The 70,930-nt window shown below is 47.5% G+C and overlaps 5 protein-coding genes across 8 annotated transcripts in view; 4 read left to right on the plus strand and 1 right to left on the minus strand.

Moving 5' to 3' along the window:
* Positions 1-9,668: 9,668 nt before the first annotated feature.
* Positions 9,669-10,758, plus strand: LOC117872394 (olfactory receptor 51G2-like). Its single transcript, XM_034760799.1, has one exon. The coding sequence runs from the start codon at positions 9,699-9,701 to the stop codon at positions 10,632-10,634; it is 936 nt and encodes a 311-aa protein (XP_034616690.1). The 5' UTR covers positions 9,669-9,698; the 3' UTR covers positions 10,635-10,758.
* A 12,263-nt stretch (positions 10,759-23,021) lies between these two features.
* Positions 23,022-49,464, plus strand: LOC117871368 (olfactory receptor 51G2-like). Of its 4 annotated transcripts, XM_034759293.1 has the most exons (3): positions 41,805-41,932; positions 42,916-43,894; positions 48,922-49,464. In XM_034759293.1, the coding sequence occupies exon 2, from the start codon at positions 42,956-42,958 to the stop codon at positions 43,889-43,891; it is 936 nt and encodes a 311-aa protein (XP_034615184.1). In that variant the 5' UTR covers positions 41,805-41,932; positions 42,916-42,955; the 3' UTR covers positions 43,892-43,894; positions 48,922-49,464. The 4 variants fall into 4 exon arrangements, with proteins under 4 accessions (XP_034615185.1, XP_034615186.1, XP_034615184.1 ...); XM_034759294.1 differs by lacking the exons at positions 41,805-41,932; positions 48,922-49,464 and adding an exon at positions 23,022-23,488 and having other exon boundaries at positions 42,916-45,310; XM_034759295.1 differs by lacking the exons at positions 41,805-41,932; positions 48,922-49,464 and adding an exon at positions 23,022-23,482 and having other exon boundaries at positions 42,916-45,310.
* On the plus strand, positions 25,169-27,718 carry LOC117871370 (olfactory receptor 51G2-like). The gene has a single exon (XM_034759296.1). The coding sequence runs from the start codon at positions 25,305-25,307 to the stop codon at positions 26,238-26,240; it is 936 nt and encodes a 311-aa protein (XP_034615187.1). The 5' UTR covers positions 25,169-25,304; the 3' UTR covers positions 26,241-27,718.
* An 8,037-nt stretch (positions 49,465-57,501) lies between the features above and the next one.
* Positions 57,502-58,790, plus strand: LOC117872399 (olfactory receptor 51G2-like). Its single transcript, XM_034760812.1, has one exon. It carries the CDS (start codon positions 57,539-57,541, stop codon positions 58,472-58,474), a length of 936 nt encoding a protein of 311 aa, XP_034616703.1. The 5' UTR covers positions 57,502-57,538; the 3' UTR covers positions 58,475-58,790.
* A 9,509-nt stretch (positions 58,791-68,299) lies between these two features.
* LOC117872403 (olfactory receptor 51G2-like) overlaps positions 68,300-70,930 on the minus strand; it is a 3,494-nt gene continuing 863 nt past the window's right edge. Inside the window, exon 2 of the mRNA XM_034760827.1 lies at positions 68,300-69,314. Coding sequence (XP_034616718.1) covers positions 68,339-69,274 — 936 coding nt within the window. The 5' untranslated portion in view covers positions 69,275-69,314 and the 3' untranslated portion in view covers positions 68,300-68,338. The remainder of the gene's footprint in view (positions 69,315-70,930) is intronic.

A 70,930-nucleotide genomic window follows, 5' to 3' on the forward strand; every position in this document is an offset into this window, starting at 1 on the left:
ATGGATGTGGTGCTGCAGACAAACCTTTTCCTGGGGATTCCTCTGTTATAGAGCTGGCGTAGCCACCCTAGCAGATGCCCAGGGGGTGCTGAGTGTGGGAGGCTGATGAGAGGCAAGTGCTGCTATCTAGTGGTGTGGTCCTGTAGCAGGAGTCACAGTGGCTCATGGGTTGTGCTAGAGCTGGGCTGGAAGACAGAATCCTCACCCACCCCCGCAACACACACACACACACAATTTTTTTGGATCTAAACTAGATCTAAACTAAGAACTAAAATGTTTTCTTTTAACCCATTTCTGGGGTAAGTTTTCATAGAAAAATTGATGATTCCCTGTTCTGTTTATTCCCTCTGAGGCACCAGGCATTGGCCACTGTCGGTAGACAGGGTAGTGGGCTAGATGGACCCTTCATCTCACCCAGTACGGCCCCTCTTATGTTTTTATGTTCTAAGGTCACAATGGTAAAATCACACAGTGATCAAGTAGGCTGTGGAATTCACAGCCACAAGATATCAATGGGGCCAAGAGTTTAGCAGGATTCAAAGAGGGACTGAGTAATCAGAAAATCCAATTACAGTACAGGATTGTTTTAGAAAACTTTTGGAGAGGCTCTAAACCTTCCTGATTTACACCACAAAATATGTATAACTAGTGGGTGTCAGGCGGAAACTCCCTGGGAACAGGTTATTTTAAAGCTGCCTAACTCACGGCTTCTTTCACCTCCTTCTGAACCATCTGGACATGGCCACTGGTTACTGGGGTAGATGGACTACAAGTCTGATCCAGTCTGACTAATCAGATCCATGTAAATCCTAGAGGGGTGTGTGTGGTTTTTTTGTTGTTGTTGTTTTTTCTGCTGATCTACCTTGAGCTCTGGGAGTCTGTGGGCTTGCACTGAGAGCAGAATGAATTCTTGATAAATATCATTTTATCTCCTCTTTCTTTTCTCTTAGAAAGAACATTTCAGAGCTCCTTGGACCTGCCACGTACAATATGTCAGCTGTCAATGACACAAAGTTTATATCTGTAATATTCCTTCTCACAAGGCTACCGAGTCATGGAGACACACATCTCTGGATTTCTATCCTCTTCTGCTTCATGTAGTGTTATTTCGATAGTAGGAAATTCACTCATTCTGTTCATTGTAAAAACAGATCCAAGCCTCCATGAGCCCATGTACATTTTCCTTTCCATGTTGGCCGTCACAGACCTTGGCATATTGATAACAACCATACCGATGATATTGGGCACACACTTGTTTAACTATAGGAAGATCAGCCTCAATGCCTGTTTAGCTCAGCTCTTCTTCATCCACTTGTTTCAGTGCATTGAATACTTTGTGCTATTGTTGATGGCCTTAGACCGCTTCATCGCAATCCGTGATCTGCTGAGATAGGCTGCCATTTTAACCCTGCCGAGAATAGTCAAGATGGGACTGGTGGCTATGCTAAGAGCGATGGTCATAATACTTCCACTTCCCTTTCCCCTGAAACTGTTCAGATACTTTGGAGCCAATGTCCTTTCCCATTCCTACTGTGTTCACCTAGATGTCTCGAGAGATCCACAACCTTTGCTCCAGGAAGGCAAGTCACCATGCAGTTCTCCCAGTCATTGCAAACCCAGCTATCTATGTTCCCTAATTTTTGAATATCCAAAAACTATGACCTGTCTCTTCCTAATAACTGGAGTTCCCTTCCCTGGAGAGATATCCTCAATGTGAGAGGATACCACAACATGAGCAGGAAGGAGGGTCCCAACTAAGGGGTGATTTCCTTCTGCTCCAGTTGATTATTCTCCTTCTCTGAGACTTTCATTCTCCTCAACAGGACAGAGTCTGTCTGACCAGGGGTGTGCCTGTACTACTCTGTCCCAGAAAGTCTCATCTATGTACCTCTCTGGCTCCCTTAGCTTCTCCAGTTCAGCCACCATGGTCTCCAAAGTCCATACACAGTCTCTGAGGGCCAGGAGCTCCTTGCACCGAACGCAAATATATGCCACATGCTGCATTGGATGTAATAAATGGGATAGCTCCTTCTCCGTTTCTGGGCTTCTACCTACATGTAAGTTGGACCCTTTCTGTTTCTCTATCTCCAGAGCAAAGCCTGTCTAACTTAGTTTTCAGTGATATGTGAAATAGATGAGCGTAGTCATGTGACAGTTGCCTGTTATTTTAAAACCAATTTCTCTAATGCTTTGTGCTGCTTACTACTAAATCTACTTGTTTAAGGAGGCTGGGGGTGACTATATATCTCTGGTCACAAGTACCCAAAGGGAAGAGACTGAGTCGGATCTGTTCCATGATAAGCACTTAGCAGAAAATGGGTGTTGTTCCAAACTCTAAGAGTAGGATAATTAACAAAATAAGAATGGCCATAATGGGTCAGACTCATTTTATATCTAGCCAAGTATCTTGTCTTCTGACAATGGCCAATGCCAGGTGCCCCAGAGGGAATGGAGAAAATTGACAATTATCAAGTGATCCATCCCCTGGCAAACAGATGCTAGCGACACCATTCCTAACCATCCTGGCTAATAGCTTGTACACCTTTCTCACCTGACACATTCTAGGATATCATGTGCCTTGTTTACAGCCACATCACATCGATGTCTGACAGTCATCGTTGGACTGACTAATGCACCCAGGTCTTTCCCCTCCTTTGTTGTTTCCAAATTACCCTTCACTGTATAAATAGGAACATAGTGAATATTAATATCCTTATTCCAGACACTGGTGGGACCTTCTCTGACAAACGGTGTAAAATACTGGTCACTCCTATTCCAGAAAGAAGAATTCAGGCTGGAATTGCAAACCATGGTCAGGGCAATGGAGAGCCTGGTTTAGGAGAAGACTGTAAGAGCTTGGCAGGTTTAGCCTAAGACAAGGCAGGCTGAGTGGGGATCCAATTCCTCTATAAATATATCAGGGGAGTAAACACCAGGGAGGGAAATGAGCTCCTAAAATACAGTGCTGGCACAAGAACAAATGGGGACAAACTGACAAGGAGCAAACTGAGGCTAGAAAGGAGAAGGAGGTTTCTGACCATCGGAGGAGGGATGTTCTGGAACAGCCTCCCAACAGGAGCAGTGTTGAGCAAACAACCCAAGTGGTTTTACAATGGAGCTTGGCAGATGTCATTCTTCTGCCAGGTGGAGGCAGCAGCAACCCGGGCCGCCTTCAATCTCTAGAGGTTCCTTTTCAACAGTACAACAGAGAAGCAGCTCGAGCCCCCATCCAGTGAACTGGGGAAATTACACCCCACCCCTTGGTGCCCCTGAAAGGCAATACTTCTCCACCTGCAAGCACAAACTCTGAGTGTAGGAAACTAACTTTTAATTAAAGGAGGGAAATCATCTGATATTAATGAGGGAAAATGCCACAAGCAGGGTTCATAAACATAAAATTGTGAGCAAAACAGTACATGTGGGGCAGTGTTTTCTACCTCATATGCTTGAGTTCTACAAGGAAAAGTTCCTTTTCTGTGACTCCCTCTTCTCCCTCACCTCACCCCACTCACTGTGGTCATCCTTGGTCAGTGAGGACACAGGGTTGAAAGGTGCATATGTGTGAGTTCACCTCTCACCTGGGGAAGAAGGCACCTTGCTTGCTCTGCCATCTGATCACTTGCTTTGGCTGGCCATCCCACTAGACTCAGTTCCTCTCCACTGACAGACTGTTTGTTGCCTTCTGCTGCCACCAGTATCTCTGCTTTGAACTTGGAAGGTCAGTCTCTTAGTGACTGTCAGCTCTTAGTGATTTTCAACTTTTAGCAGGCCACGCAGGAATGCCATCCCCCCAGAAGTGATTTCAGTTCTCATTTGATCACTGAAAATCACAAAAGGCTCCTACTGGACCCTATTTAGCTGTATATTTGAACAGTGTGTAGGAACATGTTAAACTAAACCTGGACTCTTAGGAAGAGTCCACACATCCTGGCTAGGACACCTGTCCGCACCCCTATTTCCCTCACAGGAACCTGGCATTTGAGCCCCTGGTTTAACTAGACACTTTCTGCTGAGGGTGACCCCCTAATTTGGGACAGGTTAAGCACTGTTCTGCTCCCCTTTATTCATATAATAAAAACAGTAACATTGATAATATTTCACCCCAATGTATTAAGTACTACAGTGATTAGTAACCCAACACTAACCAAAGTTGGTCACTTTGAGCATCACCACTCTATCTGCTGGATACCTAGGCAGAGTACGTGTGTTCCTGAAAGTAAAGTTTGCCCCTCAAGTCTTTCCCCCTCCCGGATACCTGTCAGGGGAGAACTCACTCAGACCCTGCTTACACAGGTTTATTCACAGGATGATATGCCTGGGTCATCTGCAACAGAAGGGGACGGGCACACTGACTGTCATAAACATAGAGATAAGGGTTACAGAAAATCCCGCCCGGGTAGCTGAACTAAATCACTTTACCTGTAAGGGGTTAAGAAGCTCAAATAACCTGGTTGGCACCTCACCAAAAGGACCAATAAGGAAAGAAGATACTTTCAAATCTGGGCTGGGGGGAGGTTTTGCTTGCGCTCTCTTTGTTTGTTTCCTCTGCGGATGGAGAGAGAAACCAAGCAACGACAACATCTCCTAAAAATATACCTGAAATTATCCATTTAATAATTACAGAGAATGTAAGTGAGACAAGGAAATGAGTTAGATTATCTTTTGTTTTAGCTTCTGAATTTTCCCTGTGCTAAGAGGGAGTTTTATTCCTGTTTTGTAACTGTGCAGCTGAGTCCAGAGGGGAGTCCTCTGTGTTTTAAATCTTTTTCTTACCCTGTATTGTTACCTTCCATCCTGATTTTGCAAGTGTGATTCTTTTACTTTTTTTCTTTATAATAATGTTCTTCTTTTAAGAACCTGATTAATTTTAGGTTTCAGAGTAGCAGCCGTGTTAGTCTGTATCCGCAAAAAGAACAGGAGTACTTGTGGCACCTTAGAGACTAACAAATTTATTAGAGCATAAGCTTTCATGGACTACAGCCCACTTCTTCGGGTGAAACAAATGAAATTAGTAGGCAGCAGGTTTAATACAAATAAAAGGAATTCCTTGCCAGAGGATGTTGTGAAGGCCAAGACTATAACAGGGTTCAAAAATGAACTAGATTAATTCATGGAAGATAGGTCCATCAATGGCTATTAGCCAGAAAGGGAAGGTGTGGTATCCCTAGCCTCTGTTTGCCAGAAGTTGGGAATGAACGACAGGGAGCTGCCGTCCCATACCCCGCACCTAGAGCCACGATACTGCGAGTGTCAGGAAGCTGCTTTCATGGGGGGCTGTACCTGCAGGCAAGCGCAGGGCCGCACGGAGCCACCTGCACCCCTGCACCAAATGGGATCTACCCCAGGGAAGCGCCCCACACCCTAAACCTCTGCCCCAGCCCTGATCCCCCTTGCACACCCTTACTCCTGCCCAGGAACTGCACCACAACCACCAGCCATCTCCTGAATCCTAAGTCCTGCCCAGACTCCACATTCCCACCCCAACCCCCTGCCCTGAGCCCCCTCCTGCACTCCAAGCACCTCATCCTCAGATCCACCCCAGAGCCCACACGCACAGTTGGAGCCCTCACCCTCTCCTGCACCCACCCTCCTGCCTCAACCCGCAGCCCCCTCCCGCACGCTGAACCCTTCATCTTTCTCCCCACCCTGGAGCCTAGGGGGCCCTACAAATTCTAATAGCCCTGGGGCCCCCAGAAGAGTTAATCCGGCGCTGCTCACATATCACTACAAGCTAAGTTAGACCGGTTTTGCTCTAACAGAAAAAGAAATGATCCAACCTACATTCTTTTGGGAAGCCAAGGGGCTCTTGGGACCAGTGGTGTAGCTAGAACAGGAAAACTGGGTGGGCCCAGCTTTCAGGAGCCCCATCGCCCCCTAGAGGGGAAGATTAAGATTTTGTATGGCCCTGGCTCAACCAGGAAAACTGAGGTACTCTCTCCATCCCTTCTGCAGCCCCCCCCCCCCCCCCCCCCGTTCAAGCTGGGGAAATGGGGTCAACGGCGAAGGGATTTGCACCCAGCACTCCTGCTGGGGAGTGGGGTCGGCACATGCGGTCAGGGGGTGGGGGCTTATTCCGCTTCCCCCACCCAGGGATTCTGAGATGCTGGGCTTGCCCTACTACTACACTCAGCGCTATTCCAGTGCCACCACCCGTTCTCCAGCAGCTGGGTGGGGGAAGAGGGGCAAACCCTCGCACCCGACCTTGCTTCACTGCAGGAGTGTCAGGTGAGCGGAACGGAGTAGGGTGACACCGTTGGCTCAGGACCAGTAGCTAATCCGCTACTGGCCCAAACCCACCCCCATGAGGCACACCCACATCTGGGGCGAGAGACCAGGGAATCAATGCTCCGGACCGGCAGGAGAGGGCTACAGCTGGGCACCAAACTGGAGTCAGGAGTCCCAGCTGGTGGATTGGGCTTGGATGCTTAATGGGTGGGCTCGACCCAGCCTTGTTTCCCTGTGTCTCTGAGAGCAACTTCACATCTGTTTGCTCCTTTCTTGTGGAAGCTGAAACCTGTGTGAGCCTAGGCCCTGTCACCATAGAGCTCTGTGCTCAGTGTGTTACAGAGTCAAGGTGTGAAGATGACCTTTGCCCACAGACTACTCTCTGCCAGCCAGACCGTCTAAGATGAAGCTTCTGTGTCTGTTCCTCCATTGTTTGCAATGGTTAGCAAACACTGGTCTGGTGACTGTTCAGAAACACCCGGTATCCCCATGACACTCCCACACTCCCCTCCAAAATCCTCCTCCTTATTCCTTGTTCCTCAGGGAGAAGGGAAGGGTCCTCCCCTGCTGGAAAGATCCAAGGGAAATTTCTATGTAGGGAGCATTGTGGAATCTCCCTTCCCTTCCCAGTGCTGCACCCTGGGTTTGTAATGCAGGAAAGGGGCTGCCAAGGAGTAATCAGGCCCCATATTATTATTCTACTTTAGCAAGATCAGAGCTGTGACAGCATCATCGTTCCTACTCAGCTGCCCTCGAGGCAGCCCTGTCACTAATCAGAACCATTCGAACAGTGATGACAAGCCCGGATTCCAGTAATAGAGCCTGCAGCAGGGCTGGCACTGCCGACCAATCAGGTAGCATCACCATGTCACCTGTGATTTGGCCTCTTGCAGTTTGCCATTGGCCGTGACGGGATTAAAGCTGGTGGACACTAAGCCAAGCAGCTGAGGTTCCCTGATGGCCAAGTGGCCCCCAAGGGAATGTGCAGACATGCTTCATATAGACAGTTGCCTCCGTATCTGAACAGATACTGCCTGCTGCCTGTGCAACCTCTCCGATGACTCCTTGTCCTTTAGGGTGAAGACCTCTGGTGTCAGCGGCTCCCCTTCTAGCAGGAATTGGGTACGTTGGCAGGTTTCACTATCTTTAAAATGTGAAGTGAAGGGTAAAGGCTGCAAGTTGTTTAAATCTGAAGCTTTTCTGTGCCACTTCAGTGAACTTAGCTGTGCTGTCAGAATGACTTTGTAACAGGCACAGGAGGACATGCAGCAATGTGCTCAGTGGGTTATTCAAGTTACACAGAAACCGGAGCTTGGAGTGTTAAAAGCCTGATGCCCCAAGTCAGGATTTCTCCAGGAGTCCCATTTCTACAGGTGCCGTGTGCTCTGGGCCCGATTCCTCAAGGGGCTGAGTGACAGGAGATCCCACGGAATGTCAGTGACTAGCTCTCAAATCTACTCAGGTTTATTTGCTCCTGGAAATTTAATCAGGAAATACATTTTCAAAGCTTTTATTCTCTGGCTTGATTGTGAAGGCAGGATTTCAGAGCTGCATTGCTTTGTGGGAACAGGTCCAAGAGGGCATCTTTTTGCTCTATAGTTACTACAGTTACAGGGCTAGTGGCATCTCCTCCCCCTCTATGGTCTCTGAGTTCCAGATGTCAGGCCTTGAAGCCTTCCCGCTCATGGGATGGATCCCTACATTCTCCCACCCTCAGACTGGGCACTAGGCTACAGCCCACTGTGGGTCAACTGTGCTTGCTGAGCAGGTCCGAGTGGGTTCAGCACCTGTGGTTGACATGTGTGTACTAAGGTACAGAAGTGTAAATGTTAGGCCAGAACTATTCATTGTAATACAGACATTACAAACCAGACTTTCATGCCATTCCTCTATATCGAAAGCCAGCAGCAGAGTTGTTAGAATCTCTGCCGTAAGGAGCAGGGATACTGTCTCCTGGTAACTGACTAGAAGCTGATTCTAACACTTACATTCAGAGTCATGCACTCAATAAGTCTGCAAGAATTGTGCAAGAATTTCAAAAAAGTCATGAGAGATCAGAACCTCCGGACTGTGTTTCAGCAAACAGCTTAGCTGAGGTGCAGGAAAGGGGAGTGGTATAGTAGCTGTATGTAATTGACCCCAGTCACCAATTACATGAGCACGGTTGAAGTAACTTGTACACTCAAGTTGATATTAGCGCAATACCTCTGTAGTATTGATCCATGTGTGAAGCCAACTCCCCTGCCCAGCTGAAATAACTGTCAGTGTTAGCTTGTAATTTTCCAAATATCTACAGACTGTTGCATGGGCAGAGGACGCAGGTCCCAGGGGTATAAAGAGAGACCTGTAAGCTGATCGAAGTCTCTGGATTCCATCAAAATTGGCCAGGCAAAGCACTTCAGGCTCTCTTGGAGGGTTTCTTGTGGGTCAGAGTATATCAATGGAAGCATTTGGTAAGGGTGAGTTAATAGAGCCTAGTTCTGATTGAATTTACACATGAAACTCTGGCGGGTGGCTGTTGATATCACTGTTATATTGAATTAAGGACCTGACCCTAAAAAAATTATCTGATATGCTGGAAAGAGGCAATTGCATAATCTGAACTGTTAGGGGCGCACAAAAAATAATTCATATAATGAAGCTATAAAACACATTTAAAAATAACATCAGTGCAGGACAAATAAATACAATGACCGTTTTCACCATGCACTTACCATGTATTTACACACATGGCATGATACAAGGGGCCACACTCAGAAGTGGAGGGCCAGAAAGGGTGTCTGTGTGAAGGGTATAACAGAGTTCAAAAGAGAACTACATAAATTCATGGATGATGGATCACTTGATGATGACCTGTTCTCTTCATTCCCTCTAAGGCACCAGGCATAAGCCACAGTTGAAAAAAGGATACTGGGCTAGATGGACCTTTCATATCACCCAATATGGCCACCCTTATGTTTTTATGTTGTAAGGTCATAATGTTAAAATCACACCATGCTGAAGTAGGCTGTGAAATTCACAGCCACAAGATATCAATGGGGCGAGAGCTTAGCAGGATTCAAAGAGGGACTGAGTAATCAGAAAATCCAATTATGGTGGAGAGGATTGTTTTAAAAATCTTTTAGAGAGGCTCTAAACCTTCCTGATTTACACCACAAAATTTGTCTAACTAGTGGGTGTCAGGGGAAAACTCCCTGGCACCATTGCCAAATTCAGGGCTTCTTTCACCTTCTTCTGAATCATCTGGACATGGCCATTGGTTCCTGGGGTAGATTAGCTACAAATCTGATCCAGTCTGACTAATCAGAACCATGTGAATCCCAGAGTATGTTTTTGCTTATTTACCTTGAGCTCTGGGAGTCTTTAGGCCTGCACTCAGAGCAGAATGGTTTCTTGATAAATATCATCTAATCTCCTCTTCCTTTTGTTTTAGAAAGAACATTTCAGAATTCCTCAGACCTACCCAGTAGAATATGTCAGCTGTCAATGACACAACATTTAAATCTGTAATTTTCCTTCTCACTAAACTACCAAGTCATGGAGAGGCATATCTCTGGATTTCTATCCCCTTCTGTTTCATGTATGTTATTTCGATAGTAGGAAATGCAGTCATTCTGTTCATTGTAAAAATGAATCCAAGCCTCCATGAGCCCATGTACATTTTCCTTTCCATGTTGGCCGTCACAGACCTTGGCATATTGATAACAACCATACCGACGATACTGGGAACATACTTGTTTAACTCTAGGGAGATCAGCCTTGATGCCTGTTTAGCCCAGCTCTACTTCATCCACTTGCTTCAGTGCATTGAATCTTCTGTGCTGTTGTTGATGGCCATTGACCGCTTCATCGCGATCCATAACGCGCTGAGATATGCTTCCATATTAACCCTGCCGAGAATAGCCAAGATGGGACTGGTGGCTGTGATAAGAGCAATGGTCATAATACTTCCACTTCCCTTTCTCCTGAAACGGTTCCGATACTGTCGATCCAATGTCCTCTCCCATTCCTACTGCCTGCACCGGGAGGTCATGAACATGGCTTGTTCCAATATCACAGTCAACGTCATCTATGGATTGTTTACTAAACTCTTAACAATGGGGTTGGACTCGCTGCTCATCTTCCTCTCTTATGTGATGATCCTCAAAACAGTGCTGAGCATCGCGTCCCACGAAGAGTGCCTGAGGGCCCTGAACACCTGCGTCTCCCACCTCTGTGCCATCCTGCTTTTCTACACACCAGATATCAGCTTGACTGTGATACAGTACTTTGGGAAGGGCTCTTCTCCCATGCTGCAGATTCTCCTGGGCTACATCTCGCTGCTTCTCCCTCCGCTGCTGAACCCAATTGTGTACAGTGTGAAAATCAAACACCTTCGTGTGAGGATAATCAGGATGTTCGTCAAGTGAAAGGTCAGTTCACCACCTGGCTCCAGTGACATGGGAGACGAAAATCATGGGCCACCGCTTCCATCCTGGACCCTTACATCCAAGATGACAGGAGTTATTTATCTCCACTATATAGAGAGATTCAGACAGGGTCTAAGGTTGGTGAGGGAGGACAGGGATGGTGATGGAGGACTGGGCACTGGGGGAGTGAGACCAAGGCAGGCAGCAGCATTTACTGAGTACCATTTTGGGGGGTGGAATGTTGGCCCATAAAGAGTCATATCCATGGTTACTCCCACCTCACAATTCCTGTCGATAGTAAATAAAGGGAAGGGATGTGGATGCTAGTTCACATTACTGATGGCCTGTCACTGTCCCATGTCTGACTAAACATCCAAGGGCTATGAAAAAAGGGGCAGACCTGTTCTGCAGTCTCAGTCCTGGCCATTTCTGAGCGCTCTGCATTCAGCATGCCCCATGGGTGCTACATCAGCTGGGGACAGGGGCTATTCAAGGGGCACAGTCACTCAGTTTTCCCCTGCCCACTCAGTCACGGTGCTCGTGGCTGAGTGGTGTCAGAGAAATGATCAACACAGGATCAGAACGAGAAGCCATTCATTGAACCCCTCCATTATTGGCTTTGCACACAGCACATCTGCTCAGTCCACTCTCCTCTGAGACAGGGCAGAGCTGCATGTGTGAGAAATGGTCTGACACACAGGAGTCCTGGTAAGAGACTCAGGCCTAGGTTCCCTCCCCGTCCGCTCCATTTGCTCTGCCCCAGCAATGCAAAACAATGGAAACTGACCTCAGCTCAGGCCCAACTCGCTCCTATCCCAGCCCAGCCCATTCAGTGTAGGGTGACCACCTTTTCAAAAGGCAATAGCGGGACACAGGCCGGGAGCCGGGTCCCCTTGGTGACCCTACCCCTGCCCCTCTTCTTCCCCCTAGGGGCCCCACTCCCTGCTCCTTCTCTTCCACTGAGGCTCCACCCCCTGTCCAGGACAGAAGCCAGAGCCGGGTCCTGGAAAGAACTGATCAGGGAGCCAGAGCCTTTGTGAGGAGCCTCAGATCCTCCAGCTGCCCTGGGCAGGGGACTGGGATGACAAGAGAATGCCGCAGCCTATGTCCCTGCCCCTCAGGACACATTCCCAGAGAAGGTGGAGAGTCTCGGAATCCCCACAGCAGCCTGGGCTCCCGGGGTAGCTGTAACTGTGCTTCTGTGGGTCACAACTGTGAATACCAAATTCAGGACAAACTGCTTAGAAAAAGGGCAGAGAGACCCACAAAGTCGTGGTTATTCTCCTGTGAGATATACCAAACCAGCAACACATAGTAAACTTCTGTTTCACCACAATGGCTAACAAGAAGTCATAAAAGCAGTTTCCTTACACATTCCTGTCCTTATGTCCCCATCAAAAACACTAGATTTAAAGGTGTGTGGTTCGTTAGAACAAATTTAATGTAATGACAGCTTCATTTGATCTCAAAGGACCAGCCGCACACCCAGGTCAATATATAACTCTGATCTTACCCAAAAATCATGCTGATGCAATCTTTTGATTTCTATAATGTAAAGGTTTATTTATAAAAAGAAAGAAAGAAAGAAAGAAAGAAAGAAAGGTTAGAGTTAAAAATGGTTAAAGGAGTCAAATACGTGCAATAAATGAAAAGTTCTTATTTCAGGTTTGTAGCAGTGATAGACTAAGCTGCTGGCTTGACAAGTCTCTGGTTGCTTCCAAATCACTGGAAAGCCCTCAGTGCATTGGTTAGAATGTTCCCATTCATATAAATTCATAGTATAGAGGCTTGAGCAGGAAAGAAGCAAAATTGAGGTGTTTCTTTTAATAGAATTTTATAGTGTCGGCCATATGGAGGGAAACCTACTGTTTCTAACACAGCCCTCAGCACAGCTAGGGGAAAATTACAGGTGAAAAGATGGAGTTTGGAATCACATGACCAAGTCACATCTCCATGCATAATTTGGCTTAGTCACAGCAGGAAATCATTACCTATACCTGGACAGTACATTTGCAGGACAGTCCATTCCGTGTAGATGGGCGTCTCCCATGGTCCATTGTCAGTTAAGTGTTTCTTGATGAGCCCTTAATTTGAATAGTCCCTCCAAGATTTGCAGGCTAACTACTCTGTGGGCATTACCCCAGGGGCAAACATTTGAAATCCAGGTATAGAGCCCATAGTCATACCTTCAAATACAAAAATGATACATGCATACAGATAGCACAACCATAAGCAGCAAATCATAACCTTTTCATTGACATCTTACATGACACATTTTGTCCAAGTGCAAATACATGACACTGGTTGCGAAAGTGATGTATATGGTCATATTTTGATCAGAGAACATCACAGTAGCTCTTACCATGGCCTGGCTCTGGCATGGCCTGGAGGTGGAGCCTCAGGGGAAGTGGAGCAGCAAGGGGCAGGGCCTAGTGGTAAGAGATGCAGGGGAGGGGCTCAAGGGACATGGGTTTGCAGCAAGTCTGAAGCAATGCAGACACCAGCAACAAGGGTGATAGGGTGTTCCTGAGTAAATCAAACTAGTCAAGTTGGAGCATAGGAGACCTTGTGTTTTGGAGAAGACTGAATAAATGTGACCCCTCAAAGGGAGCTCTTGTTTTAAATATTCCAGGCTGACACTAAGTCATTGCAAGGACCTTAGAAGGAAGAGCAGGGTGCCTGCAGGGCTAACTCAAGCCCCCAGGGGGCACTCTGTGGTGGCCCCCGTCCGCAGGAAGATGGCCAGAGTGTGCTGTGCTCTTGGAAGCTGTTAAAGTCAGGCAGAGTTTAGCCAAGTGCCCAGGCTGCTCTAAACTCTGCTGAGGCAGGAGGAGAATAGGCCAGAGAATCAAACCTCTGTAACTAGCTCCTTGCCATCCCCACTCTCTACCGCATGGCCAGGAGGGGGAGCTCTGCAGGTGCAGCAGAGATTCTATCCAGGCCTGTCACCACTCAGATGGCTGGAAGCCTGGGGCTGTGGTCTAGGCACTGCTCTGTGACTCAGGACAAGTGGCTTTAATTCCCTTGTTGACTGTGGCCATGGGCAAGCCATTGGCTGTCTCCAAGCCTCTGCTCAGGTGGATAATATCTTGGCCCTCCCTCTTAGTGATGGCAGGAGGATACATACATTCAAGGTGCTCAGACACTCTGAGACTATGGGATCAGGGCTGAGTCAGGGATCCACAGAGTAACAACTCAGTCACTATCACCATCCTGGGCAGCTGATCGGTAATATATCCCTACTACTATATTCTTTTCATTAGCGCGTGGAATTACTATTCATAGAGATCCTTTGGTACAGTTTGGTTCATTTAAGATTTTTACTCCATTTGTTTCTACACTTTATATAAGATATAGTGCCACTCTTCCACCAGCACAACCTGTTCTGTCCTTCTGATATATTTTCTACCCTTTGATTATCCTCATTCCACCAAGCTTCTGTGATGACTATTGTATCAATATCCTCATTTAAGAGGGGGCACTCTAGTTCACCCATCTTATTATTTAGACTTCTAGCATTGGTAAAAAAAAACACTTTATAAACTGTCACTTTTTAGCCGTATGCCATTATATGATGTAATTGAATGGGAGTTTTTTCATTTGACTGTTTCTCATCAGATCCTATCTGTATTTTATCATCTTCAATTCTCTCTTTACTAGGACATAAAGAATCTCCATGAATAGATCACCCCCTAAGGGATGTCTCTGTCCCAAACCATGCTCCTCTGCACCTGTCGGCTTTCCCCCAGCCCTTAGTTTAAAAATTGCTCTATGAGACTTTTAATTTTAAGTGCCAGGATTCCGGTTCCATTTTGGTTTAGGTGGAGCCCAGCCTTCCTGCACAGGTTTCCTCCTTTTCCAAAAGTTTTCCAAGTTCCCAATAAATCTATATCCCTCCAGGCTTTGAGACCCTGCAATTCTGCCTGTCTCATTAGCTCTGCACATGGAACTGGAAATGTTTCAGAGAATGCTACCTCGGAGGTCCTGGATTTCAATCTCTTACCTAGCAGCCTAAATTTGGCCTCCAGGACCTCTCTACTATCCTTCATTATGTCATTGATACCTACATGTACCACAACTTCTCCATCACTTCGCATAAGTCCATCTACATGTCTCGAGAGATCCGCAGGAAGGCAAGTCACCATGCAGTTCTCCCAGTCATGGCAAACCCAGCTATCTATATTTCTAATGATTGAATGCCCGAAAGCTATGACCTGGCTGTGACGGGTTGGATCACAGAACTCCCCTTGTGAGGTGCCACCGGATGTGCCAAGACTACCTCTGCTCCTGCCATCTCGGGACCCCAGCACCCTGTCTTGCTGAGCCAGACACAGCCATCTACTCCAACAAAGACCCAGAGTCTGAATTACTTGCCCCAAAGCTCTAGGTTTACCTGAAAGCAGCTAACAGAAGTGTGCTTGTCTCTAACACTCAGATGCCCAACTCCCAATGGAGTCTAAACCCAAATAAATCCGTTTTACCCTGTATAAAGCTTATGCAGGGCAAACTCATAAATTATTTGCCCTCTATAACACTGATAGAGAGATATGCACAGCTGTTTGCTCCCCCAGGTATTAATACATACTCTGGGTCAATTAATAAGTTAAAAAGTGATTTTATTAAATACAGAAAGTAGGACTGAAGTGATTCTAAGTAATATCAGACAGAACAAAGTAAATCACCAACCAAAATAAAATAAAATGCGCAAATCTATGTCTAATCAAACTGAATACAGATAATCTCACTCTCAGAGATGCTTCAGTAAGTTTTTTTCCTCAGACTGGACACGTTCCGGGCCTGGGCACAATTCTTTCTCCTGGTACAGCTCTTGTTCCAGCTCAAGTGGTAGCTAGGGGATTCTTCGTGATGGCTCCTCTCTGTCCTTTGTTCTTTGTCCACCCCTTTATATATATTTTTCATAAGGCGGGAATTCTTTGTCCCTCTCTGGGTTCCCACCCCCTCCTTGTCAATGGAAAAACACCAGGTTAAAGATGGATTCCAGTTCAGGTGACATGATCACATGCCACTGCAATACTTCATTGCCCATTTGCCAGCACATGCATATACAAGAAGACTTACAGGTAAAACTGAGCCATTTGCAGACAATTGTCCTGGGAGTGATCAAGATTCCAAACCATCATTAACGGCCCACACTTTGCATAATTACAATAGGCTCTCAGAGTTATATTTCATATTTCTAGTTTTAGATACAAGAGTGCTACATTTATACAAATAGGATGATCACACTCAGTAGATTGTAATGATATTTGTAATGATACCTTGCAAGAGACCTTTTGCATGAACCATATTCCAGTTACATTATATTCACTCATTGGCATATTTTTATAAAACCATATAGATTGCAAGGTCACACTGTTTCTTCCTAATAACTGGAGTTCCCTTCTCTGGAGAGGTATCCTCAATGTGAAAGGATACCACAACATGATCTGGAAGGAGAGTCCCAACTAAGGGGTGATTTCCTTCTGCTCCAGCTGAATATTGTCCTTCTCTGAGACTTTCATCCTCCTCAAGGGTAGAAGGGAGTACAGCAAAATAGCGACAATGGATTTCAGTAAGGTGGATTTTGGTAAACTCACAGAGTTGATAGGTAAGGTCCCATGGGATTCAAGACTGAGGGGAAAAATAACTGAGGAGAGTTGGCAGTTTTTCAAAGGGACACTATTAAGTTCCCAAAATCAAGCTATTCTGCTGGGTAGGAAAGATAGAAAATGTGGCAAAAGACCACCTTGGCTTAACCATGAGATCTTGTATGATCTAAAAAATAAGAAGGAGTCATATAAAAAAATGGAAACTAGGACAGATTACAAAGGATGAATATAGGCAAACAACACAGGAATGCAGGGGCAAGATTAGAAAGGCAAAGGCACAAAATGAGCTCAAACTAGTTACAGGAATAACGGGAAACAAGAAGACTTTTAATCAATACATTAGAACCAAGAGGAAGACGAAGGACAGGGTAGGCCCACTGCTCAGTGAGGAGGGAGAAACAGTAACAGGAAACTTGGAAAAGTCAGAGATGCTTAATGACTTCTTTCTTTCGGTCTTCACCTAGAAGTCTGAAGGAATGCCTAACATAGTGAATACTAATGGGAAGGGGTAGGTTTAGAAGATAAAATAAAAAAAGAACAAGTTAAAGATCACTTAGAAAAGTTAGATGCCTGCAAGTCACCAGGGCATGATGAAATGCATCCTAGAATACTCAAGGAGCTAATAGAGGAGGTATCTGAGCCTCTAGCTGTTATCTTTGGAAAATCATGGAAGACGGGAGAGATTCCAGAAGACTGGAAAAGGGCAAATATAGTGCCCATCTATAAAAAAGGAAATAAAAACAACCCAGGAAACTACAGACCAGTTAGTTTAATTTCTGTGCCAGGGAAGATAATCGAGAAAGTAATGAAGGAAATCATCTGAAAACACTCAAAAGGTGGTAAGGTGATAGGGAATAGTCAGCATGGATTTGTTATGTCAAACCAATCTGATAGCTTTCTTTGATAGGATAACAAGTCTTGTGAATAAGGGAGAAGTGGTGGATGTGGTATACCTAGACCTTAGTGAGGCATTTGATATGGTCTCGCATGATATTCTTATCAATAAACTAGGCAAATACAACTTAGATGGGGCTACTATAAAGTGTGTGCATAACTGGCTGGATAACCATACTCACAGAGTAGTTATTAATGGTTCCAAATCCTGCTGGAAAGGTATAACAAGTGGGGTTCTTCAGGGGTCTGTTCTGGGACCGTCCCTGTTCAATATCTTCATCAACGACTTAGATATTGGCATAGAAAGTACGCTTATTAAGTTTGCATATGATACCAACCTGGGAAGGATTGCAACTGCTTTGGAGGACAGGGTCATAATTCAAAATGATCTGGACAAATTGGAGACATGGTCTGAGGTAAACAGGATGACGTTTAACAAAAACAAATGCAAAGTGCTCCACTTAGGAAGGAAAAATCAGTTTCACACATACAGAATGGGAAGAGACTGTCTAGGAAGGAGTATGGCAGAAAGGGATCTAGGGGTTATAGTGGACCACAAGCTAAATATGAATCAACAGTGTGATGCTGTTGCAAAAAAAAGCAAACATGATTCTGGGATGTATTAACAGGTGTGTTGTGAGCAAAACACAAGAAATCGTTCTTCCGCTCTACTCTGCGCTGGTTAGGCCTCAACTGGAATATTGTGTCCAGTTCTGCGCACCGCATTTCAAGAACGATGTGGAGAAATTGGCCACCAGCACTCCCAGCTATCTCCGTGACACCACAGATTTCCTGAGAAAACTACAATGCATTGGTGACCTCCCAGAAAACACCATCCTAGCCACCATGGATGTAGAGGCTCTCTACACAAACATCCCACACACAGATGGAATACAAGCTGTCAGGAAGAGTATCCCTGATGATGACGCAGCACAACTTATTGCTGAGCTCTGTGACTTTATCCTCACGCACAATTATTTCAAATTTGGTGACAATATATATCTCCAGACATGTGGCACCGCTATGGGCACCTGCATGGCCCCACAATATACCAACATTTTTATGGCTGACCTGGAACAACGCTTCCTCAGCTCTCGTCCACTCATGCCCCTTCTCTACCTACACTATATTGATGACATCTTCATCATCTGGACCCATGGGAAGGAGACCCTGGAAGAATTCCACCATGATTTCAACAGCTTCCACCCTACCATCAACCTCAGCCTGGACCAATCTACACGGGAGGTCCACTTCCTAGACACCACCGTACAAATAAGCGATGGCCACATTAACACCACCCTATACCGAAAACCCACTGACAGCTACGCCTACCTTCATGCCTCCAGCTTCCACCCCGGTCACACCACACGATCCATCATCTACTGCCAAGCACTGAGGTACAATCGCATCTGCTCCAACCCCTCAGACAGAGACCAACACCTACAAGATCTTCACCAAGCATTCTCAAAACTACGATACCCACACAAGGAAATAAAGAAACAAATCAACAGAGCCAGACGTGTACTCAGAAGCCTCCTGCTACAAGACAGGCCCAAAAAAGAAACCAACAGAACTCCACTGACCATCACCTACAGTCCTCAGCTTAAACCTCTCCAACGCATCATCAGTGATCTACAACCCATCCTGGACAATGATCCCTCACTTTCACAGACCTTGGGAGGCAGGCCAGTCCTCGCCCACAGACAACCCGCCAACCTTAAGCATATTCTCACCAGCAACCACGCACCACACCATAACAACTCTAACTCAGGAACCAACCCATGCAACAAACCTCGATGCCAACTCTGCCCACATATCTACACCAGCAACACCATCACAGGACCTAATCAGATCAGCTACAACATCACCGGCTCATTCACCTGCTTTCGTGGGTAAGAACCTCACTTCTTCAGATGCAAGTAATGGAAATCTCCAGAGGCAGGTATAAATCAGTATGGAGATAACAAGGTTAGTTCAATCAGGGAGGGTGAGGTGCTCTGATAGCAGTAGAGGTGTGAACACCAAGGGAGGAGAAACTGCTTCTGTAGTTGGATAGCCATTCACAGTCTTTGTTTAATCCTGATCTGATGGTGTCAAATTTGCAGATGAACTGGAGCTCAGCAGTTTCTCTTTGGAGTCTGGTCCTGAAGGAGTTAGTGATTTTCAACTTTTAGCAGGCCAGGCAGAAATGCCGTCCCACCACAAGTGATTTCAGTTCTCATTTGATCATTGAAAATAACAAAAGGCTCCCAATGGACCCTATTTAGTTCTATCTTTGAACAGTGGGTAGGAAAATGTTAAACCAGACCTGGGACCCTTAGGGAGAGGCCATACATCCTGGCTAGGACACCTGTCCCCACCCCTATTACCCTCACAGGAATCTGGCATTTGAGATCCTGCTTTAACTAGACACTTTCAGCTCAGGGTGACCCCCTCATTTGGGACAGGTTAAGCACAGTTCTGCTCCCCTTTATACATAAAATAAAAACAGTAACATTGATAACATTTCACCCCCATTGTGTTCAGTACTACAGTGATCTGTAACCCAACACTAACCAAAGTTGATCACTTTGAGCATCACTGCTATAACAGGGGGCCAGGCACGCTGACCCAGGAGGTCCTTTTCAGGCCTATGTCCATGTTGGTCACATTAGTCCATTTTGAGTCACACTGGGAGCTCATGTAGCGTTGCTTGTCCAATATGACCCTGCTCTGTGGCCTGGTCGAAGGATTTGTCTCTCAGTAGATTCAGGAGAAAGCATGACTCATCGTTATCGTCTGGAAAATGAATTGTTCTTGGGTTCCTGTTTAATGATGTCACAGGAGTTTAATTCCCTGAGTTCCTGGTAATTTGAATATGATGAGATGTTAGCTACCCCCTCCCCAGCCACTAGCCTGAGAGAGGAACAATGGTTCGGTTCCAGGCTCACACAGGTTTCAGCAAAGGCTCCTTCCACAGGAAAGAGGCAAACAGATGGGAAGATGCTCTCAGAGGCACAGGGAAACTAGAATGGGTCCCAAGAGCTCCAAAGGAATGTAACTTGGAAATGTAACTTTTTCACTTCGAAAAGAGACAACTAAGGAAGGATATGATTGAGGTCTATAAAATCATGACTCATGTGGGGAAAGTAAAGAAGGAAGTGTTGTTTACTACTTCTCATAACACAAGAACTAGGGGTCACCAAATGAAATTAATAGTCAGCAGGTTTAAAATAAATAAAAGGAAGTATTTCTTCACACAATGCACAGACAACCTGCAGAATTACTTGCCAGAGGATGTTGTGAAGGCCAACACTGTAACAGGGTGCAAAAAAGACTTACATACACTTATAGAGGAGAGGTCAATCAATGGCTATTAGCCACGATGGGAAGGTGTGGTGTCCCTAGCCTCTTTTTCCCAGAAGCTGAGAATTAGCAACAGGAAGCTGCTGTCCCCCCCCCAGCCCCCCGCCAACTAGAGCCTTATCACTGCGATCATCAGGAAGCTCCTTCTGAAGTTGCAGGGGGTGGTATCTGCAGCCAAGCACAGGACCGCGCAGAGCCACCTGCACCCCCCACCAAACTGAACCAGCCGCAGGTCAGCGCCCCACATCCCAACCCCCTATCCCAACCTTGACCCCCCCTTGTGCACTCTTACTCCTGCCCAGGCCCCACACCCCAACCCCCCGCCTGCTCCTGAACCCTTACCCCCTCCCAGACCCCACACTACAACCCTAAGCCCTCTCCCACACCGTAACTCCCGCCGAGACGCCCCACCCCCACCCCAATCCCCTGTCCTGAGACCCCTCTGCAAATGCCTCAACCTCAGACCCACCCCCGAGCCCACACCCACAGTTGGAGCCCTCACCCCTTCCTGCAAGCACCACCCTGCCTCAACCCGCAGCCCCATCCCGCACTCTGAACCCCTCATCTTTTTCCCCACCCTGGAGCCTAGGGGGCCCCACAAATTCTAATAGCCCTGGGCCCCCAGAAGAGTTAATCCGGCCCTGCTCACATACCACTGCAAGCTAAGTTAGACAGGCTTTGCTCTGGAGATAGAGTAACAGAAATGATCCAACCTACATTATTGTGGGAAGCCGAGGGGCTCTTAGGACCAGGGGTGTTGCTAGAACAGGAAAACTGGGTGGGCCCAGCTTTCAGAGCCCCATCGCCACCTACAGGGGCAGATTAGGGTTTTGTGTGGCCCTGGTTCAGCCAGGAAAACTGAGTTTCCCTCTCCATCCCTTCTGCAGCCCCCTTCCTGCTGGGGAAATGGGGCAAGGGCGCAGGGGTTTGCACCCGGGTTCTCCTGCCGGGGAGTGGGGTCAAGGAAAGTCGTCAGGCAGTTGGGGCTTATTCCGCTTCCCCCACCTAGTGATTCTGAGATGCTCGGCTTGCCCCACTCCCACTGCCTGGTGCTATTCCAGTGCCCCGACCTGCTCTCCAGCAGCCGGATGGAGGGAGGGTGGCAATCCCCCGCACCCAGACCGCGCTTATCTGCAGGAGTGGCAGGTGGGCTGAATAGAGCAGGGTGACACCATTGGCTTAGGACCAGTGGCTAATCCACTACTGGCCCAAACCCGCCCCCACAAGGCACATCCCCATCTGGGGCAAGAGACCAGGGTATCAGTTGTCCGGACCGGCAGGAGAGCGATACAGCTGGGCACCAAGCTGGAGTCGGGAGTCCTAGATGGTTGATGGGGCTTGGATGCTATGTGGATGGCTACACCCCTGCTTCAACCCAGTCTACTTTCCCTGTGTCTCTGAGACCATCTTCCCATCTGTTTACTGCTTTCTTGTGGAAGCAGCTTTTGCTGAAACCCGTGTGAGCCTGCGCCCAGTCACCATAGTGCTCTGTGCTCAGTGTGTTAGAGGGTCAGGTGTGAAGCTGACCTTTGCCCTCAGACTATCTCTGCCAGCCTGACTGTGCAGAAACTCCCAGCATCCTTGTGATACTTCCACGGGAAGGGTCCCCCCTACTGGGAGGATCCAAGGGAAATTTCCATGTATGGAGCATTGTGGAATCTCCCTTCCCTGGGCTGCCCCCTGGGTTTGTAATGCATGAAAGGGGCTGCCAGGGAGTAATCAGCCCCATATTATTATTCTATTTTATTTTATTTCAGCAAGATCACAGCTGTGACGACATCATCGTTACCACTCAGACGCCCTCGACGTAGCCATGTCACTAATCAGAACCATTCCAACAGTGATGACAAGCCCGGATTCTCGGAATAGAGCCTGCATCAGGGCTGGTACTGCAGTCCACTTGGTTAACATCCCCTGTGATTTGGCCTCTTGAGGTGTGCCATTGGCCGTGACGGGGTTAAAGCTCGTGCACACGGAGCCAAGCAGCTGAGGTTCCCTAATGTCTGAGTGGACCCCAAGGGAATGTGCAGACATGCTTCATAAACACAGTTGCCTCCCTATCTGAACAGATACTGCCTGCTGCCTGTGCAACCTCTCCGATGTCTCCTTGTCCGTTATGGTAAAGACCGCTGGTGTTAGCAGCTCCCCTTCTAGCAGGAATTGGGTACGTAGGTAGGTTTCACTACTTTTACAACGTGAAGTGAAGGGTAAAGGCTGCGAGCTGTTATTCTGTGCCACTGCAGCGAACTCGGCTGGGCTGTCAGAGTGACTCCATAACAGGGGCAGGAGGACAGGCAGCACTAGGTAGCTTGTGAACCTGTTCTCTACATCTGCCCAAGGTGCTCAGTGGGTTACTCAAGTTACACAGAAACCTGAGCTTGGAGTGTTAAAACCCAGATGCCCCGAGACAGGATTTCTCAAGGGGACCCATTTCTAGAAATGCCGTGTGCTCTGGGCCCGATCCTGCCAGGGGCTGAATGACAGGAGACCCCACGGAATGTGAGTGACTAATTCCCAAATCTTCTTGGGTTTATTTGCTCCTGGAAATTTAATCAGCAAATACATTTTCAAAGATTTTATTCTCTAGCTTGATTATGAATACAGCTGTGTTGTTTGTGGTAACTGCTCTGGGTTTCAGCAAAGAGTTTAGCTGAGGTGCAGGAAAGGGGAGTGTAAAAGTCATTTTATCTAATTGACCCTCATCACCAATTAAATGAGAATGGCTGAAGTAACTTGTACACTGAAGTGGATATTAGTGCAATACCAGTGTATGAAGTATTGACCTATTGGTGATGTCAACTCCTCCCCTGCCCAGCTAAAATAACTGTCAGTGTTAGCTTGTAATTTTCCAAATATCTACAGACGGTTGCATGAGGAGAGAATACAGGTCCCCTGGGGATAAAGAGAAGCGGGAGGATGATCACAGTCTCTGGATTCAGTAAACTTCAGCTTCTCTTGGAAGGATTCTTGGGGGTCAGAGAATATCACTGGGAGCATTTGGTAAGGGTGAGTTAATAGAGCCTGGTTCTGATTGAATTTACACATGAAACTGTGATGTGAGGATGTTGATATCACTGTTATTGAAAGACCTAACCCTAAAAATGTATCCGATATGTTGGGAAGAGGCAGATGCATAACCTGGACTTTGAAGGGTGCAGAGAAAAATAATTCATATAATGGAGCTATAACACAGATTTTAAAATTGCTTCAGTGCAGGACAGATAAATACAATGACCGTTTTCATCATGACAGGTTTCAGAGAGTAGCAGCCATGTTAGTCTCTATCTGCAAAAAGAACAGGAGTACTTGTGGCACCTTAGAGACTAACACATTTATTAGAGCATAAGCTTTCGTGGGCTACATCCCACTTCTTCGGATGCATATAGAGTGGAACAGATATTGAGGAGATATATATACACACATACAGAGAGCATAAACAGGTGGGAGTTGTCTTACCAACTCTGAGAGGCCAATTAAGTAAGAGAAAAAAAAAAAACTTTTGAAGTGATAATCAAGCTAGCCCAGTACAGACAGTTTGATAAGAAGTGTGAGAATACTTACAAGGGGAGATAGATTCAATGTTTGTAATGACTCAGCCATTCCCAGTCCTTATTCAATTCTAAGTTAATTGTATCTAGTTTGCCTATCAATTCCAGCTCAGCAGTCTCTCGTTGGAGTCTGTTTTTGAAGTTTTTCTGTTGTAAAATAGCCACCTGCAGGTCTGTCATTGAATGACCAGACAGGTTAAAGTGTTCTCCCACTGATTTTTCAGTATTATGATTCCTGATGCAACTGAAGAAGTGAGGTTCTTACCCACGAAAGCTTATGCTCCCAATACTTCTGTTAGTCTCAAAGGTGCAACAGGACCCTCTGTTGCTTTTTACAGATTCAGACTAACACGGCTACCCCTCTGATACTTCTCCTCAATATATGTTCCATTCTATATGCATCCAAAGACGTGGGCTGTAGCCCACGAAAGCTTATGCTCTAATAAATTTGTTAGTCTCTAAGGTGCCACAAGTACTCCAGTTTTCATCATGTACTTGCCATGTATTTGCCCACATACCATGATACAAGAGGTCACACTCAGAAGTGGAGAGCCAGAAAGAGTGTCTGTGTGAAGGGTATAACAGAGTTCAAAAGTGAACTACATACATTCATGGATGGTGCATCATCTTTGATGATGACCTGTTCTGTTCATTCCTTCTGGGGCACCTGGCCTAAGCCACTGTAGAAGACAGGATACTGGGCTAGATGGACCTTTCATCTCACCCAGTATGGCCACTCTTACATTTTTATGTTCTAAGGTCACAATGGTAATATCATACAGTATGCAAGTAGGCTGTAGCATTCACAGCCACAGGGTATTAATGGGGCCAAGAGCTTAGCAGAATTCCAAGAGGGACTGAGTAAAGAGAAAATCCAATTACAGTGGAGAGGATTGTTTTAAAAAAAGTTTTGGAGAAGCTCTAAACCCTCCTGATTTACACCACAAAATATGTCTAATGAGTAGGTGTCAGAGAGAAACTCCCTGGGAGCAGGTTATCTCATAGCTGTCTAACTCACGCCTTCTTCCACCTCATCTGAAGAATCTGGACATGGCCACTGGTTACTGGGGGAGATGGACTACAAGTCTGATCCAGTCTCACTAATAAGATCCATTTAAATCCAAGAGCATGTTTTTGCTTATCTACCTTGAGATCTGGGACTCTGTAGATTTGCCCTAAGAGCAGAATGATTACTTGCTAAATATCATTTTATCGCCTCTTATTTTTCTTTTAGGACGGACATTTCAGAACACCTTGGACCTGCTCAGTACAATATGTCAGCTGTCAATGATACAAAATTAAAATCTGTAATATTCCTTCTCTCCGGGCTACCAAGTCATGGAGATGCACATCTCTGGATTTCTGTCCCCTTCTGTTTCATGTATGTTATTTCTATATTAGGAAATTCAGTTATTCTGTTCATTGTAAAAACAGATCGAAGCCTGCATGAGCCCATGTACATTTTCCTTTCCATGTTGGCCGTCACAGACCTTGGCATATCGATAACCACCATACCGACGATAATGGGCATATACTTGTTTAACTCAAGGGAGATCAGCCTCGATGCCTGTTTAGCCCAGCTCTTCTTCATCCACTTGCTTCAATGCATTCAATCCTCTGTGCTGTTGTTAATGGCCTTTGACCGCTTCATTGCAATTTATAACCCGCTGAGATATGCTTCCATTTTAAACCTATCGAGAATAGCAAAGATGGGAGTGGTGGCTGTGCTAAGAGCGATGGTCATAAAACTTCCACTTCCCTTTCTCCTGAAACAGTTCCAATACTGTCGAGCCAATGTCCTCTCCCATTCCTACTGCCTGCACCGGGAGGTCATGAAGATGGCTTGTTCAGATATCACAGTCAACAGCATCTTTGGATTGTTTACTAAACTCATAACAATGGGGTTGGACTCACTGCTCATCTTCCTCTCTTATGTGATGATCCTTAAAACAGTGCTGAGCATCGCGTCCTACAAGGAGTCCCTGAGGGCCCTGAACACCTGCGTCTCCCACCTCTGCGCTCTCCTACTCTTTTTCATACCAGAGATCAGCTTGTCTCTGATACACAGATTCGGGGAGGGCTCTGATCCCTTACTTCAGATTCTCCTGGGCTACATCTCCCTGCTTCTCCCACCGATGATGAATCCAATCGTGTACAGTGTGAAAAGCAAACACCTTCGTGTGAGGATAATCAGGGTGTTCATCAAGTGAAGGGTCAGTTCACCACCTGGGTCCTGTGACATGGGAGACAAAAAACATGGGCCACCTATTCCATCCTGGACCCCTACATCCGAGATGACATGAGTTATTGATCTCCACTATATAGAGAGGTTCAGACGGGGTCTAAGCCTGGTGAGGGAGGACAGGGATGGTGAGGGAGGACAGGGCACTGGGGGAGGGAGAACATGGCAGGCAGCAGCATTAACAAAGTGACTGTTTGTGGAGAGCCAGGGGATTGTTGGGCTGTTGGCCCATAAAGAGGTGTATTGGTGGCTGCTCTGACCTCACAATTCCTGTCGATAGTCAATAAAGAGAAGGAATGTGGATACTGTTTCCCATTACACCTGGCCTGTCACTGTCCCGTCTCTGGCTAAACACCCAAGGGCTATGAAAACAGCTGCAGAGCTATTCACAATCCTGTTCCCCCCTGAGCGCTCTAGGTGCAGTATGACCAATGGGTGCTGCACCAGCTGTGGACGGGGGCTATTCAAGGGGCATGGACAGCCACTCTTCTCCTACACCCTCAGCCAGGTGATTGTGTCTGAGTTATGTCAGAGACATGATTAACACAGGAGAACCAGCAAAACCCATTCAGGCAACCCTTCCATTAATGGCTTTGCACACAGCACACCTGCCAGGTCCACTCCCCACTGAGGCAGGGCAGAACTGCCTGTATCAGTAAGCGTCTGACACACAGGAGTAAAGGTAAGAAACTCAGGCCTAGGTTCCCTCCCAGTCTGCACAATCTGTTCTGCCCCAGCAATGCAAAACAGTGGAAATTGGCCTCACCTCAGGCCCAACTAGCTCCTATCCCAGCCCAGCCCATTCAGTGTAGGGTGACCACCTTTTCAAAAGGCAAAATCAGGACACATGCTGGGAGTCTGGTCCCCTCGGTGACCCCACCCCTGCCCCTCTTCTTCTCCCTGGAGGCCCCACTCCCTGCTCCTCTTCTTCCACCAGGACTCCACCCCCTGTCCAGGCCAGAAGCCAGAGCCAGGCCTTAGAAAGAGCTGATCAGGGAGCCAAATCCTCTGTGGGGAGCTCCAGATCCTCCACCTCCCCTGGGACAGGGACAGGGGGAACAGGAGAATGTGCCAACCTCTCTCTCTGCCCCTCAGGACGCATCCCCAGAGAAGGTCGAGAGTCTGGGAATCCCCAGAGCAGCCTGGGCTCCCAGGGTAGCTGTAACCGTGCTTTTGTGGATCACAACTATGAATAGCAAATTCAGGACAAACTGTGGAGAAAAAGGACAGACAGACCCCAAAACTAATGATTATTCTACCATGAGATATACTAAACCAGCAACACAAAGTTACCTTCTCTTTCACTACAATGGCTAACAAGAAGTCATAGAAGCAGTTTCCTTAGATATTCCAGGCTTATATCCCCATCAAAAACACTAGAGTTAAAGATGGGTGGTTCTTTAAAATAATAACAGGTGCTTCTGATCCCAAAGGACAAACCGCACACCCAGGTCAATATATACCTCTGATCTTACTCCAAAATCATGCTGATGCCAATCCTTCGGTATCTATAATCTAAAGGTTTATTTGTAAAAAGAAAAAAAGAAAAAGAAAGAAAGGTGAGAGTTAAAATTGGTTAAAGGAGTCAAATACCAATAATAAATGCAAAGTTCTTATTTCAGGCTTGTAGAAGTGATGGTACAAACTGCTGCCTTGATGAGTATCTGGTTGCTTTCAAATCATTGGAAGGACCTCATTCTATTGCTGAGAACACTCCCATTAGTGTAAGTTCATTGTCCAGAGGCTTGAGCAGGAAAGAAGCAAAATGGAGATGATTCTTTTTACAGTGTTTTATAGCGTCTGCCATATGGAGGGAAAACCATTGTTTTAAACAAAGCCCTCAGCACAGCTAGTGGAAAATTAGAGGTGACAAGTTGGGGTTTGGAATCACATGGACAATCACATTTGCAGGACAGTCCATTCAATGTAGATGGGCATCTCTAATGGTCCATTGTCATTTAAGTCTTTCTTGATGAGCCTTTAATTGGAATAGTTTCTCCAAGAATTACAGGCTAACTAGTTTGTGGGCATTACTCCAGGGGCAAACATTTGAAATCCAGGTATAGAGCCAATAGTCATATGTTCAAATACAAAAATGATACATGCATAAAGATAGCACAACCACAAAGAGCATATCATAGCCTTTTCATTGACATCGTACATGCCACATTTTGTACAAGTTTGTTGCAAATATATAACAGTGGTTGCAAAAGTGATCTATATGATCATATTTTGATCAGAGAACCTCACAGTAGATGCTCTGGAGTGGCCTGGCTCTGGAGTGGCCAGGAGGCGGAGCTTCAAGGGAAGTGAAGGAGCAGGGCCTAGTGGTAACAGATGCGGGGGAGAGGCTCAAGGGCAAAGGGGTTGCAGCAAGTCTGAAGCAATGCAGACACCAGCAAAAAGGATGATAGGGTGTTTAAGGGTAAATCAGACTTGTCGAGTTGGAGGGTAGGAGACCTTGTGTTTTGGAGAAGACTGAATAAATGTGACCCCACAAAGGGAGCTCCTGCTTTAAATATTCAAGGCTGAGAGTAAGTCATTGCAAGGACCCTAGAGGGAAGAGCTGGGCACCTAAACAGCTACTTCAAGCCCCCAAAGGGCACTCTGTGGTGGCCCTGATCCACAGGGACATGGACAGAGTGTGCTGTGCTCTTGGAAGCTGATAAAATCAGGCAGAGGATAGACAAGTGCCCAGGCTACTCTAAACTCTGCTAAGGCAGGGGGAGAAGAGGCCAGAGAATCAAACCACTGTAACTAGCTCCTTTTGCCATCCCTGCTCTCTACAGCACTGCAGGGAGGTGGAGCTCTGCAGGTGCAGTAGAGATTACATACAACTCAGGACAGGTGGGTTTAATTCCCTTGTTCACTGTGGCCATGGGGAATCCATTGGCTGTCTCCAAGCCTCTGCTCAGGTGGATAATAGCCCTGCCCTCCCTCGCAGTGGTGGCGAGAGGATAAATACATTCAAGGTGCTCAGATACGCTGAGACCGTAAGATCAGGGCTGTGTCAGGGATCCACAGAGCAACAACTCAGTCACTATCACCATCCTGGGCAGCTGATCAGTAATATATCCCTACTGCTATATTCTTTTTATTAGTGCATGCAATTACTATTCATAGAGATCCTTTGGTACAGTTTGGTTCATTTAAGATTTTTACTCCATTTGTTTCTACACTTTATATAAGATATAGTGCCACTCTTCCACCAGCACAACCTGTTCTGTCCTTCTGATATATTTTCTACCCTTTGATTATCCTCATTCCACCAAGCTTCTGTGATGACTATTGTATCAATATCCTCATTTAAGAGGGGGCACTCTAGTTCACCCATCTTATTATTTAGACTTCTAGCATTGGTAAAAAAAAACACTTTATGATCTGTCACTTTTTAGCCGTATGCCATTATATGATGTAATTAAATGGGAGTTTTTTCATTTGACTGTTTCTCATCAGATCCTATCTGTATTTTATCATCTTCCATTCTCTCTTTACTAGAACATAAAGAATCTCCATTAATAGATCACCCCCCAAGGGATGTCTCTGTCCCAAACCATGCTCCTCTGCACCTGTCAGTTTTCCCCCAGCCCTTAGAGCAATTTTTAAACTATGAGACTTTTAATTTTAAGTGCCAGGATTCTGGTTCCATTTTGGTTTAGGTGGAGCCCAGCCTTTCTGCTTAGGCTTCCTCCTTTCCCAAAAGTTTTCCAAGTTCCCAATAAATCTATATCCCTCCAGGCTTTGAGACCCTGCATTTCTGCCTGTCTCATTAGCCCTGCACACGGAACTGGAAATGTTTCAGGAATGCTACCTCGGAGGTCCTGGATTTCAATCTCTTACCTAGCAGCCTAAATTTGGTCTCCAGGACCTCTCTGCTATACTTCATTATGTCATTGATACCTACATATACCACGACTTCCCCATCACTACGCATAAGTCCATCTACATGTCTCGAGAGATCCGCAGGAAGGCAAGTCACCATGCAGTTCTCCCAGTCATGGCAAACCCAGCTATCTATATTTCTAATGATCGAATGTCCGAAAGCTATGACCTGGCTGTGACGGATTGGATCACAGAACCCCCCTTGGGAGGTGCCACCCGATGTGCCAAGACTACCTCTGCTCCTGCTTTCCCTGCCATCTTGGGACCCCAGCACCCTGCTTTGCTGAGCCAGACACAGCCATCTACTCCAACAAAGACCCAGGGTCTGAATTACTTGCAGGTTTACCTGAAAGCAGATAACAGTAGTGTGCTTGTCTCTAACACTCAGATGCCCAACTCCCAATGGGGTCTAAACCCAAATAAATCCATTTTACCCTGTATAAAGCTTATGCAGGGTAAACTCATAAATTATTTGCCCTCTATAGCACTGATAGAGAGATATGCATGGCTGTTTGCTCCCCCAGGTATTAATACATACTCTGGGTCAATTAATAAGTAAAAAAGTGATTTTATTAAATACAGAAAGTAGGACTGAAGTGGTTCTAAGTAATAACAGACAGAACAAAGTAAGTCACCAAGCAAAATAAAATAAAATGTGCAAATCTATGTCTAATCAAACTGAATACAGATAATCTCACCCTCAGAGATGCTTCAGTAAGTTTTTTCCTCAACCTGGACACTTTCCGGGCCTGGGCACAATTCTTTCCCCTGGCACAGCTCTTGTTCCAGCTCATGTGGTAGCTAGGGGATTCTTCATGATGGCTCCTCTCTGTCCTTTGTTCTGTGTCCACCCCTTTATATATCTTTTGCATAAGGCGGGAATTCTTTGTCCCTCTCTGGGTTCCCACTCCCTCCTTGTCAATGGAAAGACACCAGGTTAAAGATGAATTCCAGTTCAGGTGACATGATCACATGCCACTGCAAGACTTCATTTCCCACTTGCCAGCACACGCATATACAGGAAGACTTACAGGTAAAACAGAGCCATTTGCAGACAATTGTCTTGGTTAATGGGAGTCATCAAGATTCCAAACCACCATTAATGGCCCACAGTTTGCATAATTACAATAGGCCCTCAGGTTCTTACCCATGAAAGCTTATGCTCCCAATACTTCTGTTAGTCTTAAAGGTGCCACAGGACCCTCTGTTGCTTTTTACAGATTCAGACTAACACGACTACCCCTCTGATACTTTTAATTTTGGGAGGGAAGTCATCCGATATTAATTAGGGAAAATGCCATAAACATAAAACTGGGAGAAAGACAGAGCGTGTGGGGCAATGTTTTCTGCTTCATATGCTTGAGTTCTACAACGAAAAGTTCCTTTACTGTGTCCCTCTCTGCTCCCTCTCCTCACCCCACTCACTGTGGTCAACCTTGGTCAGTGAGAACACAGGGTTGAAAGGTGCATATGTGTGAGTTCACCTCCCACCTGGGGAAGAAGGCACCTTGCTTGCTCTGCCATCTGAGCACTTGCTGCGGCTGGCCATCCAGCCAGAAGCAGTTCCTCTCCACTGGCAGACTGTTAGTCCGCTTCTGCTGCCACCAGTATCTCTGCTTTGTTTTTGGAAGGTCAGTCTCTTAGTGATTGTCAGCTCTTAGTGATTTTCAACTTTTAGCAGGCCAGGCAGTAATGCCGTCTCACCACAAGTGATTTCAGTTCTCATTTGATCACTGAAAATAATAAAAGGCTCCCAATAGACTCTATTTAGCTCTAGCTTTGAGCAGTAGGTAGGAACATGTTAAACCAGACCTGGGACCCTGGGACAGCATTGGGACTCTCCACCGCGGTGCCTCCTACTGGTCGCCTCGGGGAATCTGTTCGATCCAGTAGAGCGCCTCCTTCTGGTGGTTTCCCGCCTGTCATCCCGCCTCGGGTCTCGAGGTCCGCCACCCCTTCTGGTTCCTCCCACAGTGAGGCTCCACCTCGACCTGGAGAAGTCACGGTTCCTGGCGGCTTCAGGAGTGTGGGCCGGTCCTCCACCAGGGCTTCCCGCATAGGTCCTTCTCCTGTGGCTGCGTGCCTAGGCTGGGCTATGCCCTCTCCCTTAGTACTCTCTGTACACTTGGAGCATACCCAGTACAAGCGGGACGAGTCCTCCGCTGTCGGGGCTACCTGCCTGGTGCCGCTGGAGTTGGGGTGGGGCACGGCTGCCCCCTCGCAGACCTCCCCCTGTGCTAAGGATCCCCCATCTCGGTCTGTTTCCTCCCCCTCCTCCCCCAGCCTGGAGAAGAAATCTGCATTAGTATGGGCCTTACCCAGGTGGTGGAACACACGGAAGTCGTAAGGCTGGAGGGAGAGGTACCACCGCATAATTCTAGAGTTTGTGTCCTTCATGCTGTGGATCCATCGCAAAGGGGCGTGGTCTGTGATCAACTTAAAACTATTCCCTAGCAGGTAGTAACGTAGGGCGTCGATAGCCCACTGTACCACTAGGGCCTCTTTCTCTATCGCCGAAAAATGCTTTTCCCAGGGGAACAGCTTACGACTTAGGTATAGTACCGGATGTTCTTCCCCGTCTATTTCTTGGGAGAGCACTGCGCCCAAGCCCACTTCGGACGCATCCATTTGAAGTATAAAGTCCTTTGTGAAGTTGGGGTGGCGTAGGACAGGTTCTCGAGTGAGCCGTTCCTTTAATGTGGCAAAGGCTCTCTCACATTGTTCGGACCACTGTACCTGTTGAGGCTGAGAGTTCTTTGTCAGATCTGACAGGGGGGTGGCTATAGATGCAAAATCCGGCACAAAACGGCGGTAGTACCCAGCTAATCCTAAAAACTAACGCACTTGCTTCTTCATCTTGGGGACGGGTACGTTTTTGAGTGCTTGTACCTTGCTAATCCGGGGCGTTAGTTTCCCCCCTCCTACCGTGTATCCCAGGTAGGTCACTTCTTCTTGCCCTAGGTGGCATTTTGCCAGGTTAGCCGTTAGGCCGGCCGCTCTGAGGGCCTGTAACGCCCCTGCCAAGTGGTGTAGGTGGCTCTCCCAGTCGAGGCTGTAAACTACAATATCATCTATGTAGGCCGCCGCATATTGGTCGTGGGGTTGGAGGACCTTGTTCATCAAGCGTTGGAACATAGCCGCTGCTCCGTGTAACCCAAATGGCATGGTTCTGAACTGGAAGAGGCCGAAAGGGGTGGGGAAGGCTGCCTTTGCACGCGAGTTTCGCGTGAGGGGGATCTGCCAGTATCCTTTAGTTAGGTCTATGGTTGACAGATACCTGGCTCCCCCGAGATGCTCCAACAATTCATCCACCCTCGGCATTGGGTATGCATCAAAGCGGGAGATAGCATTGACCTTTCTGAAGTCGATGCAAAACCAGGTCATCCCATCTGGCTTCGGGACTAAGATGATAGGGCTATGCCACTCGCTCGTTGATTCCTCCACCACTCCCATCTCCAGCATCATCTCTACCTCCTGCCGGACCGTATCCCACATTCTCTTGGGTAATGGTCGGTGGTTGTCCCTCACCCTCTTCCCGGGGTCGGTGGTGATATGATGACTCATTAGAGTCGTCCGGCCCGGGCGGGTAGATAAAACATCCGGAAATTCCTCCACTAACCATTGTAAGTGCCCTCTCTGTCTGGGATTGAGGCCTGACCCCAACGTGGCCGGTCTGGGGTCGGGAATATCTCCCGCTAGGGGTCCAAGTTCCGAATCTGGATGGACGGGCCAATGAACAGGGCTTCCCGCATTTTCCAGGCCTTCAGAAGATTGACCTGGTAAATGCAAGTCTCCTTACGTCGTCCTGGTAGTCTGACTTCGTAGTCAACCGGCCCCACTCGTCAGATTATTTCATAGGGGCCCTGCCATTTGGCCAGGAGTTTCGACTCCACTGAGGGCAGTAGGAGCAGCACCCAATCGCCTGGGCTGAATTTTCTCCCTCTAGTCCCGCGGTTATAGAGGTGTTCCTGGCATGCTTGGGCCCGTTCCAAGTTTTCCCGAGTGAAGGCCCCTAACGTTTGGAGTCGCTTCCGGAGGTGTAGAGCATATTGCGTGGTTCCGAGGACCTGCATCTCCTGGGCTTCGCACTCCTCCTTCAGGAGGTCCAATATCCCCCTGGGCTGCCTCCCGTATAAGAGCTCGAAGGGCGAGAACCCCATCAAGGCCTGTGGTACCTCTCCTATAGCGAATAATAAGGCTGGCAACAAGGCATCCCAATGCAAGGGGTCCTCCTCTACAAACTTCCGCATCATAGCTTTTAGCATGCTGTTGAACCGTTCTACCAGGCTATCGGCCTGCGGATGGTACACCAATGTCCGGAGAGTCCATTTGTGGATGAGGTGACATAGTTCTGCTATTAATTTGGAGGACACGTTCATGCCCTGATCAGTCAATATTTCCCCGGGTATCCCAACCCAGGCGAAAATCTTTACTAGTTCATTCGCGATGGTTGGTGCTTTTGCTGTCTTTAGGGGAATGGCTTCGGGATACCGCATTGCATAATCCACCACCACTAGGATAAAGCGGTTCCCTGTCTTACTTCATTCGAGGGGGCCGACGAGGTCCATCCCAATCTGCTCAAAGGGTACCCCAACGACCGGCATGGGTACCAGGGGCGTGCGGGCTACCCCTTTCAGCCCGGCTCGCTGGCATTCTGGGCACAATGCGCAAAAGTCTCCCACCTCTTGGTGTATGCCCGGCCAGAAAAAACGGCGAGCTACCCTCTGTAGGGTCTTCTCACGCCCTGGGTGTCCTGCCCAAGGGTTCGCGTGGGCTAGTTGGTGGAGGCCGGCTTGCAGTCTCCAGGGGACCAACAGCTGACGGAACGTCTCTCGGGTCTGGGGTTCCTGCGCTGTGCGGTACAGGCGGTCCCGCCATATTTCAAAGCGGGGGTCCTGTGGAGGCCATGGCGTCATGCCCCCCTCGGTGTCAGGGTTGGTGGCCTGCTCCCAGGCTCTGCCTAGGGTTGGGTCTTCCCATTGTTCCTGTAAGAAGTCCCCGTCACGCTCTAGTTCTGCTTGGGCGTCCTCCACTGAACGGGGCCTATCTCCAGGATGATCCACGGGGGCCTCCTGGGTTGCGGAGGTCCTCTCACCGGGGTCACTCCTTGGTCTGCGCCCGAGCAGTCCCATTCTAGGCACCTTAGTCCTGTCGGGTTGGGGTTCGGGCGGCTGGTACCTCAGGAGAACCTCCCCGAAGCCCGGCCAATCTCATCCCAGCACCACCGGGTAGGCCAGCCTGGGGGCCACTCCTACCTGGAGACCCTCCTCTCAGCAGCCTACTCCTATTTTGACCCAGGCTGTGGGGTACGGGCGGATATCTCCATGCACACACTGTAAGTGGATCAGGGGCCCCGAAAGATTAAGGTTCGGGACCAGCCCCTCTCGTATGAGCATCTGACTGCACCCCGAGTGTACGAGGGTGTTTGTGGGGGTCCCCTCGACCCGTACAGGGACTACCAGCTTTCCTATCTCTCTCTTCCGAGCCCTTCATCCGGCCACTCAGGCTTGCCCATAGTTGCAGTCCATGAAAGGGCAATCTCGTCGAAAATGTCCTTCTTGTCCGCAACCCCAGCATCTCTCTTGAGCCTCGGCCGGCCCTGTGCCTCCCCCAAGGGGGCCTGCTTGCTCCGGAGGCTGGTGCTCCCTCCGAGTCATCACCTGTGGTAACTTGTGTCTGGGCTCGGGGTTGGGAGGCCTCGGAGGCCCATACCGGTTGCCTGCCAGTGGTTCGGAGGGTCCCAACCCGCGGAGATTCCCCTTCTCTGTCCCTCCCTTGCGACCAAGGTTCCCTGCCGCTCAGGGTGGCGCCTCCGCTCCCTCGGCAGATAAGTAGTCCTCCATCAAGGCCACCACTGCTGACAAGGTCGATGTCGTCATACCCAGGCACTTCCTCCCGGGGGCAGGACCTGGGTGAACAGTTCTAGGGGCACCATCTCCGCTACCTGGGGTCCCATCAAGCCTTCCGGGTTCAACCATTTCCAGCAGTAGTCTCGGATGCGTTGGGCCACAGCGCGGGGTCGGGCCCCCGGAGGGTACTGTTCCTTGCGGAGGCGCTGGCGGTAGGTTTCCAGGATAATGCTGGTATGATCCAGGATGGCCGCCTTCACTCAGGTGTACTCGAGGGCTTCCCAGGGGTCGAAGCTACGGTATGCGACCTGAGCCTGCCCCATTAAGTAGGGGGCTAGCAAGGTGGCCCAATGTTTTATAGGGCCACCGGGCAGCAGTCGCCACCCACTCAAACATCACCAAAAATGCTTCTGGGTCATCCTCAGGCCCCATCTTGGTGAGGCGTACCGGTAGTGCCCCTAAGGTATCCCCAAGTCCGGTCCCCATGGGTGCAGCAGGGGTGCCTCCTGCTGAGTGTAATAGCATGGCCATCTGTTGTACTAGGTGTTCCTGCTGCGCCCGCTGCTGGGCGGCCAACTCCTGCAGGAGCTGCTGCTGGTGCTCTTGATGCTGAGTCATCAGCAGTTGCTGTTGGCTAGTCATTTGTTGTAGCATTTGCACCTGCTGCGGTTGCTGCTGGGCCAACTGCTCCTGTTGCTTTTCCAGCATCCATTTCAGTAGCTTCTCGGCCTCCATCTTGGGGGAGGAGGGTCAGCGGGGTGCTTCCGACGCAAACCCCCACCCTCTGGGCCCTTTAACAGGTCCGGATCCCGTTCCCCACTTCTGGTACCACGTGTGACAGCGTTGGGACTCTCCACCACGGTGCCTCCTACTGGTCACCTCGGGGAATCAGTTCGATCTAGTAGAGTGCCTCCTTCTGGTGGTTTCCCGCCTGTCATTCCACCTTGGGTTGGCTGGTGGACCCGCGTTGCTCCCGAAGCACAGGGTCCCCTTTCTGGAACACTGCCCTCTGACAGTGTCCTTCTGTCCATTTGCGCTCCCTTCCGGGGGGAGGGCTGGATGATCAACAGTCCCACACCCTTAAGTCCGATCCCTACAGTCCAGAATCTGGCATGGTTACAGCTGGCCGCTCCCTGTGGCCTATGGCTGAGTGTAGGGCCAAAGGGAACAAAAAAAGGGGGGAAGGGAGGGACCCAGGCCCTCCCACTACTCTGAGTCCCGGTCCAGAGGCCCTTTAGCGACAGCCTTGCTGTCCTCCTTCTCCTTCCTCCTCTGCCTGCTCCTATGGACTGCTTCCCCAACGGCCCTTCCCTCCCCGCTAGGCCTTTTCCTTCCAGGCCTGCCGCCTGGCAGGCTACGGAGTAGGACCTTCTCCCGCTCTCCAAGGCTGGCCTGCACTGTGCTGTCCGTGGTGCTGGCCTCCCAGCTCTGGAGACAGACCTTCCCCTCTGAAGGCCTGGGACCAACTGACTACTCTCTCCCTGAGCAGTCCTTTATATGGCTGAGCTGGGCCCTGATTGGCTGTCCCCAATCTGTTCTCTGATAGGCTCGCAACAAGCCCTTCTCTTATTGCCTGCCAGAATACGCAGGCGCCCGGGCCTGCCGCAGCCCACACTCTCCAGGCGCCTTAGGACCCTTAGGAAGAGGCCATACATCCTGGCTAGGACACCTGTCCCCACCCCTATTACCCTCACAGGAATCTGTCAATCGAGCACCTTGCTTGACGTGATACTTTCAGCTGAGGGTGACCCCCTCATTTGGGGCAGGTTAAGCACAGTTCTGCTCCCCTTTATTCATACAAAAAATAACAATAACATTGATAACATTTCACCCCCAATTCATTCAGTACGATAGTGATTTGTAACCCAACACTAACCAAAGTTGATCACTTTGAGCATCACCACTCTATCTGCTGGATACCCAGGCAGAGTAAGTGTGTTCATGAAAATAACGTTTGCTTCTGAAGTCTCTCCCCGTCCTGGACAGCTGTCGGGAGAACTCACTCAGACCCTGCTTACACAGGCTTATTCACAGGATGATATGCCTGGGTCTCCTGCCATAACAGGGGACCAGGCACACTGACCCAGGAGGTCCTTTCCAGGCCTATGTCCATATTGGTAACATTAGCCCATTTGAATCACACTGGGAGCTCATGTGGAGTTGCTTGTCCACTATGACCCTAATCCATGCCCAGGCCAATGGATTTGTCCTTCAGTGGATTCAGGTGAAAGCATGACTCGGCATTTTCATCTGGAAAATGAATTGTTCTTGGGTTCCTGTTTAATGATGTCACAGGAGTTTAATTCCCTGAGTTCCTGGTAATCTCAATATGATGAGATGCCAGCTACCCCCACCCCGAACACTAGCCCCAGAGAGGAACAATGGTTTGGTGCCAGTCTCACAGAGGTTTCAGCAAATGCTCCTTTCACAACAAAGAGGTACACAGATGGGAAGATGCTCTCAGAGACACAGGGAAACTAGAATGGGTCCCAAGAGCTCCAAAGGAATGCAACTTGAAAACGTAACTTTTCCACTTGGAAAAGAGACAACTAAGGGGGGATATGATTGAGGTGTATAAAATCATGACTGGTGTGGGGAAAGTAAAGAAGGAAGTGTTGTTTACTACTTCACATAAAAGAAGAACTAGGGGTCACCAAATGAAATGAATAGTCAGCAGGTTTAAAACAAATAAAAGGAAGTATTTCTTCCCACAATGCACAGACAACCTGCAGAATTCCTCGCCACAGGATGTTGTGAAGTCCAAGACTATAACAGGGATCAAAAAGACCTACACACATTTATGGAGGAGAGGTCAATCAATGGCTATTAGCCATGATGGGAAGGTGTGGTGTCCCTAGCCTCCATAACCCAGAAGCTGGGAATGAGTGACAGGGAGCTGCCATCCCCTGCCTCCTGGCTAGAGCTGGTGCGAGCATCAGGAAACTCCTTCCACTGCTGCGGGGGGGTGGTATCTGCAGGCAAGCGCAGGACTGTGTGGGGCTACCTGCCCCGCCCGCCAATCAGGACTTGCCCCAGGTAAGTGTCCTGCACCCCAACCCCCTGCCCCAACCCTTAGCACACTTGCGTATCCTAAACAGGCCCCAAACCCAACCTCCCAGCCTGCTCCTGAACTCTAAGTCCCTCCCAGACCCCACACTACAACCGTAAGCCCTCCCCCACACTGTAACTCTTGCCAAGACCCCACACCCCCACTCCAACCCCCTGCCCTGAGCCCCTCCTGCACTGCAAACGCCTCTTCTTCAGACCCACCCCAGAGCCCACATACACAGTTGGAGCCCTCACCCCCTCCTGCACCACCCTCCTGCCTCATACTGCAGCTCCCTCCCACATTCTCCCCTCATCTTTCTCCCCACCCTGGAGCCTAGGCGGGGCTACAAATTCTAATAGCCCTTGGCCCCCAGAAGAGTTAATCCGGCCCTGCTCATATACCACTACAAGCTAAGTTAGACGGACTTTGTTCTGGAGATAATGAAACAGAAATGATCCAACTTACATTCCTTTGGGAAGCCAAGGGGCTCTTGGGACCAGTGTTGTAGCTAGAACAGGAAAACTGGGTGGGCCCAGCTTTCAGGAGCCCCATCACCCCCTACAGAGGCAGATTAGGGATTTGTGTGGCCCTGGCTCAGCCAGGAAAACTGAGGTTCCCTCTCCATCCTTTCTGCAGCCCCCCTCAAACTGGGGAAATGGGATCAAGGGTGCAGGGGTTTGCACACAGTGCTCGTGCCAGGGAGTGGGGTCAGGGCATGGTGTCAGGGGATGGAGGCTTATTCCGCTTTCCCCACCCAGTCATTATGGGATGGTGGGTTTACCCCAATCCTACTGCCCAGCGCTATTCCAGTGTCCCAACCCACTCTCTGGCATCCGAGTGGAGGAGAAGGGCAATCACCCACACCCAGACCTTGCTTCACCACAGGAGTGGCAGATGGGTGGAACGGAGCAGGGTGATAATCCACTACTGGCCCAAACAAGGCACATCCTCATCTGGGGTAAGACACCAGGGAATCAGTGGTCTGGACCAGCAGGAGAGGGATACAGCTGGGCACCAAACTGGAGTCGGGAGTCCCAGCTGGTGGATTGGATGCTCAGTGGGTGAACCCCGCCCCCCCCCCCCCGGCCCATCCATGCCTAAATCCCTGCTTCGACCTAGTCTTGTTTCCCTGTGTCTCTGAGAGCATCTTCCCATCTGTTTACTAGTTTCTTGTGGAAGCAGCTTTTGCTGAAACCTGTGTGAGCCTGGGTCCAGTCACCACAGTGCTCTGTGCTTAGTGTGTTATGGGGTCAAGGTGTGAAGCTGACCTTTGCCCTCAGACTACTTTCTCCCAACCAAACCATCTAAGATGAGACTCCTGTGTCTGCTGCTCCATTGTTTGCAATGGCTTCCAAACACCGGTCTGGTGACTGTGCTGAAACTCCCGGTATCCCTGTGACACTCCCTCGTTCCCCTCCGAAATCCTCCTCCTTCTCCCTTGTTCCTCATGGAAAAGGGAAGGGTCCTCTCCTACTGGGAGGATCCAAGGGAAATTTCCATGTAGGGAGCCTTGTGGAATCTCCCTTCCCTGGGTTACCCCCGGGTTTGTAATGCAGGAATCAGGGCTGCCAGGGAGTAATCAGCCCCATATTATTATTCTATTTTATTTTATTTCAGCAAGATCACAGCTGGGACAGCATCATTGTTACCACTCAGCCGCCCTCGAGGTAGCCCTGTGACTAATCAGAACCATTGCAACAGTGATGACAAGCCCGGATTCTAGGAATAGAGCCTGCAGCAGGGCTTGTGCTGCAGTACACTTGGGTAACATCCCCTGTGATTTGGCCTCTGGAAGTGTGCCATTGGCTGTGACAGGGGTTAAAGCTCATGCACACGGAGCCAAGCAGCTGAGGTTCCCTAATGCCTGGGTGGACCTCAAGGGAATGTGCAGACATGCTTCATAAACACAGTTGCCTCCCTATCTGAACAGATACTGCCTGCTGCCCGTGCAATCTCTCCACTGATTCCTTGACAGTTATGGTAAAGACAGCTGGTGTCAGCAGATTCCCTTCTAGCAGGAATTGGGTACGTTGGGAGGTTTCACTGTCTTTACAATGTGCAGTGAAGGGTAAAGGCTGTGAGCTGTTTAAATTTGAAGATGTTCTGTGCCACCGCAGCGAACTTGGCTGAGCTGTCAGAGTGACTCCGTAACAGGGGCAGGAGGACAGGCAGCACTAGATAGCTTGGGAACCTGTTCTCTACATCTGCCCAAGGTGCTCAGTGGGTTATTCAAGTTACACAGAAACCTGAGCTCGGAGTGTTAAAACCCTGATGCCCTGAGTCAGGATTTCTCAAGGGGTCCCATTTCTACAGGTGCCGTGTGCTCTGGGCCTGATCCTGCCAGAGGCTGAATGACAGGAGACCCCACGGAATGTCAGTAACTAGTTCCCAAATCTACTTGGGTTTATTTGCTCCTGGAAATTTAATCAGCAAATACATTGTCAAAGATTTTATTCTCTAGCTTGATTGTGAATACAGCTGTGTTGTTTATGGTAACTGGTCTGGGTTTCAGCAAAGAGTTTAGCTGAGGTGCAGGAAAGGGAAGTGTAAAAGACTTTTTATCTAATTGACCCCCATCACCAATTAAATGAGAATGGCTCAGGTAACTTGTACACTGAAGTGGATATTAGTGCAATACCAGTGTATGAAGTATTGACCCATTTGTGACACCAACTTCTCCCCTGCCCAGCTGAAGTAACTGTCAGTGTTAGCTTGTAATTTTCCAAATGTCTACAGACTGTTGCATGGGCAGAGGACGCAGGTCCCAGGGGGATAAAGAGAAGCAGGAGAATGATCACAGTCTCTGGATTAAGTCAACTTCAGCTTCTCTTCGAGGGATTCTTGAGGATCAGAGAATATCACTGGGAGTATTTGGTAAGGGTGAGTCAATAGAGCCTGGTTCTGACTGAATTTACACATGAAACTGTGATGTGAGGATGTTGATATCACTGTTATTGAAAGACCTGACCCTAAAAATGAAACCTATATGTTGGGAAGAGGCAATTGCATAACCTGGACCTTAAAGGGTGCAGAAAAAAATAATTCATATAATGAAGCTATAACACAGATTTTAAAATAGCTTCAGTGCAGGACAGATAAATACAATAACCATTTTCACCATGCACTTGCCGTGTATTTGCCCACATACCATGATACAAGGGATCACACTCAGAAGTGGAGAGCCAGAAAGAGTGTCTGTGTGAAGGGTATAACAGAGTTCAAAAGAAAACTACATAAATTCATGGATGGTGCATCACTTCATGGTGACCTGTTCTGTTCATTCCCTCTGGTGTACCTGGCATAAGCCACTGTTGAAGACAAGATACTGGAGTAGATGGACCTTTCGTCTCACTCACTATGGCTGTCCCTATGTTTTTATGTTCTAAGGTCACAATGGTAAAATCATACAGTGCTCAAGTAGGCTGTGGAATTCACAGCCACAAGGTATCAATGGGGTCGAGAGCTTAGCATGATTCAAAGAGGGACTGAATAAACAGAAAATCCAATAACAGAAGAGAGGATTGTTTTAAAAAAGTTTTGGAGAGGCTCTGAACCTTCCTGATTTACACCACAAAATATGTCTAACTAGTGGGTGTCAGGGAGAAACTCTCTGGGAGCAGGTTATCTCATAGCTGCCTAATTCAGGGCTTCTTCCACCTTCCTCTGAAGCTTCTGGACATGGCCACTGGTTACTGGGGTAGATGGACTACAAGTCTCATCCAGTCAGACTGATAACATCCATATAAATCCTAGAGTATGTTTTTGCTTATCTAACTTGAACTCTGCTAGGCTGTAGACTTGCACTGAGAGCGGAATGATTACATACTAAATATAATGTAAACTCCTCTTATTTTTTTTTTTAGGAAGGACATTTCAGAACGCCTTGGACCTGCCCGGTACATTATGTCAGCTGTCAATGACACAAAATTAAAAACTGTAATATTCCTTCTCTCCGGGCTACCGAGTCATGGAGACACACATCTCTGGATTTCTATCCCCTTCTGCTTCATGTATGTTATTTCAATAATAGGAAATTCAGTCATTCTGTTCACTGTAAAAAGAGATCCAAGCCTCAATGAGCCCATGTATATTTTCATTTCCATGTTGGCCGTCACAGACCTTGGCTTATCGATAACCACCATACCGACGATACTGGGCATATATTTGTTTAACTCTAGGGAGATCAGCCTCAATGCCTGTTTAGCCCAACTGTTCTTTATCCACTTGCTTCAATGCATTGAATCCTCTGTGCTTTTGTTGATGGCCTTTGACCGCTTCATCGCGATTCATAATCCACTGAGATATTCTACCATCTTAACCCCACCGAGAATAGCCAAGATGGGACTTGTGGCTGTGCTAAGAGCGATGGTCATAAAACTTCCACTTCCCTTTCTCCTGAAACGGTTCCAATACTGTCGAGCCAATGTCCTCTCCCATTCCTACTGCCTGCACCAGGAGGTCATGAAGATGGCTTGTTCAGATATCACAGTCAACAGCATCTATGGATTGTTTACTAAACTCATAACAATGGGGTTGGACTCGCTGCTCATCTTCCTCTCTTATGTGATGATCCTCAAAACAGTGCTGAGCATTGCATCCTACAAGGAGTCCCTGAGGGCCCTGAACACCTGCGTCTCCCACTTCTGCACCCTCCTGCTCTTCTACACACCAGAGATCAGCTTGTCTCTGATACACAGATTCGGGGAGGGCTCTTTTCCGTTATTTCAGATTCTCATAGGCTACATCTCCCTGCTTCTCCCACCGATGATAAATCCAATTGTGTACAGTATGAAAAGCAAACACCTTCGTGTGAGGATAATCAGGATGTTCATCAAGTGAAGGGTCAGTTCACCACCTGGTCCAGTGACATGGGAGACAAAAAACATGGGCCACCTATTCCATCATGGACCTTACATCCAAGATGACATGAGTTACCGAACTCCTGTCCATAGAGAAGTTTAGATTGGGTCTAAGTCTGATGAGGGATGACAGGGATGGTGAGGGAGGATTGGACACTGGGGGAGGGAGACCAAGGCAAGGAGCAGCATTTACAAAGTGACTGTTTGTGGAAAGCCAGGGGATCGGTGCGATGTTGGCCCATAAAGAGCCATATTGGTGGCCGCTCTGACCTCACAATTCCTGTTGATAGTCAATAAAGAGAAGGAATGTGAATATTGTTTCCCATTATACCTGGCCTGTCACTGTACCATCTCTGGCTAAACATCCAAGGGCTATGAAAACAGCTGCAGAGCTGTTCTGCTGTAACAATCGTGTTCCTTCCTGAGCGCTCTGGGTTCAGTATGACCAATGGGTGCTGCACCAGCTGTGGATGGGGGCTATTCAAGGGGCACAAACACCCACCTTTCCGATACACCCTCTGCCAGGTTCTTGTGACTGAGTGGTATCAGAGACATAATTAACACAGGAGCATCAGGAGAAGCCATTCGGGCAACCCCTTCATTAATGGCTTTGCACACAGCACACCTATTATGTCCACTCCCCACTGAGGCAGGGCAGAACTGCATGTCTGAGTAATGGTCTGACACACAGGAGTAAAGGTAAGAGACTCAGGCCTAGGTTCCCTTCCCGTCCGCTCCATTTGTGCTGCCCCAGCAATGCAAAACAATGGAAACTGGCCTCAACTCAGGCCCAGCTAGCTCCTATCCCAGCCCAGCTCATTCAGTGTAGGGTGACCACCTTTTCAAAAAGCAAAAGTGGGACACAGGCCGGGAGCCACGTCCCCTCAGTGACCCTTCCCCTCTTTTTCCCCCTGGAGGCCCCACTTGCTGCTTCTCCTCCTCTAATGAAGCTCCACCCCCTGTCCAGGCCAGAAGCCAGAGCCAGTCCTTAGAAAGAGCTGATTAGGGAACCAGAGCCTCTGTGAGGAGCCCCAGATCCTCTACCTGCCCTGTGCAAGGGACTGGGGGGCCCAAAAGAATGCCCCAGCCTATGTCTCTGCCCCTTGAGACACATCCCCAGAGAAGGTGGAGAGCCTGGGAATCCTCACAGCAGCCTGGGCTCCCAGGGTAGCTGTAACCGTGCTTTGGTGGGTGACAACTGTGAATACCAAATTCAGGACAAACTGCTGAGAAAAAGGGCAGACAGACCCCAAAACTGGTGGTTATTCTGCCATTTCATGTTCCCCACAAAAACATTAGATTTAAAGATGTGTGGTTCTTTAAAATCAATAACATGTGCTTCTGATTCCAAAGGACCGGCCGCACACCCAGGTCAATATATAGCTCAGATCTTACCCAAAAATCATGCTGATGCCAATCCTTTGGTATCTATAATCTAAAGGTTTATTTGTTAAAAGAAAAAGAAAGAAAGAAAGAAAGAAAGAAAGAAAGAAAGAAAGAAAGAAAGAAAGAAAAGTGAGAGTTAAAATTGGTTAAAGGAGTCAAATATGTACAATAAATGTAAAGTTCTTATTTGAGGCTTGTAGCAGTGATGGAATAAGCTACTACCTTGATGAGTCTCTGGTTGCTTCCAAATCACTGGAAGGACCTCATTCTATTGCTGAGAACGCTCCCATTAGTTTAAGTTCATAGTCCAGAACCTTGAGCAGGAAAGAAGCAAAACGGAGATGTTTTCTTTTATAGTGTTTTATAGCTTCTGCCATGTGGAGGGAAAACCGTTGTTTTAAACAAAGCCCTCAGCACAGCTAGTGGAAAATTACAGGTGACAAGTTGGGGTTTGGAATCACATGGAGAATCACATCTCCAACATAATTTTCCTTAGTCACAGCAGGAAACCATTACCTATACGGGGACAGTACATTTGCAGGACAGTCCATTCAGTGTAGATGGGCGTCTCCCATGGTCCATTGTCATTTAAGTGTTTCTTGATCAGCCCTTAATTTGAATCGTCTCTCCAAGAATTACAGGCTAACTAGTTTGTGGGCATTACCCCAGGAGCAAACATTTGAAATCCAGGTATAGAGCCAATAGTCATACCTTCAAATACAAGAATGATACATGAATACAGTTAGCACAGCTATAACCAGCAAAGCATAACCTCTTCATAGACATCTTACATGTCACATTTTGTACAAGTGTGTTGCAAATATATAACAGTGGTTGCAAAAATGATCTAAATGGTCATATTTTGATCAGAGAATATCACAGTAGATGCTCTGGAGTGGCCTTCTCTGGGGTTGCCAGGAAGTGGAGCCTCAGGGGAAGTGGATCAGCAGGGGGCAGGGCCTAGTGGTAAGAGATGGGTTTGGGGGGGTAAAGGGAAAAGGGGGTTCAGCAAGTCTGAAGCAATGCAGACACCAACAACAGGGATGATAGGGTGTTCATGAGTAAAGCAAACTGGTCAAGTTGGAGGATAGATGAATAAATGTGACCCCCACAAAGGGAGCTCTTGTTTCAAATACTCCAGGCTGAGAGTAAGACATTGCACGGACCCTAGAGGTAAGAGCTGGGCACCCGAACAGCTACCTCAAGCCCCTGGGGGCACTCTGTGGTGGCTCTGCACGGACATGGCCAGAGTGTGCTGTGCTCTTGGAAGCTGTTAAAGTCAGGCAGAGGATAGACAAGTGCCCAGGCTGCTCTAAACTCTGCTGTCGCAGGGGGAGAAGAGGCCAGAGAATCGAACCTCTGTAACTTGCTCCTTGCCATCCCTGCTCTGTACAGCATGGCAGGGAGGGGAAGCCCTGCAGGTGCAGCAGAGATTCCATCCAGGCCTGTCACCGCTCAGATGGCTGGAAGCCTGGGGCTGTGGTCTAGGCACTGCTCTGTGACTCAGGACAAGTGGGTTTAATTCCCTTTCGACTGTGGCCATGGGGAATCCATTTGCTGTCTCCAAGCCTCTGCTCAGGTGGATAATATCTTGGCCCTCCCTCTTAGTGATGGCAGGAGGATACATACATTCAAGGTGCTCAGATACTCTGAGACTATAGGATCAGGGCTGTGTCAGGGATCCACAGAGTAACAACTCCATCACTACCATCACCCTGGTCAGCTGATCGGTAATATATCCTGTCAAGGCTGCTTCCCCACTCTGAACTTTAGGGTACAAATGTGGGGGCCTGCATGAAAACTTCTAAGCTTAACTACCAGCTTAGATCTGGTCCGCTGCCACCACTCCCAAATGTGCTAATTCCCTTCCCTGGGTAGCCTTGAGAAACTCTTCACCAATTCCCTGGTGAATACAAATCCAAACCCCTTGGATCTTAAAACAAGGAGAAATTAACCATCCCCCCTCCTACCTCCCACCAACTCCTGGTGGATCAAGATCCAACGCCCTTGGATCTAAAAACAAGGAAAAATCAATCAGGTTCTTAAAAAGAAGGCTTTTAATTAAAGAAAAAGGTAAAAATCATCTCTATAAAATCAGGATGGAACCTTACTTTACAGGGTAATCAAACTTAAAGAGCCCAGAGGAATCCCCTCTAGCCTTAGGTTCAAAGTTACAGGAAAGAGAGATAAACACTCTAGCAAAAAGGTACATTTACAAGTTGAGAAAACAAAGATAAAAACTAACACACCTTGCCTGGCTGTTTACTTACAAGTTTGAAATATGAGAGACTTGTTCAGAAAGATTTGGAGACCCTGGATTGATGTCTGGTCCCTCTTAGTCCCAAGAGCGAACAACCCCCAAAACAAAGAGCACAAACAAAAAGCCTTCCCCCACCAAGATTTGAAAGTATCTTGTCCCCTTATTGGTCCTTTGGGTCAGATGCCAGCCAGGTTACCTGAGCTTCTTAACCCTTTACAGGGAAAAGGATTTTGGAGTCTCTGGCCAGGAGGGATTTTATAGTACTGTACACAGGAGGGCTGTTACCCTTCCCTTTATAGTTATGACATATCCCTACTGCTATATTCTTTTTATTAGCGCATGGAATTACTATTCATAGAGATCCTTTGGTACAGTTTGGTTCATTTAAGATTTTTACTTCATTTGTTTCTACACTTTCTTTAGCACGTAGTGCAACTCTTCCACCAGCACGATCTGTTCTGTCCTTCTGATATATTTTCCACCCTTTGATTATCCTCATTCCACCAAGCTTCTGTGATGACTATTGTATCAATATCCTCATTTAAGAGGGGGCACTCTAGTTCACCCATCTTATTATTTAGACTTCTAGCATTGGTATAAAAACACTTTATGATCTGTCACTTTTTAGCTGTATGCCATTATATGATGTAATTAAATGGGAGGTTTTTTTCATTTGACTGTTTCTCATCAGATCCTATCTGTATTTTATCATCTTCCGTTCTCTCTTGACTAGGACATAAAGAATCTCCATGAATAGATCACCCCCCAAGGGATGTCTCTGTCCCAAACCATGCTCCTCTGCACCTGTCGGCTTTCCCCCAGCCCTTAGTTTAAAAATTGCTCTATGAGACTTTTAATTTTAAGTGTCAGGATTCTGGTTCCATTTTGGTTTAGGTGGAGCCCAGCCTTCCTGTATAGGCTTCCTCCTTTCCCAAATGTTTCCAAATTTCCAATAAATCTATAACCCTCCTGACGACACCATCTTCTCATCCAGGCTTTGAGACCCTACAGTTCTGCCTGTCTCATTAGCCCTGCACATGGAACTGGAAATGTTTCAGAGAACGATACCATGGAGGTCCTGGACTTCAATCTCTTACCTAGCAGCCTAAATTTGGTCTCCATGACCTCTCTCCTATCCTTCATTATGTCATTGGTACTAACATGTACCACGATTTCCCTAGCACTACACATAAGTCTATCCAGATGTTTTGAGAGATCTGCAACCTTCACTCCAGGAAGGCAAGTCACCATGCAGTTCTCCCAGTCATCGCAAACCCAGCAGGACAGAGACTTTCTGACCAGGGGTGGGACTGTTCCAATCTGTCCCATAAAGTCTCATCTATGTACCTCTCTGTCTCCCTTAGCTTCTCCAGTTCAGCCACCTTGGTCTCCAAAGTCCATACACCATCTCTGAGGACCAGGAGCTCCTTGCACCGAATGCACATATATGTCACATGCTGCATCGGATGCAATATACTGGATATCTCCCATTCTGTTGCTGGGCTTCTACCTATATGTAAGTTGGATCATTTCTGTTTCTCCATCTCCAGAGCAAAGCGGGTCTAACTTAGCTTTCAATAATATGTGAGATACATGAGTATAGACGTGTGACAGCTGTCTGTTATTTTAAAAACAATTTCTCTAATGTTTTGTGCTGTTTGCTAAGAAACCTATATGTTTTAAGGAGGCTGTGGATGACTATGTAGCTCTGGTCACAAGTAGCCAAAGGGAGGACACTGAGTCAGATCTGCTTGGTGATAAGCATTTAGCAGAGACGGGGTGTTGTTCCAAACTCTAAGAGTGGGATAATTAAGAACTTAAGAATGGCCATACTGCATCAGACTGACATTACATCTAGCCAAGTACCTTGTCTTCTCACAATGGCCAATGCCAGATGCCCCAGAAGGAATGGTAAGAATAGACAATTATCAAGTGATCCATTCCCTGTCGCCCATTCCCAGTTTCTGGCAAACAGAAGCTAGGGACACCATCCCTAACCATCCTGGCTAATAGCCACTGATGGACCTATCCTCCATGAATCCTCCTAACTTCTTGTTTTTCAAACCATTTTAAAGTCTTGGTGGTCACAACACTCTCTGGAAAGGAGTTCCACAGGTTGACTGTGTTCTGTGAAGACATATTTTGTTTTAAACCTGCTCCCTATTAATTTATTTTCATGACCCCTAGTTCTTTGGTTATGAGAAAGAGTAAATAATACTTCCCTAATTACTTTCCCTTCTCCTGTCATGACAGTCAAGGACCTAATTTAGAGGGTAAAGAGACCATATATCAGAATTTTATTTTGACAATCCTGATTCTTCTTGGCCAGCATATGTCCTTGTTGAGTGCCTATCAGCATTCAGAGTAGTTACTTGTTCATGAGTCAGAATTTCACCCAGTTACCTCCGTATTGAGCACAATGACTTGTGTTTGTCTAATACATTTCTTGTAACAATCTAAAACTTATCTTTCAGGCATTCATCTGGTCTTGATATGGGTATGTCTGGAGAATCCACCAACTCCCTTGGGAGTTTGTTCCACTGGTTAAGCACGATTCATATGAAGAATGTGTGCCTCATTTCCAAATTTAATTTTTCTGGCTTCAGTTACCAGCCATTCGTTCTTGTTATACCTTTCCCCGCTAGAATAAAGAACCTGTTAATAGCTGGTATTTCATCCTGGTGAAAATGTTTGTACACTGTCATCAGTTCAGCTTTCAATCTTCCCTACTTCTCCTCACTTTGCTCCTATTTATATAGCCATGAGTAAGTTGGAAATGACAAAGGAGGGGAACGACCTGGATGCATTAGTCAGTCCAACGATAACTGTGATACAACGATGTAATGCGGCTGTTAAAAAGGCACATGAGATCCTAGAATGTGTCAGGTGAGAAAAGGAAGAATTAATATCCTCATACAAGACACTGGTGAGACCTCCTCTGCCAAACTGTGTAAAATTCTGGTCACTCCTATTCCAGAAAGAAGAATTCAGGCTGGAACAGGTGCAGAGAGTGGCTTCTAGGATTATCAGGGGAATGGAGAGCCTGGTTTAGGAGAAGACTGAAAGAGCTTGGCAGGTTTAGCCTAAGACAAGGCAGGCTGAGCGGGGATCCAATTGCTCTCTAAATATATCAGGGGAGTAAATGCCAGGGAGGGATATGAGCTCCTGAAGTTAAAATAGAGTGTTGGCACAAGAACAAATGGGGACTGTAACAGGGTGCTGGCTAGGAGAAACAAGCCAGGCCCCTTTTGGCCCTGTTCCAGAGGAAGAAGGGTAATAGTTGGGCTGGCTGAGGGGCCACGCCCTAATTACCAGAGGGGATCCACCTGCAGGCCTGGGTGCCCTATAAAGCTGGCTAAGAGACAGAAAGCAGGGAGGAATGTGGGCTCTAGAGCTCTGCTGGTTGGGAATTTAGTAGTCTCCCAGAGTGTTGGTCTCTGTAAATACTTGTAAATAGTAGGTGGTGGGAACGGACACAAACAATAAAAGGACATGGGTGCTGCACTTCTGTTGGTTTCTGGGTGTTTTTGGTGCCAAGACTGGCGAGGGCACGGTTAATGGCACAAACTGACCAGAAGTAACTGAGGCTGGAAACGAGAAGGAGATTTCTGACCATCCAAGGAGGGATGTTCTGGAACAGCCTCCCAACAGGAGCAGTGTTGAGCAAAGAACCCAGCTGGTTTTACAATGGAGCTTGGCAGATTTCAGCCTTCTGCCAGGTGGAAGAAGCAGCAACCAGGACCGCCTTCAATCTCTAGGGGTTCCTTTTCAACAGTACAACATAGAAGCAGCTCGAGACCACATCCACTAAACTGGGAAAATTACACCCCACCTCTTGGTACCTCTGAGAGGCAATACTTCTCCCCTGGAAAGGTCGAATTTATAGAAGCTGGTTTTATAGAAATCGGTTGTATACAGCGTGGTTTGGTGCCAGGCTCTCACAGGTTTCAGCAAAGGCTCGTTCCACAAGAAAGAGGTAAACAGGGGGGAAGTTGATCTCAGAGACGCAGGGAAATTAGAATGGGTCCTAAGAGCTCCTATGGCTTTCCAAAAGAATGTATCTTGGAAATGTAACTTTTCCGCTTGATAAAGAGACAACTAAATGGGATATGATTGAGGCCTATAAAATCATGACTGGTGTGGTGAAAGTAAAGAAGGAAGTGTTGTTAGTGTTGTTTACTATTTCTCATAACACAAGAAGTAGGGGCCACCAAATGAAATTAATGGGCCTCAGGTTTAACAAAAATAAAAGGAAGTATTTCTTTACACAATGCACAGTCAACCCGTGGAATTACTTGCCAGAGGATGTTGTGAAGGCCAAGACTATAACAGGTTTAAAAAAGGAACTAGAGAAATTCATGGAGGAGAGGTACATCAATGGCTATTAGCCAGGAAGGGAAGATATAGTGTCCCTAGCCTCTGTATCCCAGAAGCTGGGATGAGCGACAGGGAGCTTTGATCCCCTGCCCCCCGGCTAGAGCCACAATTTTGCAAGTGTCAGGAAGCTCCTTCTGAGGGGGGCACAGCACAGTGCCATGCAGAGCAACCTGCACACCCCCACACCAAACAGTATCTACCCTAGGGACATGCCCCACACCAGAACTCTCTGCCCCAGCCCTGAGCCCCCTTGCATACCCTTACTCCTGCCCAGGCCCCGCACTTCAAGCCCCAGCCATCTCCTGAACCCTAAGTCCCATCCAGACTCCGCACTCCCACCCCAAACCCCATGCTCCTGCACTCCAACTGCCTCATCCTCAGACCCACCCCAGAGCCCACATGCACAGTTGGAGCCCTCACCTTCTCTTGCACCCACCGTCCTGTCTCAATCCGCAGCCTCCTCCTGCACTCTGAACCCCGCATCTTTGTACCCACCTTGGAGCCTGGGGGGCCACACAAATTCTAATAACCCTGGGCCCCCAGAAGAGTTAATCCGGTCATGCTCATATATCACTACAAGCTAAATTTGACAGGCTTTGTTCTGGAGACAGAGGAACAGAAATGATCCAACTTGTTCTTTTGGGAAGCCAAAGGGCTCTTGGGACCAGTGTTGTAGCTAGAACAGGAAAACTGGGTGGGCCCAGCTTTCAGGAATCCCATCGCCACCTACAGGGGCTGTCAGTATTCCTTCCCCACTCTGAACTCTAGGTGCAGATGTGGGGACCCGCATGACAGCACCCTAAGCTTGTTTCTACCAGCTTAGGTTAAAACCTGGTACGCTGCCACCATCAAGTGATTTAAAAAGAAACAGGGAAAGGACCACTTGGAGTTCCTCTTCCCCCAAAATATCCCCCCAAGCCCTTACACCCCCTTTCTTGGAGAGGCTTGAGAATAATATCCTCACAAATTGGTTACAAAGTGATCAAAGACCCAAACCCCTGGGTCTTTGGACAATGGAAAAATCAGTCAGGTTCTTAAAAGAAGGATTTTAATAAAAAGAAAAGGAAAAAAAATCATCTCTGTAAAATCCGGATGGAAAATAACTTTACAGGGTAATTAGATTCAAAGGTCCCAGAGGAACCCCCTCTAGCCTTAGTTCAGAGTTACAACAAAACAGAGGTAAACCTCCCTCTAGCAAAGGAAAAATTTACAAGTTGAGAAAACAAAGATAAATGAATACACCTTGACTGGCTGTTACTTACAAGTTTGAAATATGATAGACTTGTTCAGAAAGATTTGGAGAGCATGAATGGATGTCCCTCTTAGTCCCAAGAGCGAACACACACAAAACAAGGAGCACAAACAAAAGCCTCCCCCAGCCCGCCCCCAAGATTTGAAAGTATCTTGTCCCATTATTGTTCCTTTGGGTCAGGTGTCAGCAAGGGTATCTGAGCTTCTTAATCCTTTACAGGTAAAAGGATTTTGGTGCCTCTGGCCAGGAGGGATTTTAAAGTATTGTACACAGGAGGGTTGTTACCCTTCCCTTTATAGTTATGACAGGGGCAGATTAGGGTTTTGTGTGGCCCTGGCTCAACCAGGAAAACTGAGGTGCCCTTTCCATCCCTTCTGCAGCCCCCCTCCTGCTGGGGAAATGCGGTAAACGATGCAGGGGGTTGCACCCGGCACTCCTGCCAGGGAGTGGGATCAGGGAAAACGATCTGGTGGGGGGGGCTTATTCCAATTTCCCCACCCAGCAATTATGAGATGCTGGGCTTGCCCTACTTCTACTGCCCAGTGCTATTCCAGTGCCTTGACCCACTCTTCGGCAGCCGGGGCGGGGGGGGCAGTGCCCCCCTCCCGGACCTTGCTTCACCGCAGGACTGGCAGGTGGGTGGAATGGAGCAGGGTGACATCATTGGCCCAGGACCAGTGGCTAATCCACTACTGGCCTAAACCTGCCCCCATGAGGCACACCCCCATCTGGGGCGAGAGATCAGGGAATCAGCGCTCCAGATTGGCAGAACAGGGATACAGAAACTGGAGTCGGGAGTCCCAGCTGGTGGATTGCGCTTGGATGCTAAGTGAGTGAGCCCTGGCCCCCCAGGGCCACCCATGGCTACACCCCTGCTTCAACCCAGCCTTGTTTCCCTGTGTCTCTGAGAGCATCTTCCCATCTGTTTGCTCCTTTCTTGTGGAAGCTGAACCCTATGTGAACCTGGGCCCTGTCGCCATAGTGCTCTGTGGGTTACAGGATCAGATGTGAAGCTGACCTTTGCCCTCAGACTACTCTCTGCCAGCCAGACTGTCTAAGATGATGCTCCTGTGTCTGTTGCTCCATTGTTTGCAATGGCTTCCAAACACCGGTCTGGTGACTGTGCAGAAACTCCCGGCATCCCCGTGACACTCCCTCAGTCCCCTCCGAAACCATCCTCCTTATTCCTTATTCCTCATGGAGAAGGGAAGGGTCCTCCCCTACTGGAAGGATCCAAGGGAAATTTCCATGTAGGCAGCATTGTGGAATCTCCCTTCCCTGGCCTGCACCCTGGGTTTGTGATGCAGGAAAGGGGCTGCCAGGGAGTGATCAAGCCCCATATTATAATTCTATTTTATTTTATTTCAGCAAGATCACAGCTGTGATGGCATCATCGTTACCACTCAGCCGCCCTCGACGTAGCCATGTCACTAATCAGAACCATTCGAACAGTTATGACAAGCCCGGATTCCAGGAATAGAGTCTGCAGCAGAGCTGGTGCTGCAGTCCAATTAGGTAGCATCACCATGTGTCCCCTGTGATTTTGCATCCTGCAGTTTGCCATTGGCCGTGACGGCGGTTAAAGCTGGTGCAGAGGAAGCCAAGCAGCTGAGATTCCCTGAGGGCAAAGTGGCCCCCAAGGGACTGTGCAGACATGCTTCATATAGACAGTTGCCTCCCTATCAGAACAGACACCGCCTGCTGCCTGTGCAACCTCTCCGATGACTCCTTGTCCTTTAGAGTGAAAACCTCTAGTGTTGGCGGCTCCCCTTCTAGCAGGAATTGGGTATGTTGGCAGGTTTCACTGTCTTTAAAATGTGAAGTGAAGGGTAAAGGCTGCAAACTGTTTAAATCTGAAGATGTTCTGTGCCACCTCAACAAACTCGGCTGGGCTGTCATAGTGACCCAGTTACAGGGGTAGGAGGACAGGCAGCACTAGGTAACTTGAGAACCCCTCCCTGCATGTGCCCAAGGTGCTCAGAGCATTATTCAAGTTACACAGAAACCTGAGCTTGGAGTGTTAAAACCCCAGTGCCCCAAGTCAGGATTTCTCAAGAGGTCCCATTTCTACAGGTGCCCTGTGCTCTGGTCCCGATCCTGCCAGGGGCTGAGCGAGAGGAGACCTCACAGAATGTCAGTGACTAGTTCCCAAATCTATTTGGTTTTATTTGCTCCTGGAACTTTAATCAGCAAATGCTTTTTCAAAGCTTTTATTCTCTGGCTTGATTGTGAAGGCAGGAATTCAGAGCTGCATTGCTTTGTGCTAACAGGTCCGAGAGCGCATATTTTTGCCCTATAGTTACCATAGCTGCAGGGCTACTGGCATCTCTTCCCCCTCTCTGGTCTCTGAGTGCCAGATGTCAGGCCTTGTAGCCTTCGTGCTCATGGGGTGGAATCCCTCCATTCTCCCACCCTCAGACTGGGCACTGGGCTACCGCGCACTGTGGGTCAACTGTGCTTGCCGAGCAGGTCCAACTGGGTTCAGCACCTGCAGTTGACATGTGTGAACTAAGGTACAGATGTGTAAATCTAAGGTCAAAACTATTCATTGTAATACAAATATTACAAACCAAACTTTCATGCCATGTCTGTATATCAAAGGCCACCAGCAAAGTTGTTGGAATCTCTGCAGGAAGGAGCAGTGGTAACTTTATTGATTAATGGCTTTGGCTTTGGAAAGTGTTTCAGAAGTGCTCCACATACTGTTTGCAATGGGTTTGTCCTATTAACTCTTTGTTCCATGGACATTTGTGTGATGCTGTCTCCTGGTAACTGACTAGAAGCTGTTTCTAACACTTACATTCAGAGTCATGGACTCAATAAGTCTGCAAGGATTGTGCAAGAATTTCCAAAAAGTCATGAGAGAGCAGAACCGCTGGTCTGTGTTCCAGCAAAGAGTTTAGCTGAGGTGCAGGAAAGGGTAGTGGTATAGCGGTTGTATATAATTGACCCCAGTCTCCAATTACATGAGCATGGCTGAAGTAACGAAAGCTTATGCTCAAATAAATTTGGTCGTCTCTAAGGTGCCACACATACTCCGGTTCTTTTTGTACACTTCAGTGGATATTAGTGCAATACCCGTGTTTGAAGTACTGACCATTTACGATGCCAGCTCCTCTCCTGCCCAGCTGAAATAACTGTCAGTGTCAGCTTGTAATTTTCCAAATATCTACAGACTGTTGCATGGGCAGAGGGTGCAGGTCCCAGGGGTATAAAGAGAAGCCTGTAGGATGATCAAAGTCTCTGCATTCCATCAACATTGGCCAGGCAAATCACTTCAGCCTCTCTCGGAGGGTTTCTTGGGGGCCAGAGTATATCACTGGAAGCTTTTGGTACGGGTGAGTTAATAGAGCCTGGTTCTGATTGAATTTACACATGAAAGTCTGTCCGGAGGCAGTTGATATCACTGTTATTGAATTAAAAACTTGACCCTAAAAATGTATCCCATATGCTGGAAAGACGCAGCTGCATGACCTGTACTGTCAGGGGCACACAAAAAAATATTTCACATACTGAAGCTATAAAAGACATTTAAAAATAGCTTCACTGCAGGACAGAAATACAACGACCATTTTCACCATAATCTTGCCATATGTTTACACACATGTCATGATACAAGGGGCCACGCTCAGAAGTGGAGAGCCAGAAAGGGTGTCTGTGTGAAGGGTGTATCAGGGTTCAAATGAGTACTACAGAAATTCATAGGTGATGGATCACTTGATGATGACCTGTTCTCCCCATTCCCTCTGGGGCACCCGGTATAAACCACTGTCGAAGACAGATGGACCTTTTGTCTCACCCAGTATGGCCACTCTTATGTTTGTATGTTCTAAGGTCATAATAGTAAAATCATACAGTATTCAAGTAGGCTGTGGAATTCACAGCCACAAGATATCAATGTGGCCAAGAGTTTAGCAGGATTCCAAGGGGGACTGAGTAATCTGAAAATCCAATTACAGTAGAGGATTGTTTTTAAAAACTTTTGGAGAGGCTTTAAACATTCCTGATTTACACCACTAAGTATTTCTAACGAGTGGGTATCAGGGGGAAACGCCCTGGGAGCAGGTTATCTGTTATCTCATAGCTGTCTATTTCAGGGCTTCTTCCACCTCATCTGAAGTATCTGGACATGGCAACTGGTTACTGGGGTAGATAGACTACAAGTCCGATCCTGTCTGACTAATCAGATCCATGTAAATCCTAGAGTATGTTTTGCTTATCTATCTTGGGGTCTGGGAGTCTGTAGGCCTGCACTGAGAGCAGAATGATTACTTGCTAAATATCAACTAATCTTCTCTTACTTTTCATTTAGAAAGGACATTGCAGAACTCCTCGGACCTTCCCAGTACATTATGTCAGCTGTCAATGACACCAAATTAAAATCTGTAATATTCCTTCTCACTGGTCTACCGAGTCATGGAGATGCACATCTCTGGATTTCTGTCCCCTTCTGCTTCATGTATGTTATTTCAATAATAGGAAATTCAGTCATTGTGTTCATTGTAAAAACAGATCCAAGCCTCCATGAGCCCATGTATATTTTCCTTTCCATGTTGGCCGTCACAGACCTTGGCATATTGATAACCACCATACCGACGATACTGGGCATATATTTGTTTAACTCTAGGGAGATCAGCCTTGATGCCTGTTTAGCCCAGCTCTTTTTCATCCACTTGCTTCATTGCATTGAATCCTCTCTGCTGTTGTTGATGGCTTTTGACCGCTTCATCGTGATTTATAACCCGCTGAGATATCCTTCCATCTTAACCCTGCCGAGAATAGCCAAGATGGGACTGCTGGCTGTGCTAAGAGCGATGGTCATAATACTTCCACTTCCCTTTCTACTGAAACGGTTCCAATACTGTCGAGCCAATGTCCTCTCCTATTCCTACTGTATGCACCGGGAGGTCATGAACATGGCTTGTTCAGATATCACAGTAAACATCATCTATCGATTGTTTACTCAACTCTTAACAATGGGGTTGGACTCGCTGCTCATCTTCCTCTCTTATGTGATGATCCTCAAAACAGTGCTGAGCATCGGATCCCACGAGGAGTGCCTGAGGGCTCTGAACACCTGCGTCTCCCACCTCTGTGCCCTCCTGCTCTTCTACACACCAGAGATCAGCTTGACTGTGGTACACAGCTTTGAGAAGGGCTTTTATCCCTTACTTCAGATTGTCCTGGGCTACATCTCCCTGCTTCTCCCCCCGCTGATGAACCCAATTGTGTACAGTGTGAAAAGCAAACACCTTCGCGTGAGGATAATCAGGGTATTCATGAGGTGAAGGGTCAGTTCACCACTTTGGTCCAGTGACATGGGACACGAAAAACATGGGCCACCTATTCTGTCCTGGACCTTTGCATCCGAGATGACATGAGTTACTGATCTCCACTATATAGAGAGGTTCAAACAGCATCTAGGGCTGGTGAGTGGGGACAGGGATTGTGAAGGAAGACTGGACAATGGGGGAGGAAGACGAAGGCAGCCATCAGCATTTACAGAGCGACTTTTTGTGGAGATCCTGGGGATCCGTGGGATGTTGGCCCAAAAAGAGCCATATTCATGGCCACTTCAACCCCACAATATCTGTTAATAGTGAATAAAGAGAGGGGATGTGAATGCTGTTTCCCATTACACCTGGCCTGTCACTGTCCCATGTCTGGCTAAACATCCAAGGACTATGAAAAAAGCTGCAGAGCTGTTCTGCTGTAGCAGGCCTGGCCATTTCTGACTTCAGCATGACCCATCGGTACTGCACCAGCTGGGGACCGGGGCTATTCAAGGGGCATGGTCACTCAGAGTTCCCCTGCACACTCAGTCCGGTGCTTGAGACTGAGTGGTGTCAGGGACATGATTAATGCAGGAGCGCCGGGAGAAACCATTCAGGCAACCCCTCCATTAATGGCTTTGCACACAGCACATCTGCTCAGTCCACTACCCACTGAGGCAGGGCAGAGCTGCATGTGTGAGAAATGGTCTGACACACAGGAGTCCTGGTAAGAGACTCAGGCCTAGGTTCCCTCCTGGTCCGCTCCATTTGTGCTGCCCCAGCAATGCAAAACAGTGGAAGCTGGCCTCAGTTCAGGCCCAGCTAGCTCCTATCCCAGCCCAGCCCATTCAGTATAGGGTGACCACCTTTTCAAAAGGTAAAACTGATACACAGGCAGGGAACCAGATCCACTCGGTGACCCTGACCCCTTTCTCCCCCTTGAGGTCCCACTCCCTGCTCCTCATCTTCTACTGAAGCTCCACCCCCTGTCTAGGCCAGAAGCCAGAGCCAGGCCATGGAAAGAGCTCATCAGGGAACCAGAGCCACTGTGAGGAGCCGCAGATCCTCCACCTGCCCTGGGCAAGGGGGACAAGAGAATGCCCCAGCCTATGTCTCTGCCCCTCAGGGCACATCCCCAGAGAAGGTGGAGAGTCTGGGATTCCCCACTTCAGTCTGGGCTCCCAGGGTAGCTGTAACTGTTGTGACAAAGTTCCTCCTCTATCGTGGTGGGTCCTGCGCTTATTGGTGGATTTTCTTGGCTCAGAGATTCACTATGTGGGTTGAGGAACAGCTCAGAAACCTTCCCCTCTGGAAGAACCCACAGTCCAGATCAATTGGGAGGTTTGGGGTGAACTCGGGCCCACTCTCTACTTCAGGTTCCAGCCCAGGGCCCTGTGGACAGCAGCTGTCTACAGTGCCTCCTGTAACAGCTGCATGACAGCTACAACTCCCTGGGCTACTTCCCCATGGCCTCCTCCAAACACCTTCCTTAGTCTCACCACAGGACCTTTCCTCCTGGTGTCTGATAACGCTTGCGCTCCTCAGTCCTCCCCCTCCCACTCAGCTCTTCACACTTGCACCACAAACTGAAGTGAGCTCCTTTTTAAAGCCCAAGTACCCTGATTAGCCTGTGTTAATTGAGTCTAGCAGCTTGTTCTTAATTGACTCCAGGTGTCCTAATTAGCCTGCCTGTCTTAACTGGTTCTAGCAGGTTCCTGATTACTCTAGTGCAGCCCCTGCCCTGGTCACTCAGGGAACAGAAAACTACTCATCCAGTGACCAGTATATTTGCCCTCTACCAGACTCCTGTACCCCACTGGTCTAGGTCTGTCACACGATGCTTTGGTGGGTCACAACTGTGAATACCAAATTCAGGACAAACTGCTGAGAAACAGGGCAAACAGACCCCCAAACTGGTGGTTATTCTCCCATGAGATATACCAAAGCAGAAATACAAAATTAACTTCTGTTTCACCACAATGGCTAACAAGAAGTCATAAAAGCAGTTTCCTTAGATATTCCAGCCCTAATATCCCCAAAAACACTAGATTTAAAGATGAGTGGATCTTTAAAACAAATTTAATGTAATAACTGGTTCATTTGATCCTAAAGGCCCAGCCGCACATGCAGGTCAGTATATAACTGAGATCTTACCCAAAAATCATGCTGATGCCAATCCTTTGTTATCTCTAATCTAACGCTTTATTTAGAAAGAAAGAAAGGGAAGACTGATAATTGGTTAAAGGAGCCTATAACGAGACCTTCACTTGCCCTTGAACAAATCAGTCAGAGACCTCCTCCAAGTGCAATCACCAGTGCTTCTTTTATTAAATTAATGGAGATATCCCATCTCCTAGAACTGGAAGGGACCTTGAAAGGTCAAGGAGTCCAGGCCTCTGCTTTCACTAGCAGGACCAAGTACTGACTTTGCCCCAGATCCCTAAGTGGCCCCCTTAAGGATTGAACTCACAACCCTGGGTTTAGCAGGCTAATGCTCAAACCACTGAGCTAACCCTCCTCTCAACACTGTCAACTCCCACCACCTTCTAGTTACAGACAGTTGCAAACCAGCAACCTGGAGGACAGCCAGCAGGGATGCACTGCCCTTTCCTTGCTCTTTACCACTGCCCCACCTTCACTGCCTTCCTGTCAGCTTTATATAGTCCCCCGGCTAATAAGGCCCGCTGGTGCTTCTGTTTCACTAATTAGGCGTGGCATACCCAGCCAGCCCCAATTAATACTTCTTAATTGGAGCAGGGCTAACAGAGGCCTGGCTCAGTGGCTCCTGGCCAGCACCCTGTTACAGAGTCAAATACGTACAAAAAATGCAAAGTTCTTATTTCGGGTTTGTAGCAGTGATGCAATAAGCTGCTGGCTTGATAAGTCTCTGGTTGCTTAAAAATGATTGGCAGGACCTCAGTCCACTGGTTAGAATGCTCCCGTTAGTATCAATTCATAGTTCTGAGTCTTGAGCAGGAAAGAAGCCAAATGGAGGTGTTTTCTTTTACAACCTTTTATAGCATCTGCCATGTGGAGGGAAACCCATTTTAAACAAAACCCTCAGCACAGCTAGTGGAAAATTGCAGGTGACAAGTGGGGGTTTGGAATCACATGGCCAATCACATGTCCATCATAATTTTTCTTAGTCACAGCAGGAAATTATTACCTATATCCGCACAGTACAATTGCAGGACAGTCCTTTCCGTGTAGATGGGCATCTCCCATGGTCCATTGTCAGTTAAGTGTTTCTTGATGAGCCCTTAATTTGAATAATCCCTCCAAGATTTGCAGACTAACTAGTTTGTGGGCATTACCCCAGGAGAAAACATTTAAAATCCAGGTATAGAGCTGTTGCCAGCACAGAGTGCCCGAGGCAAAGCAACAGCGGGTTCGATGCCCGGTGTCCTTCGTGCCAATAAACACACCAGGGGGAGAAGCAAACAAAGTTTATTTGGGATCCCAAAGCGGTGCAAGGAGACTGGCAAGTCTCAAATCAAGTACATTAACAGGAACAGTTTTTCTTCTTTTATACATTTTGCAGTTAAGCCTCACCCTCCCCCCCCCTTCCCCTCTAGCCCTCCCTTTCTCCCCCCCATTCCTCCCTCTACCCCTCCCGTCCCTGGTAATAGTTAAGTCATTCTTGGCAGCTATAAGCCTAGCTTGTTAGTAACTTCTTTAAACCGTTATCTTGTCCTTTTTCCCTTCAGCCAGAAACATGCAGGCCTCATTATTACCGCTTGAGCAGGGGGTTGCACACAGATAACTGGTTGCTTACATATTCCAATTGCACCTGGCTTTTGAGGTTGATTAGAGTTTAAACATGGAAGGACAGAGTTTGGTTCACTTAGGCCTAGTGCAGGAAGGCTTCATTGACACTTAGTGGCCTTCTACCCTCCCGAGTTACCTAGGGTTATGCCTAGTGACGTCAACAGAGCCAATAGTCATACCTTCAAATACAAAAATGATACATGCATACAGTTAGCACAGCTATAACCAGCAAATCATAACCTTTTCATAGACATCTTACATGTCACATTTTGTACGAGTGTCTTGCAAATACATAGCAGTGGTTGCAAAATTGATGTATATGGTCATATTTTGATCAAAGAACATCACAGTAGCTCTTACCATGGCCTGGCTCTGGCATGGCCTGGAGGTGGAGCCTCAGGGGAAGTGGAGCAGCAAGGGGCAGGGCCTAGCACTAAGAGATGCGGGGGACGGGCTCAAGGGAAAAGGGTTTGCAGCAAGTCTGAAGCAATGCTGACACCAGCAGCAAGGATATTAGGGTGTTCATGAGTAAATCAGACTGGTCAAGTTGGAGAGTAGGAGACCTTGTGTTTTGGAGAAGACTGAATAAATGTGACCCCTCAATATGAGCTCTTGTTTTGAATATTCCAGCCTGAGAGTAAGCCATTGCAAGAACCTTAGAGGGAAGAGCAGGGTGCCTGTAGGGCTACCTCAAGCCCCAGGGGGCACTCTGTGGTGGCCCTGATCCACAGGAAGATGGCCAGACTGTGCTGAGCTCTTTGAAGCTTTTAAAATCAGGCAGAGGTTAGACAAGTGCCCAGGCTGCTCTAAACTCTGCTGAGGCAGGGGGAGAAGAGGCCAGAGAATCAAACCCCTGTAACTGACTCCTTGCCATCCCTGCTCTGTACAGCATGGCCGGGAGGGGGAGCTCTGCAGGTGCAGCAGAGATTCTATCCAGGCCTGTCACCACTCAGATGGCTGGAAGCCTGGGGCTGTGGTCTAGGCACTGCTCTGTGACTCAGGACAAGTGGGTTTAATTCCCTTGTTGACTGTGACCATGGGCAAGCCATTGGTTGTGTCTGAGCCTCTACTCAGGTGGATAGTACCCCAGCCCTGCCTCGTAGAGAGGATAAATACATTCAAGGTACTCAGATACTCTGAGTCCCTAAGATCGGGGCTGTTTCAGGGTTTCACAGAACAACACCTCTGACAAAAGGTTCTCACCAGAGCCTCCGGTAAAAACTGGATTCTGTGATGCCCCATGAGTCCAGCCCCTTGGTTTTCATGGCAAATGTGGGGTGCTCAGGCTTGACAGTGAGGGGAGTATTGGAGCATCACAGGGATTCCAAGTGGTTCAGCACATTCAGCGGACCAGTGTTTGCAAGCTACACAGTCTGAATGGATTTAACTGAGGAGAAAGGAGCACCAGTTACAGCAGTCTGAGGGCCGAGGTCAGCTTCATACCTTGGCCCTGTAACATGGAGACGGCTGAGCAAAATGGCGACTTGGCCAAGCTCACACAGGTTTCAGCAAAGGCTGTTTCCACAGGAAAGGGGCTAACAGATGGGAAGATGCTGTCAGAGACATAGGGAAACTAAGCTGGGTCCCAAGAGTTCCTTGGCTTCCTGAAAGAATTTAAGTTGGGCCAGTTTTGTTTCTCTATCTCCAGAGCAAAGCCTGTCTACCTTAGCTTTCAGTGATACTGTAGATGTGTGACAGCTGTCTGTTATTTTAAAACCAATTTCTTAAAGCTTTGTGCTCCTTACTCCTAAACCGACTTGTTTTAAGGAGGCTGCGGGTGAGTTTATAACTCTGGTCATGAGTACCCAAAGGGAAGAGACTGAGTCGGATCTGCTTGGTGATGAGCATTTAGCAGAGATGGGGTGTTGTTCCAAACTCTAAAAGTGGGATAATTAAGAATATAAGAATGGCCATACTGGGTGAGACTGTATCAGAGGGGTAGCCGTGTTAGTCTGGATCTGTAAAAAGCAACAGATAGTCCTGTGGCACCTTTAAGACTAACAGATGTATTGGAGCATAAGCTTTCGTGGGTGAATGCCCACTTCGTTGGATGCATCAGTGGGTGAGACTGATATTAGATCGAGCCAAGTATCTTGTCTTCTGACAATGGCCAATGCCAGATGCCCCAGAAGGAATGGAAAGAATAGACAATTATCAAGTGATCCACCCCCTGTTACCCATTCCCAACTTCTGGCAAACAGAGGCTTGGGACACCGTCGCTGACCATCCTGGCTAATAGCCATTGATGGACCTATCCTCCATTAATCCTTCTAACTTGTTCTTTTTTGAACCATTTTAAAGTCTTGGAAGTCACAACATCCTTTGGAAAGGAGTTCCACAGGTTGACTGTGTGTTGTGTGAAGAAATATGTTTTTTTTAAAGTTGCTGCCTATTAATTTATTTTTATGACCCCTACTTTTTGTGTTATGAGAAAGAGTAAATAACAATTCCCTAATTACTTTCTCTTCACCTGTCATGACAGGCAAAGACCCAGTTTAGAGGGTAAAGAGACCATATATCAGAATTTTATTGTGACAATCCTGATTCTTCTTGGCCAGCGTATGTCCTTGCTGACTGCCTATCAGCATTCAGAGTCGCTACTTGTTCATGTTGCATCCAAGATAATGATCCACTCTGTTAGGGGGCTTATTCCTTCACCCTCTTACTTCCCTGGTCCTTATCACATGAACAGAGAGCAACAATACCCGAAGCCCGAAGGTGCAAACAATTGATGTTTATTGGGGTCAACTTCCAGCAAGCATGATTTCAGTTTCCTTCCTCAGTGTCCCCCTTCCCAGATCTGACACCACAGAAACTTGCCTGAGTCCCTGTTCCCATCCCCCCCTTACTTCCTGATTGACTGCAGACTATATAGTAAAACTTGAGTTTTGCTTAGCTATACCTTAACCAATCATTTTACTGAAATTTAACTAACCAATCCTAACGTATTGTAACATAATTATTTAACCAATTATATACCATCACTTTAATTGGTTTACACCCACCAAAATTAATTATACAGCAGACAGAATCAATCACAGAATCAGACAGAGATTATACAGACAAACAATAGGGAAGTAGAGACAACAGTGATAGAACAATACAGAAATGGGGATTTTACATCCCAGCTATTGATAAGTGAGTTCTTGCCAGACAGGATGCTATCAAACTAAGTTTCCTTTTACATCTTCTAGGCTATTCCATTTCTCTGGAGGTGAAAAATATATTAGGACAGGATTGTGTTCCTAACAGCCCAATAGCACCTTATTTCAACGTGACTAGTTTGAAATGTAAGGATATGACCATACACTTTTCAGTTTATGGCTGCCTCTGCTGCTTAGCCGAAGGCCTTAGGCTTAGAACAAGGCCTTAGACTGTCACAGTGAGAAAAGATCGTTATACCAGCAGACAGTGATTTTAATTCTTTCTATTATACCTTTGTAACTAGCTAAATTCTTAAAGTATAGGCCTTTGCAAACAGGCCTGAATATCTATATCCTAACACACTCAAGAAAATGACTCATAGATTCATAGAATTTATGGGCAGATGGAATTATAAGATCATCTCGTCTGATGACCTGCATAATTTCACTCAGTTACCTCCATATTGAGCACAATGACTTGTGTTTGACTAAACCACCTCTTGTATTAATCTAAAACATACCTTCCAGGAAGGCATCCAGTCTTTATATGGGGATGTCTGGAGAATCCACCACTTCCCTTGGGAGTTTGTTCCACTTGTTAAGCACCCTTTCTATGAAGAATGGGTGCCTCATTTCCAAATGTATTTTTTCTGGCTTCAGTTACCAGCCATTGGTTCTCGTTATACTTTTCCCTGCTAGATAAAAGAACCTGTTAATAGCTGCTATTTCATCCCAGTGAAACTCCTTGTACACTGTCATCAATTCAGCTTTCAATCTTCCCTACTTCCATTCATTACACTCCTATTTATATAGCCATGGGTAAGTTGTTAACAGCAAAGGAGGGGAAAGACCTGGATGCGTTACTCAGTCCAACGACGACTGTGAGACATCAATGTGATGTGGCTGTGAACAAGGCACACGAGATCCTATAATGTGTCAAGGACAAAGGGAAGTATTAATATCCTTATACCAGACACTGATGGGACCTACTCTGGCAAACTGTGTAAAATTCTGGTCACTCCTATTCCAGAAAGAAGAATTCAGGCTGGAATTGCAGAGCATGGTCAGGGCAATGGAGGGCCTGGTTTAGGAAAAGACTGAAAGAGCTTGGCAGGTTTAGCCTAAGACAAGGCAGGCTGAGTGGGGATTCAATTTCACTATAAATATATCAGGGGAGTAAACACCAGGGAGGGAAATGAGCTCCTGAAGCTAAAATACGGTGTTGGCACAAGAACAAACGGGGACAAACTGACCGGGAGCAAACTGAGGCTGGAAAGGAGAAGGAGGTTTCTGACCATCTGAGGAGGGATGTTCTGGAACAGCCTCCCAACAGGAGCAGTGTTGAGCAAACAACCCAGCTGGTTTTACAATGGAGCTTGACAGATGTCATCCTTCTGCCAGGTGGAGGCAGCAGCAACCAGGGCCGCCTTCAATCTCTAGGGGTTCCTTTTCAACAGTACAACAGAGAAGCAGCTCGAGCCCCCATCCACTAAACTGGGGAAATTACACCCCACCCCTTGGTGTCCCTGAAAGGCAATACTTCTCCACCTGCAAGCACAAACTCTGAGGGTGGGAAAGTAACTTTTAATCAAAGGAGGGAAGTCATCCGATATTAATTAGGGAAAATGCCACAAGCAGGGTTCATAAACATAAAACTGTGAGCAGAACAGTGCATGTGGGGCAGTGTTTTCTACCTCATATACTTGAGTTCTACAACAAAAAGTTCCTTTACCATGCCCCTCTCTTCTCCCTCACCTCACCCCACTCACTGTGGTCATCCTTGGTATATCTCACAGGAGAAGAACCACGACTTTGGGGGTCTCTCTTCCCTATTTCTCAGGAGTTTGTCCTGAATTTGATATTTTCAGTTGTGACCCACAAAAGCACGGTTACAGCTACCCCGGGAGCCCAGGCTGCTGTGGGGATTCCCAGACTCTCCACTTGCTCTGGGGATGCGTCCTGAGGGGCAGGGACATAGGCTGGGGCGTTCTCATGTCCCCCCAGTCCCTTGCCCAGGGGAGGTGGATGGTCTGGGGCTTCTCACAGAGGCTCCGGCTCCCTGATCAGCTCTTTCCATTCCCTGGCTCTGGCTTCCAGCCTGGACAGGGAGTGGAACCTCAGTGGAGGAGGAGGAGCAGGGAGTGGGGCTCCAGGTGGAAGAAGAGGGGCAGGGGCGGGGTCACCGAGGGGACAGGGCTCCCGGCCTGTGTCCCGCTTTTGCTTTTTGAAAATGTGGTCACCCTACCCTGAATGGGTTGGGCTGGGATAGGAGCTAGCTGGGCCTGAGCTGAGACCAGTTTCCTCTGTTTCACATTGCTGGGGCAGCACAAATGGAGTGGACGGGGAGGGTCTTACCAGGACTCCTGAGTGTCAGAGCATTACTCACACGTGCAGCTCTACCCTGCCTTAGTGGGGAGTGGACTGAGCAGGTGTGGTGTGCACAAAGCCATTAATGGGGGCATTGCTTGAAAGGCTTCTGGCGCTTTTGTGTTAATTATGTCCCTGACAGCACTCAGACACAAGCATCTGGCTGAGTGTGCATGGGAAGAATGAGTGGCAGTGCCCCTTGAATAGTCCTTGGATGCATAGCCAGAGAAGGGACAGTGACAGGACAGATCTAATGGGAAACAGCATCCACATAACTTCTGTTTATTGATTATTGACATGAATTGTGAGGTCGGAGCGGCCATTAATATGACCGTTTTTCGTCCAACATCCAACCAATTCCCTGGCTCTCCACAAAAAGTCACTCTGTAAATGCTGCTGCCTGCCTTGGTCTCACTCTCCCAGTGCCCAGTCCTCCCTCACCATCCCTGTCCCCCCTCACCAGGCTTAAACCCCATCTGAACCCCTCTTTATAGTAGAGATCAATAACTCATGTGATCTTGGATGTAGCGGTACAGTATGGAAGAGGTGGCCCATGTTTTACATCTCCCATGTCACTGGACCCAGGTGGTAAACTGACCCTTCACTTCATGAATACCCTGATTATCTTCACACGAAGATGTTTGATTTTCACGCTGTACACAATTGGGTTCATCATTGGTGGGAGAAACAGGGAGATGTATCCAAGGAGAATCAGAAGTAAGGGATAAGCGTCCTTCCCAAAGCTGTGTATCACAGTCAAGCTGATCTCTGGTGTGTAGAAGAGCAGCAGGGTGCAGAGGTGGCAGACGCAGGTGTTCAGGGCCCTCAGGCACTCCTTGTAGGTGGTGATGCGCAGCACTGTTCTGAGGATCATCACATAAGAGAGAAAGATGAGTAGTGAATCCAACCCCATTGTTAAGAGTTTAGTAAACAAACCATAGATGATGCTGACTGTGATATCCGAACAAGCCATGTTCATGACCTCCCGGTGCATGCAGAAGGAATGGGAGAGGACATTGACTCGACAGTATTGGAACCGGTTCAGGAGAAAGGGAAGTGGAAGTATTATGACCATCGCTCTTACCACAGCCACCAGTCCCATCTTGGTTATTCTCGGCAGGGTTAAGATGGAAGCATATCTCAGAGGATTATAAATTGCAATGAAGCGGTCAAAGGCCATGAACAACAGCAGACAGGATTCAATGCACTGCAGCAAGTGGATGAAGAAGAGCTGGGCTAAACAGGCACCGAGGCTGATCTCCCTAGAGTTAAACAAATATATGCCCATTATCGTCGGTATGGTGGTTATCGATATGCAAAGGTCTGTGATGGCCAACATGGAAAGGAAAATGTACATGGGCTCATGGAGACTTGGATCTGTTTTTACAATGAACAGAATGACTGAATTTCCTACTGTCGAAATAACATACATAGAGCAAAAAGGAATAGAAATCCAGAGATGTGTGTCTCCATGACTCGGTAGCCCAGTGAGAAGGAATATTCCAGATTTCAATTCGGTGTCATTGACAGCTGACATAATGTACTGGGCAGGTCGGAGGAGTTCTGAAATGTGCTTCCTGAAATAAAAATAAGAGGAGATTAGATGATATTTAGCAATAAATCATTTTGCTTTCAGTGCAAGCCTACAGACTCCCAGAGCTCAAGATAGATAAGCAAAAACATACTGTTGGATTTACATTAATCTGATTATTCAGATTGGATCAGACTTGAAGTCTATCTATCCAGTAACCAGTGGATATGTCTAGATGCTTCAGAGGAAGGTGGAAGAAGCCCTAATTAGGCAGCTATGAGACCCACTAGTTAGAGTTATTTTGTGGTCTAAATCAGGAAGGTTTAGAGCCTCTCCAAAACTTTTTAAAAACAATCCTCTACTGTAACTGGATTTTCTGGTTAATCAGTCCATCCTTGAATCCTGCTAAGCTCTTGGCCCCATTGATACCTTGTGGCTGTGAATACCACAGCCTACTTGAGCACTGTATGATTTTAAAATTGTGACCTTAGAACATAAAAACTCAAGAGTAGCCATACTGGGTCAGACCAAAAGTCCATCTAGCCCAGTATCCTGTCTTTGACAGTGGCTTAGGCCAGGTGCCCCAGAGGGAATGAACAGAACAGGTCATCATCAAGTGATCCATCGTCCATGAATTTATGTAGTTCTCTTTTGAACTCTGTTATACCCTTCACACAGACACCCTCTTTGGCCCTCCACTTCTGAGTGTGTCCCACTTTATCATGCCATGTGTGTAAACACATAGCAAGTGCATGGTGAAAACAGTCGTATTTATCTGTCCTGCACTGAAGCTATTTTTAAATGTATTTTATACCTTCATTACATGAATTATTTTTTTGTGCGTCCCTGACAGTTCAAGTTATGCAACTGCCTCTTTCCAGCATATGGGATAATTTTTTAGGGTCAGATCCTTAATTGAATAACAGTGATATCAGGAGCCTCATGCCAGAGTTTCATGTGTAAATTCACTCAAAACCAGGCTCTTTTAACTTACTGTTATCAAATGCTTCCAGTGATTTACTCTGGCCCCCAGAAAACCCTCCAGGAGAAGCTGAAGTGCCTGGCCAATGTTAATGGAATCCAGAGACTTTGATCATCCTACAGGCTTCCCTTTATACCCCTGGGACCTGTATCCTCTGCCCATGCAAGTGTCGGTAGATATTTGGAAAATTACAAGCTAACACTGACAGTTATTTCAGCTGGGCAGGGGAGGAGGTGGGATCACAAATGTTCAATTCCTCAAACAGAGGTATTGCACTAATATCCACTTGAGTGTACAACTTCGGCTATGCTCATGTAACTGGTAACTGGTGTCAATTATATACAACCACGATACCACGCTCCTTTCCTGCACCTCTTCTAAACTGTTTGCTGGAACACAGACTAGCGGTTCTGGTCTCTCATGACTTTTTGGAAAGTCTTGCACAAGTCTTGCAGACTTATTGAGTGCATGATTCTGAATATAAGTGTTGGAAACAGCTTCTAGTCCGTTACCAGGAGACAGTATCACACAAATGTGCACTGAACAAAGAGTTAACAGCACAAAACCACTGAAAACAGTACGTGGAGCACTTCTGAAACACTTTCTAAAGCAAAAGCCATTAAACAGTAAAGTTACCCCTGCTCCTTCCGGCCAAGATTCTAACAACTCTGCTGCTGGCT

This window comes from Trachemys scripta, chromosome 1, assembly GCF_013100865.1.
Source record: "Trachemys scripta elegans isolate TJP31775 chromosome 1, CAS_Tse_1.0, whole genome shotgun sequence".
Classification (NCBI taxonomy): Eukaryota; Metazoa; Chordata; order Testudines; family Emydidae; genus Trachemys; species Trachemys scripta.

Excerpts from the sequence above, each read along its gene's own strand:
- LOC117872399 (XM_034760812.1), top strand. The coding sequence starts at position 57,539 with ATGTCAGCTGTCAATGACACCAAATTAAAATCTGTAATATTCCTTCTC.
- LOC117871370 (XM_034759296.1), top strand. The coding sequence starts at position 25,305 with ATGTCAGCTGTCAATGATACAAAATTAAAATCTGTAATATTCCTTCTC.
- LOC117871368 (XM_034759294.1), top strand. The coding sequence starts at position 42,956 with ATGTCAGCTGTCAATGACACAAAATTAAAAACTGTAATATTCCTTCTC.
- LOC117872394 (XM_034760799.1), top strand. The coding sequence starts at position 9,699 with ATGTCAGCTGTCAATGACACAACATTTAAATCTGTAATTTTCCTTCTC.